This window comes from Nicotiana sylvestris, chromosome 6 (genome assembly GCF_000393655.2).
Source record: "Nicotiana sylvestris chromosome 6, ASM39365v2, whole genome shotgun sequence".
In the NCBI taxonomy this organism is placed as follows: domain Eukaryota; kingdom Viridiplantae; phylum Streptophyta; class Magnoliopsida; order Solanales; family Solanaceae; genus Nicotiana; species Nicotiana sylvestris.
The window spans coordinates 206,352,195-206,424,283 of NC_091062.1; the positions used below are offsets into that span (position 1 = coordinate 206,352,195).

Here is a 72,089-nt window from a genome sequence, read left to right on the forward strand (position 1 = left end):
GGATTTATTTATTAAAGATTCAGAGTCGCCACTTGGAATAATTTATGGCGTCCCAAGTCACCGGTTCAAATTCCGAATCAAGGAAAAAATTGATTCTGTATTACAGTCCGCGATCAAGAAATCCGGATAAGGAGTTCTGTTAACCCGGGAGAAGGTGTTAGGCATTCCTGAGTTTCGTGGTTCTAGCACGGTCGCTCAACTGTTATTATTGGCCTATTATCTGATTTTAATACATGTTTTAGCCTATGGTATATTTTAGCTTATTAACCGCTTTTAATTAATTTTAGGAAGATTCAACGTTAACTAAAACACGTCTTGAACCACGCCACATGAAATGCACCTGTGGTCTACGACACATTTTATTTAACGTTGTTGAGATTTGGATTTGGGTCACATGAAATGCACACCCGAGTTTAGGAAGGTAAATTATTAAAATAACACGCCTAAAGTAACTACGCGTTTGCAACTTTGCGAGGGCCACGGAAAATTCGCTAAATGGCCCACCTCAGTTTCTAGGGATAAGAGTATTAATTAAACGAGGGCCATACAATTAAAAAATTTATTTGGCATGGCACGCCTCGATTCTAATTAAAAGAGCGTGACTAGTTGATTAAAAGACGTGGAGGATTTCTACTTATGTTATGACAAACCTTAAGCTAAAATTTAATAATCAATGGGCTAGTATTTGACAACCCATGTTTGATTGTGGAAAAGCCCAGGCTGGTTATAAGCCAAAGGCTGACTATCCGTTACTGCAGGCCGGCATGAGAAACGACTAGGCTCAACATGAAGCCCAGCTTGGCAATCAGATCGCTGAAGGGAAAAACAACCGCAATTGGGCCAATGATGGCAGCCCAATACATGATTCAGCACTAACGTTTGAAGCAAATTATATCATTCAAGAAAATCTGGAGTTGAACAAATACTGGTAATCCTTGAATCAAGTACAAAGCACATTTTAATGCTACATAGGTTCTAAAGTGAAGATACAATCCCTAATTGTAGTAACAGACCTTTACACAAATTATTCACCAATTAACAACAAAACTCAAAGGCCCTCAACTCGTATTTAATTATGATTCAAATATAGCACATTTAAAACAGACCACATGACATCGAAATTTGCCCAAGAAAACTAAATATGAAGAGTTAATCCAAATCTGAAAATTTCAAGTCAAAAATCAGACTCAAATCCCATTCAAAAGTCTTTTTAAGATTCAAGGTTTACATGAGCAAAATGACAACTCTAAAACCCCTGTACTGTATTTCAAGCGATATATGAGCAAATCTAAAATAATCAGTGGGAAATAATCCTAAATCAAGCTTACTAGGCCAACAACATAAAGGGTCTGAACTTAGAATTTACCAAAGCTATGAAACATACATCCTAACCAGCCAGCCTTAACTAATTAAACTAGGAATCATAGTCCTTAATTAATACATATTCTACCAAGTCCAAAACACTCTTGAATCAGTTGTATTCACACAAGGTCCAAATCCACCACTCAAAACCAAATGTATATCAGGAAATGGAGTATTCACAATAAGCTAGACTAAAACATGAATAAGAATATGGCAAAATCAAGTAGTAACCAACAACAGGGACTAATGCTTTTCATTCAACTTCAGCTCGGTTTACAGATCTTTACACGAAACTCACTCAGGCTTCATTTCCAACCATAGTTTCAGAAGAGTACCTGGTGCAATTAGAGTAGAAGAAAGAATGAGAAGTTTAACAGTAGAAACGGATGCACTCCAGCAGAACGGCAACAACAACTTCGGCTTCTTTAATCCATTTCAAACCCAGAATGAATCCACGATTACTTCCAACTTTTAAAAACCCGAAGAAAAACACACAAAGCATTAACGTAACAGTGTTTTGTGGTCTTTTTTGTATTTTTCTCCTGATTTTTCAGACCTTTTCAGTGTTTAGTATTTTCTTTTAGCCGACTTTGATTTCTCCAGGTCTGATCCCTCAAAGTCTGCCTTCAATGCCAAGTAAAGGTGCCTTTAAAGGCAAGGCATTAGGGCAGCCTAAAAGTATTCAGTTTTTGCACTTTAAACCTTTTGATATTTTCATTTTTGCTATTCAATCCCTAGCTTAAAATCAGTATTTTCAGTAAAGTCACAAAGTCAGCTTCTAGGAAGCTTCCCTCAATCAGTTACAAGATATTCCCTCACATAAATTCCCTAGATTACCCTTAAAACCCCTATCAATTACCCTAGCTTACCTCATGGGTCAAGTCGACCCAGTAAATTAAACCCAACTGAACAGGCTTCTCTTGCAAATGGGTCAGAAATGACCCAAAGCCCAAACAACCATTGATCCAAACTAGCTTCTGTGATTTTACCAAGAGCAGGAGAAAACAAAAATTTATATGATTTGAAGACTAAAATTTTAACTACATGACTGATTAATAACACAAATAAGCATAGAACGAAACTAATTAAATTAAACTAATGAGACTAAAACCAAAAGGAAAGACCAGAGATTTAACTATGATATTAACAAAACTCAACAGGCCAAGAAAATCGGAGAACAAGTTTTTTTTTTACGATTTGGAAAAGAGATAGAGGGAACAATCGAACAAAAAACAATTCAAACTTGAAAAATTGGTCAAGTTTTCAACCAAAGAAATCGGAGAAGAAAAGAAGAAGGACAAAAGATGAAATAAAACCAAAAATGGACACAGAGAAAAATAAAAACTCACCGATTAAACTCGAAATTACACTTGATATCCTGATTCACACGAAACTGATGCTACTCACTTGTTCTCTGTCAAGAACAGATGAACAACATCAGTTTTGTAGTGCATCAGCCTCATAATCATGGAAAACAAAGGCTGGGGCCGATGCATGCCACTGTATTCAATTGGAAATTGATCTTTGAACTTTAGGGCTCGAGCTTAGATTCAAGATTTGAGGGGTTCTAGCGAGTTTCGAGGGAAACGAGTTGTGGACTGGGAAAAGGGATGAGGTAAGGGTTCTATGATATCAACTTGGGGCCGGTCGGAGGTGGCGCCGCCGGCTGAGGCGGTGGAAAATTAGGGAGGCCCTAGGGTTTCTGGGGTGATCTGAGAGGAAGGCAAAGAGTGAGATTGTAACGGGAAGGGGCGAGTGGTTTGGACAGATTTATATCGAACCCACCCCACTTCCCCACTGTTAGATCCAAGAAACCTCGGCGGTTGAGATTGATTTGAATGGAACGGGGTCCTTTGGTCTTAAAGGCAGACGGACCGGGTATTGGGGTGGGTCTGGGCTTTAGTTAGGGGGTATGGGTTGTTTGGTCGGGTACCAGGGGTTTTTAGATCTGGGATGGGATATCCTAATTACACTAGGCCTAAACTAACTCTCCTCTTCTTTTACCTCCTATTTTAAATAAATTTTCCAAAAATTCTTTTCCTCTTTTTTTTCCAAAATTAAATTAAAATCTAAATTAATTCCTAGAACCTAATTAACTAAAAAACACTAATTAAACCTAAATAATAATTATCACAATTAACAACAAAATCAAATTAAAAGAAAGCTACTCAAAAATCAAAATTAAGATTAAAAGTGCAAATTAAACTATTTTTTGTGATTTTCCATTTTATAAAACAACTAATCCCTAATTAATTATTAAAAATGCAAAGTTAAATCCTAAATGCAAATGCACCTATATTTTTTTATTTTTCATTGAATTAAATAAAAATAAACACGCACAAACAAATGCAAACGATTGACAGAAAAATCCCCAAAAATCCACGAATTCGTAAATAATGGAAAAATTATTTTTTTATGAATTTATGGGAGTAATTCATATAGGGAAAAAATTATGTGCTCACAATGATAAGATCCTTTTTATTTTTTTATTCCTCAAGGAACTCCATTATCTTGTTGCCGATGAATTGTTTTCCGTTGTCGCATATGATTTCAGCAGGTATCCCGAATCGACACACGATATGGTCCCAGATGAAGTTTATAACTTCTTTTTCTCTGACCTTCTCGAAGGCATGTGCTTCCACACATTTAGAAAAATAGTCAGTCATAAATAAAATAAATTTAGCTTTACCTGGGGCCGTTGGCAGAGGGACGACGATATCCATCACCCATTTTATGAATAGCCATGGGGATAGGACTGAATGAAGTTGTTCTCTGGACTGATGGGTCATCGTGCAAACCTTTGACATTTATCACATTTTCGAACAAACTCCTTAGTATCTTTCTCCATGCTATCCTAGTAGTATCATGTGTCATACCTCCTTTTTCTACCCTGACAAGGAGGTATAGGGGAGTCTTTCCAATTAAAGTGACAATAATCAAAACAGGATTATTTATTCAAATTCAGAGTCGCCACTTGGGATAATTTATGGTGTCCCAAGTCACCGATTTAAAATCCCGAATCGAGGAAGTTTGACTCTTATTTATGGTCTGCGAACACAAAAATTCGGGTAAAGAATTTTGTTAACCCGGGAGAAGGTGTTAGGCATTCCCGGGTTCCATGGTTTTAGCACGGTTGCTCAACTATTATTATTGGCCTAATTAACTAATTAATCACATTTTCAAAACCTATTATGCATTTTATTCCCTCTACCACTTTTAATTATTTATAAAATTATTTTCTGGAACAAGGCACGATTGTCATACACTTGTCGTTTTGGTATACATAAAAATCGCGTCACAAAAACCGTACCCACGATCTACAACATGTTTAATTTATTAACATTATTAGAAGTTGTGACCAGATCACATAAAATGTGCACCCGAATTTGAAAATTATGTATCACAGCTACGTCACGGGAATCGTACCCGTAGCTATGATGATTTATTATAGCGCACCTAAAGAAAACTACAAATGTTTATTTCAGAAACCGTAATCATGTAACGCTAATGTGTACATAATCACGATAATAAATTAAGTGATGCCTAAAACAGCCAATTAGACCAACCAGAAACAAGAATAATCAAACTACCATTGTCGAACAAACGAATTAAAAAGTCGTCAATTCTGATGAATTGCCTACTCGTAAGAATTCATGTAACTAGCAACTAATTCCGAAACAACAAAATTATAGGACAAATATAACAAAAATGTACTCCAGTAGTATATGTCAATCACATTTCGTGTTTCTACTTTTCCTGAAATCCTCCTCCTCCGCCTTTTCCATCAGAGAATATTTACACGAAACATTTAGGCATTTAGGCATGAAAGCAAAACAGAATACGAGTAAAGGAAATCTAACAAAATAAATAAGACGAGGAAAACAAATATGAACCTGAATAAGCACGAACTTTGATTAACTTTACATGAACACAAAATAAGAGTGAAGTTCAGCGACAAAATTCGAAATAGGCAGTAATCAGATTCAAATGGGACCACGACCGAAAAACTTCAGCGGCGCCAGAAACTTGAACAAGAACTGAAAGACGAAACCAACGGACTTTGTGAAGTGCTTTGAGGTTTGGAGCTGGCGTTGGCAACAGTGGGTATAGCAGCCGCCGTTTTTTCGTTCTCTTCTCTTTTTTTTAGCTCTTTAAGATGAGGGAAAGGGAGGAGATAATCGCTAGCCGCCGGTGATGAAGTCCAGCGGCAGCACTAAAAATGAATAGATGAGGACAGGCGGCTCTAAGGTCTGAAGAAGAAGAAGCAACCTAGGGTTCTCTAGGGTTCAACTGTGTAAGGATGGTGAGGATAAAGGAGCTCGGCGGTGGCAGTGATGGTCGTTTGGTGTGAGGTTTGGTCGGCGATTGTCCAGCTATTTTGAGAAAATGAAGAAGATGGGGTCGCTGGTTGGTGTATAACGGCTGATCTCTTAGTTTTTTTCTAGTGTTTTTTTCTTTGTTGTCTTCTTAATAAAATGAAGAAGAAAGGTTTTTTTTTTAGTTTTTTTTCATTAGAAAACCACTGATTCCTTTAGGGTCCTTAGCATTAGGTTATTTTATATAGGTTTAGGTTTTTCGGGTTATTTTTAGGTTAGGGAGTATGAGCTTAGGAATTATGGGCTAGATCCGAATTTGGCCAAATTTTGACCAAATTTACCTTTAAAAATAGCCATTTAACTCTACTAGACTAAAAATATTAACCCCTAAAATAACAACTTCAAAATTATGAAATCATTTCTAATTAATTAAAGTAAAATTAAAAATTAAAAGTGAAAGTATTTTATATCAATTACCTAAAAAGAAAAATATTTTTGCAAATTTTATTTTTGTGACAAAAATAAAGTAAAAGAGTCAAAACTAATTGAAATAGCGATATTAGGCCTAAACTAAATATTTATATGCTAAAATATGTAAAATCTTGGGGAGGGTCAAAAATCACATGTCTACAGCTGCCCCTCTTTGACTGAAAACGTGAAGAGTTTTCTGACAAAGAAAGACGAGACAAGTTTTTTGACCCGACCCTTATTTAGAAAGACCAAAAACTAAGAGAAAAAAGAATGTGACAGAGCCCTGGTATCTGAGTTTCCTACATATCCTCGGCTATAAAGGAATCAGGCCACATATAGATCAGAAGTAGGAACAATGATGGAGTATACCAAGGTGGAGAGCCGATTGAGGTGCCGTTCCATCGAGGTTCCGGTCCGCGGTCCTGTTATTATATCGAAAATAAAAAAGACCAACTAAGCTTGTCAGCTATGAGTTAAAAGATTCCTATCTATAAGTCTTCTGAAGCTTGATCTTGAGTCTCGAATGGTTCTTCATGCAGACTTTTGATTTGAACCTTGATGCTTGCTAGTTACAGGTGCTGGTTCATTCTTCCATGACTTCTTCGGATCAAAACCATACACGTAGTGCTCGTGACTTCAGCCATGTCTTGAACAACTCACATCTTTCATATACTTCTGCATTTGGATTCACTTCCCTCTTTTTTCCCTTTATTTCTTTTTTCTTGGATTGAGACTTCTTCTTTGGTCGTCTCAGACCCCCGTGCCTTGAGATAAAAACCTTATTCTTCAAGCAACTCGTGCTACCTCCGGTTTGAAACTTGAAATAAATTCTTAAATGACTTTCCCCATTCTCTAGGTGGGTGCCTGTTATTGACTGGAAACTTGAAATAAATTTCCTTGTTTTTTAGGTGGGCGCCTGATGCTTAAACTTTGAGACGAATTGCCTTGTTTTCCAGGTGGGCTCCTGCAACTTAAACTTGAAATGAATTCCTTTGTTTTCCAGGTAGGCGCTTGCAATCAAAACAATAAAACAAATAAAAAAATTTGCTCCAGTTTGCACTCGGAAGATTTGTGAGTTGTTAGCAAAATTGTAAACCACTTATGCTATTGATGCAATGATGAGAGTAAACTAAAGACTTGACTAGGATATGCGTCTCCTATGAGTAAACTAAGAAACTTTGACTAACAAATGTGTCTGCTAAAACTAAAACCTAAATGAACCAGATTAGAAAGTGTGTCTCATACGGGTGAAACTTGAATGAACCAAACTAGGAAGTGCGTCTCCTAGGGGTGAAATCTCAACTTAGGAAGTGTGTCTCCTAAAAGAATACCTTGAAAAGACCTAAACTAGGAAATGCGTCTCCTAGGGGTGAAACTCTGATGACTCAGGCTAGGAAGTGTGTCTTCTAGGGGTAAAATCTTAATTTAGGAAGTGTGTCTCCTAAGACAAAAATACAACCTGAAATACCCAGACTAGGAAGTGCGTCTCCTAGGGGTGAAACATGAATGAACCAAACTAGGAAGTGCGTCTCCTAGGGGTGAAATCTCAATTTAGGAAGTGCGTCTCCTAAAAGAATAACTTGAAAGACCTCGATTAGGAAGTGCGTCTCCGATGGGTGAAATTCGAATAAACCAAACTAAGAAGTGCGTCTCTTAGGGTTGAACTTAAATGACTCAAACTAGGAAGTGTGTCTCCTAAAAGTATATACTGAAAAACCCAGACTAGGAAGTGCATCCCCTAGAGGTGAACCTCAATGACTCAAACTAGGAAATGCGTCTCCTAGGAATGAACTTAAATGACCCAACTAGGAAGTGCGTCTCCTAGGGGTATAATCTCAATTTAGGAAATGCGTCTCCTAAAAGTATATCCTGAAGAACCCAGACTAGGAAGTGCGTCTCCTAGGGATGAAATCTTAATTTAGGAAGTGTGTCTCCTGAAAGACCCAAACTAGGAAGTGTGTCTCCTAGGGGTGAAACTCAATTTTGGAAGTGCGTCTCTTAAGGCTAAACTTAAATGACCAAAACTAGGAAGTGTGTCTCCTAGGGGTGAAATCTTAGTTTAGGAAGTGTGTCTCCTAAAACAAAATATAACATGAAAGACCCAGACTAGGAAGTGCATCTCCTAGGGGTGAAACTCAATTTAGGAAGTGCGTCTCCTAGAGCAAAATATAACTTGAAAGACTTAGACTAGGAAGTGCGTCTCCTAGGGGTAAAACCTCAGTGACTCAAACTCATATGATCCAAACTAGGAAGTGCGTGTCCTAGGGGTAAAATCTCAATTTACAAAGGGTGTCTCCTACAACAAAATATAACTTGAAAACCTAGACTAGGAAGTATTCTCCTAGAGGTGATGTGTGATCTTCTCAATAGCCTTTGCGTAAGCAGAATTGGGGCATTACACCTGAAAAATTCAAGCTTCCAGTCTTTGATATGAACATAGCTTTCGTCCCTGTTTCAGACAAAGAAACCATGTGAGTTTAAACATGGTGGTTGGTTTGTGGCCTTGGCTTTGAGGGCGATTTCTCTTTCACTTGCCATGATAACTTTGATTTCAACTTGAAAGACATTGCTTGTTTATTGACTAAACACTTTCTCTGTCACCCTTATCGCAGAAAATACCTCTGATTCATTCAAACTCAATACCCTCTATCCGTTGCATTTTGCTCATGAATTGACATTTACCGAACCTTTGCATTTCACATGAAACCCAAAGCACGTTGATTGTTACCAACTCAGTGTACATACGGTTCTTTCCTGATTTATGCCACTTTGATGTGCAAGCTAGGTTCCGTTTTATGCAATTGGAAAGCTGGTAGCAAATTTTGATGTTATTTCTCACTTGTTCTGGCCAAACAGACTCAAGAAGAGAAAGTAAACAAGACAAAAGGAACAGAGTAAGGGACAATGGAAAGAGATAATATCTAACAAGAAAATTACAAAGTAGAAACTTATCATATATGGATACCAACTCTAATGACCATGACATGCACCTTTAGATTAAGTGACCTAATATGTCAAGCAAGTCTAATATTCAAATCTTGTTGTACCTCTTCGCCGTAAAACTGCGTTTTAATGCTCCGATTAACCTATGTGATTCACGGTCCTTATTCGACTTGTAGTGCCGAAGGGTTTTCACCATTAAGCCTCTCTCATTTTTTCTTTCTCTCAACTTTCAGTCGCCTTATGGTGCCTGTGAAGGTTTTCACCGATAAAACTCTCTCATTTTGTTCTTTTTCTTTTTATTTACTCTGATTTTGAAGATGACAAGGTATTAACCATAGTAAAAACACCATATGCTCCTGGAATGTCTAGCTAGGTCTTTTTTGGACTGTAATGTGGCTTTTGGACAAGGTTAGAAAGAAAAGATATCATAAATGCTCAAAATAACTAAGACAATGGGGTTAATTTATTTATAACTTTTGGAATCTATTCTAAAAACTTTATCCCAATTTCTAAAACAAGAGAATTTGATTCTTTTTTTTTCTTTTTGAGATGGATTTTCTATGAAAGACTGTCTCACTCTCGACTTTATGGGATTACGAAACATATTATTTAGTGCGACCGAACCGTAAGGCTGTCTATGTATCTTGTGGTGACAAGAATCAGGTCGAACGTAGTTCACAAAGATACTTTTTGTTGCTATTTTCCTTTCTTTTTCTTTTTCTTTTTCTTTTTCCTTCTTTCTTTCTTTTTTTTTTTTTTCTTTTTCTCTTTTCTCTTTTGTTTTTTTTCTTTTTAACTTTTCTTTTAAAATAAACTTTCTAAAACAAACCTATGGGGACATGGACTTTTTTTTATGACTCAAACTTGATTCCAAAAGATGGCAAGTCAAGAAAATTAGCACAGGCTCAAGAGGGGTACCGAATGGTATAAAGTGTTTGGGTAGCTGAAAGAGGGCCTCCCAATCTCTGAAAATGCCAAGTACAATACCTGCAACTTGAGAATGAAAATTGAAGAACATGCACAATATTTTTTCTTTTTTTTTTTGCAGCTTCGGCACGATTATCACTTATATGCCTTCCACTTGTTTAATGCCTTGTTAAGTACAGAACCCTTATTGGGTGATCCCCTCTTCACAATGGATACCCTCCATTTATTTGGAGCAAAATCCCCTAGTTTTATCTTGTTACTTGAGATGCACTTGAACTCAAAGTTGCTCGCTTCAAATTGTTGGGACACACTCTCTTGTAACAAATTCATGTCGTTCCTCTTAACTTCCCAAACTATCTTCCCCAGTTTCACACAATTCGGGCTTTAGGTGATCTTAAAATGCCTTTACTTATTTCCCTCAAATGTCCTTATCATCTTTAAAATTGTTTCATTGTTTCATGATTAAACTAACTTTTAAGACTAGACCTAGAATTATACGTGCGTGTCATGTCACTAGAGCCAGCATGAAAAGAACTATAAAAGGAAAAGAGAACTAAACAAAAATGACAATAAATAACAGAAAACAGAAAATTGCATTAGACAGACGGTGAAAGGGTTTGAACAACAAAGCAAGCAAAATAAACCGGGGTTACAACCCTGGAACAAACTTAGATAACACTAAATGAGTTACTACGACTAAAGGGACTTGGCAATATAAAAGGATAGAAGGGTTTAAGGCACAAGACAATATTCGGATTACAACCCTGAAATAAACTGGACAACAAAAATGACAACAAAATAAACCACCAAGACTCCTCCCTGGCTAGCCAAGAAAGGAGCGTCTTTCCAATTACTAAGCTCGACATCTTAGCCACTGAGTTCCACATCAATATCACCAAGACCATTACCAATTTCAATATCATTAACTTCAGTCAACAAGTTCCTAAGAGGATTCTCATACTCCCTGTCACCACGCATCATCCCCACAAAGTGTACATCACCATGTGCAGGTAAAGGATTCTACGCGATATTTTGGGTGTCACTGTCCTAGATCACAATTATCCCTTCTTGAATCATTCTTTCTATTTCCCTTTTCAAAGCACGACAATCTTCAATGCTATGCCCTTGGACATTAGAGTGGTACATGCACCGTACAGTAGGATTAAAACCTTTTGTATATGGGTCTGGAGTATAGCCGAGGAGCGGCTCAATCAGGCCAGAATGCTTTAACTTTTCAAATAAGCTATGTAGGACTCCCTGATTGGCGTGAAACTATTTCTTTACCTTTGTTCCTCTCTTTGCTCCTGTTTTCTAGGGTTGTTGGGTGCTCGAAAATGTTGTGAAGTCAAGAATGCATTATGCAGTGCTGACGCTCGCCATAGGGAGTGACCCGGTAGCTGGAGAGATGATCGGACATTGTTCAGAGGATAATACTGAGGTGGATTATGCGGAGCTAGGGGATAGTTTTGGGGTTGGGGTTGAGGCTAAGTATATTGGTGATGTAGACCCGTTAGACCATGTCGTGATCTGAGACAACCATGGAAATATCATCATGTTCCTTCTGACCCAACAAGCTTCCTATGTCGTTCTGAATTGCTTGTGTTGTGGCTTTTAAAGTGGAATAGCTCATAATCTTGTTCGACTTCAGCCCATCTTCTACCATTTTTTCCATTTTTACCACATCATTAAAAGGCTTACCCACAGCCGAGATCAAATGCCCAAAGTAAGTTGGCTCTTGAGCTTGAAAAAAGTACTCGACCATCTCGTTTTCTTCCATCGAGGGATTGACTCGGGCAGTTTGCTCTCTCCTCTGAGCCCATATTCCCTAAAGCTTTCATTAGGATTCTTGTACATCTTGGTGAGGGACATGCGATCAGGGATGATTTCTATATTGTACTGGAAGTATTAGGCAAAGGCCTGAGCCATATCGTCCCATGTGTACCACCTGCTAGCGTCTTAGCGGGTATACCACTCCAAAGCTGCCCTACTCAGAATCTGACTGAAATACATCAATAATTTGTCCTTCCCACCGGGGCCTCTCATCTTACTGTAGTAGCCTCTGAAATGGGCCACGGGATCTCCATGTCCGTCATACAAGTCAAACTTTGGCATCTTAAAGGCTGTTGGATGTCAAGAACAAGCATAAGTCTTTGTAAGACACGATCATTTGGCTCCCTATCCCCTGCATGTTTCTTAAAGACTCCTCTAAGATTTTCACCTTCCTGGATATCTCATCTTGCTCCACTATCTTAGCAAGCTTTTCAGTTTCACCGGGAGGCTCAAAATGAGGAGTGTGGGAGTATGGATCCGAGACCTTGAAAGTTGGTTCTGGAGCATAGTGTTGGGCATCGGAGACTTTGAGCACTGTCTCATTAGAGGATCGAGGAAAAGTAGTTGGTGGAGAAACTACACAAGCATGAGTTGCCAAAGGAGCGGGATATGAGGTGGTTTTGGGGGGTGGAGTGTGATAACTAGGGATTCTAGTCTATTTTATACTCCTTTTTGCTTGAGTTTTGGACTAAAATTTTATACAAGTAATCCCGAAAGCTTACATATTGTGCTTGTTTGCAGGGTTTGGTAAAAAAGGTGACTAGTAGTCAAAACCAGCTCAAAAAGGAGTGAAACCTGCACAAGTACCAAGAACAAGTCAAGGCACTGCTGTAGCATAAAATCCACTACAGCTGCAATAGACCCACCGCGACCGTAGACCATTTAGTGCGGTCCGTGCTGTATAAGTTCAGAGAGGTGAACTTTTGGGCGTCAAGTAGTGCGGTCTGCAGAGGATTTCTCGCGGTCGTAGTAGCCTCTTCACGGCCGCAATCCATTTTATGCGGTCCGCGGAGAGGGGATTCAGAGACCTGGGAGTTTGGAAGATTGGAAGCCATTGTGGTCCGCTGAGCATTTTATGCAGTGAAGCCACCGCGGCTGCGGAGCATTTTATACGGTCCGCGGTGGCTAGATTCAGAGAATGAAAAGTCAAGCCAAAAAGCCTCATCGCGGCCGCGGTGCATTTTTCGTGGTCCGCGATACCTCTGTCAGGGGTATTTTTGTCCAGAAAATTCGGCCTTGTATAAATACTTTCTTTTCATATTTTTAAGGCATCTGTTAGAATCTAGTTCGTAGCTGAGCACGTAAAGGTCGTTTTGGACAATTTTGTGGCTAGTTCAATATTGAATCTTTAATTCTTAGCTTGTAAACATATTATATGGGTTATTCTTCATCTAATTATCTGTTTTCTTCCATTATTATGAGTAGCTACACCCGTTAGCTAGGGTTGTGGCTCAACCCTGGTATGGATATTTGATGGGTCTTTTGTTTTAAGGCTTAGATGTTTATATGTAGTTGATATTTGGACTGATTTGTGTTTTTCATGTTGAATTAGTGGTTGCAAACACTAATTTGTGTTTTTTTGGCTTGGGCTCTTCTTGAGAAAGAGAGCTTAAGTCGAGGAAAATTATTCCAACAAGGAATTGGGGTGTATTCAAGAGATTGATAGCCTAAATTAAAGGGTTAAAACCTAGAGATAGTAATACCCAACTTGAGCCTATATTTCTTGCACAATTTTGATACCCGATTGGTCTTGAGACAGTCAATTTCGGTAAAGTCACTCAAGCTACCAAGAGGTATAGAGTGAGTAGTTTCGTGCATTGGCTATATCGCAATCCCCAACATAACAACTTTGCCTTAGGCTTTAGATCCCATCAAGTATTTACCTAAGAGATAGTCACTTCCTTAGTGCCTCTTTAACCATTTAGAAAACCTTACAAGCAATCCATACTTAGTTTAATTTAACATCTTATTAGCATAAAATTAGAAGTAACAAATGAACAATTATGATTGGAAGTGTAATTAAGAGCACTACGCACTGCTAGTTTAGATAGGAATCCAAATCCCAAACAATCTAGCTCCCTATGGATTCGAACCCGACCATCTCGAGTAAAAGCTCATCGACCGCTCTTGCCACTTTGTAGTGGTGTAGGGTTGGACCCGATTAGAGTGTGAAAAGGTTGTGGGGAAATATCCTGGACTTGTGACCGTGGCGTAATAGTGACACGACTTTCAGTGTAGTTAGTGGGAACTGATGGTGTAGGACGCCCTCAAAGTCATTCTGATTCAACAATTCCCTTAGACGAATCAATAACCCATGTGTCCAAGTCTTTGCTAGCCATGACTACCTTACTCTTTGACCTTGTTGTGTGGAAGAATTACCAGTTTAAGAACCACAAACCAACCGCCCTTCTGCTATAATGAAGATAACAACAAGAAAATTAATGAAGTCATCATGTTAGAGTTAGGGCATTTAACAGCTAAAAATATCACATTGCGTGCAATACACCTAGCAAAAATTAACGGTTCTAGAATGACTTCGAGGGTCACAAGGTCACTCGGAATCATCCCAATTTGTTCATTTCAATCTTCTCTTTTATTTTATTTTCTAGTACTTCTTGGCTTACTCATTTTTCTTCCTTTTTTTTCTTTCTAATTATCACTCTTTTCTTTCCTCTCATTTCTCACATCCCATAATTTCATCCTTTTTTTTTTATTTTAAAAATAATTCGATCGAACCATATGTAGATTGCCTACGTATTATAATGCCGCATGAATCAGACCAAGCGTAGTTCTGGAAGATCGGGAATAAAGGAAACAAACTAACGTTCTCTTTTTTTCCCTTTTTTTACCTTAACGAATACTCTAATGAGAAAAAAGAAAGAAATCTCTATTTTATGTTTAGACTTAATGTTCCATAATCTATTCTAAACTCAATCTTAAACAAGCATATATTTTTCTTTCTTTTTTCTTAAAAATCCTAGAATAGAAAAATCTTTTTTGATTCTTTTTTTATTAGGAAGGAAATCTAAAGATAGAACCAAAGAAAAAATATTTTGAATTTTCACTTGATATCCTGAAGAAAGATTTCGAAACAAGAAATGAAAGAGATAAAAAATATTTTTGGATTTCGGTTTTCGATTACCTAAAGGAGAAACTCTAAATATAAATAAAAGATAAAGTATGTTTTTTTTTCTTCTATGTACAATGTCCTAAAGTTCTAGTGAAAATAAAAAGAATATTTTTTATATATATATTTCCTAATGAAGAACATCAAAAAAAAATCTTTTTGAATTTTTGGAATTAATATCTTAAAGAAAACTTCTAAAGAAGTATTAAAAGAAAACTCTCTTTTTTTTGAATTTTTAGTCTTAATTACTAAAGCAAATATAAAAGCAATTTTTATTTTGAGTTCTAGATATTAACTTTCTAAGGAAAACCACCTCAAAAGATTTTTTTTTAATTTCTAGAATTAGTATTCTAAAGAAAACTTCTAACGGAAATATAAAACGTAAAATCTCTTTTTTTTTTTGGATTTTTGAGTTATAACATACTTTTTCAAATACAAAATAAGAAGTACAATAACAAAAGACTTGACAGTACTGTACAAAATTAGAAGGTAAAAGATGACATAAAAAGAAAAACAGACTCAAAACATAAATAAAAAAATCTCCTTAAGCAAATTCTAGATGAGCGATCCTGACTGGATGGTCCCGGGGTGTTTGTCATGCTCAAACTCCGGTAAGTAGATCCACACATGTATGAGAAAACTCAAACCAACACTATGTGAGACAATAATACTCCCTACTGGACACATGCAAGACATGATTGAGGCTATTTTTGCAAAACGGCTTATGTGGCCAAAAGGTGGCTAGAAGTGCAAACTCGACAAAAGTGACCTCTAAGACATGGAAAAATTACTTTGCAAAAATGACCCATTTTATAGAAATGGTCTATGTGGACAAAAATAGCTAAGCATGCATATTCAACACAATGGACCTTAGATAGAGAAAACATCTTGTTGTGGACTTAGAACTCTAAAACATGGGTCACTGAACCACTTTTGCGAAAATGACCCCATTTTGCAAGAATGACCGATGTGGCAAAAAGCGACTAGACATGCAAATTCAACAAGGACAGACCTGTAAAGTAAAGAGACACCTAATTATGGATTGAAGGCTCTCCAAACACAATTAAACAAACTACTTTGTGAAAATATCCCTATTTTGCAAAATAACCGATGCGGCCAAAAGTTGCTAGACATGCAAGATTTGGCTACGACCATCGAAGTCAAGAATATAAGACTCACTAGGAAGACCGGAACCTATGTGAGTTGCCTACGTATCTCGCCTCGAGAGACGAGAATTAGGTTCGTGTAGTTCGGGAAGATTGAATACATGCGAGAATTACAAAAATAACTAATTTTGAGAAAATATATTTTTTGTCTTTTTGTTTTGTTTTGAAATATGTAAACTCTTTTTGAATTTTCTTTTTCCTTTTTTTATGATTTTTTTTGAAAAATGATGGGAAAGTGCAAAATCTTTTTGGATTTTTTATCTTTTTTTGGTCTTTCCTTAACAAAAATGTGAAAGAAAAACATAACTGGACCCTACTTGCTTTATTTTTTATACCTCACCCTCATTTTTTCTCATTTATCCTCAACCATCATCTGTCCGCCAAATGACCCATTTTACCCTTCAAGATTGCGACATGTAGCACATAGAATGCATCAAGATGATCTTTTATTTTTGGGCATACCTGTTCTAGACGGACCCAACCCGTGTGTTAAGTCCCCAAAGTCAGATGCACGTGATGCAAACAAGCGTTCCTACTGGGGATCCGACATGAGGCTGTGTTATTATAGGTTTAAAACCTGGGTGTATTGTTCTAGGCCTGGCTTACCCGAGCGGACAACTCGAGTGGGGGAGAGGGGGGCTATGTACCGGGAACCAAAAGGTCATCCGACTTTGTAACTTTTCCGAGCCTCGTTCTAAATTAAAGTATGACACTAACAGAAAAGAAGTCACGCCAGCACGCACTTCCTAGAATATTAGAAGAGAAGGGTTTCGCAACAGTTTATATACACTTCAAATAATATCAAAGCGGTAAAAAACGGCATTTAGCACATTAGGCCCAAACATGTAACAAAAATCAGATAATAAATAAAAGCCAAATATAACAATTATTCTAAGCTCGAATTCTTGAACCCTGAACCAGAGATTTTGGGTTCTTATCCCCAGTAGAGTCGCCAGAGCTGTCACACCTCCTTTTTCTACCCCGAAAAGGGGGTATATGGGAGTTTTTCCAATTAAAGTGATAATAATCGAAATAAGATTATTTATTCAAATTCAGAGTCGCCACTTGGGATAATTTATAGTGTCCCAATTCACCGATTTAAAATTCCGAATCAAGGAAGTTTGACTCTTATTTATGGTTTGCGAACACAGAAATCCGGCTAAAGAATTCTGTTAACCCGGGAGAAGGTGTTAGGCATTCCCAGGTTCCGTGGTTTTAGAACGGTCGCTCAACTATTATTATTGGCCTAATTATCTAATTAATCACATGTTCAAAACCTATTGTGCATTTTGTTCCTTTTACTGCTTTTAATTATTTATGAAATTATTTTTTGGAACAAGGCACGATTGTCGTACACTTGTCATTTTGGTACACATTGCGAATCGCGTCACGAGAACCGTACCCACGATCTACAACATGTTTAATTTATTAACATTATTAGAAGTTGTGACCGGATCACATAAAATATGCACCCGGATTTGAAAATTATGTATCACAGCTACGTCACGGGAACCGTACTCGTAGCTATGATGATTTATTATAGCACGCCTAAATCAAACTACGATTTTTTGTTTCAGAAACCGTAATCATGTCACGCGAACGTGTACATAATCACGATAATAAATTAAGTGATGCCTAAAACAGTCAATTTGACCAACCAGAAACGAGAATAGTCAAACTATCATTATCAAACAAAAGAATTAAAAAATCATCAATTTTGATGAATTGACTACTTGTAAGAATTCACGTAACTAGCAATTAATTCAGAAACAACAAAATTATAGGACAGATATAACAAAAATGTACTCCAGTAGTATATGTCAATCACATTTCGTGTTTCTACTTTTCCTGAAATTCTCCTCCTCCACCTTTTCCATCAGAGAATATTTACACGAAATATTTAGGCATTTAGGCATGAAAGCAAAACAGAAAACTAGTAACGGAAATCTAACAAAACTAAATAAGACGAGGAAAACTGATATGAACCTGAATAAATACGAACTTTGATTAACTTTACTTGAACACAAAATACGAGTGAAGTACAATGACAAAATTCGAAATAGGCAACAATCAGATTCAAACAGAACCACGACCGGAAAACTTTAGCGGGTGCCGGAAACTCGAACAAGAACTGAAAAACGTAACCAACGGACTCTGTGAAGTGCTTTATGGTTTGGAGCTACCGTTGGCAATAATGGGTATAGCAGCGGCCGTTTTTTCGTTCTCTTCTCTTTTTTTTAGCTCTTCAAGATGAGGGAAAGATAGAAGATAATTGTTGGCCACCGGTGATGAAGTCCAGCGGCGGCATGGGGGGCCGAAAATGGCCTAAAGATGAAGAAATGAGGACAGGCGGCTCTAAGGTCTGAAGAAGAAGAAGCAACCTAGGGTTCAGCTATGTAAGGATGGTGAGGATGGAGGAGCTCGGCGGCGGCAGTGATGGTCATTTGGTGTGAGGTTTGGTCAGCGATTGTCTAACAATTTTGAGAAAATGAAGAAGATGGGATCGCTGGTTGGTGTGTAACGGCTGATCTCTTAGTTTTTTTCTAGGTTTTTTTTCTTGTTGTCTTCCTTACAAAATGAAGAAGAAAGGTTTTTTTTTTCATCAGAAAACCGCTGATCCCTTCAAGGTCCTTAGCGTTAGTTTTTTTTTATATAGGTTTAGGGTTTTAGGGTTATTTTTAGGTTAGGGGAGTATGGGCTTAGGAATTATGGGTTTGGGAATTATGGGCTAGATCCGAATTGGTCTAAATTTTGGCCAAATTTACCTTTAAAAATAACTCTTTAACTCTACTAGACTAAAAATATTAACTCCTAAAATAACAACTACAAAATTATGAAATTATTTCTAATTAATTAAAGTAAAATTAAAAATGAAAAGTGAAACTATTTTATATCAATTAGCTAAAAAGAAAAATATTATTGTAATTTATATTTTTGTGACAAAATAAAATAAAAGAGTCAAAACTAATTGAAATAGCGATATTAGGCCTAAACTAAATATTTATATGCTAAAATATATAAAATCTTGGGAAGGGTCAAACATCACATGTCTGCACCCTGCTCTAATGATTTTGTGAATAAAAGATTCGGCGCCGGAGTGGTTCCCACAAGTGCCTTCATGGATCTCTCGTAAAACATAATCGGTGTCCCCTGGCCCTAAACTTACCGCCAATAGTCCATCGAACGTCCTTCTGTATAATGTTCCATCTTCATCCAATGTGAATCGGGCAGCTTTGGTTCGTAGGGCCCTCGACTCTTTAGGATCCGATGGGAGCTTTTCGTTCTTTAGATATTCAATATATTTATTCCTCTAATCCCAGGTCAAGCTTGTAGAGTTTATCTCGGCATGACCCTCCTCAACTGATGATCCCAAATTTGTGAGTGCATCGGCCTCACTATTTTGTTCTCGAGGTATGTGATCTAAAGTCCACTCCTTGAAGCGGTGCAAAGTTACCTGTAACTTGTCCAAATACCTTTGCATTCTATCCTCTCGAACTTCGAAGCTTTTGTTTACTTGGTTCACCACCAGTAAAGAGTCGCACTTGGCTTCAATAACTTCTGCCCCAAGATTTTAACTAGCTCGAGACCTGTAATCATGGCCTCGTACTCTACCTTATTATTAGTTAACCTAGAAGTTTTGATATATTGCCTAATAGTGCTACCTATGGGTGGCTTCAAAACGATGCTTAGCCCGGACCTCTTCACATTAGAAGCGCTGTCTGTGAAAAGGGTCCATACCCTTGATGATGTGCCCGACTTTAACAAGAGTTCCTTTTCAACTTCGGGTACGTGGGTTGGCGTGAAATCATCCATGAAGTCCGCTAAAATTTGAGACTTGATAGTCGTTCGGGGTTGATACTCGATATCATACCCATTGAGTTCGACGGCCCATTTGGCCAATCGACTCGAAAGTTCGGGTTTGTGCAAAATATTACGAAGTGTGTAAGTGGTTAACACACATATGAGGTAACATTGAAAGTATGATTTCAACTTTCTAGGAGCGCTTATTAGCGCAAGTGCTAATTTCTCTAAGTGTAGATATCTAGTTTCTGTTTCTCCTAAGGTTCGACATACATAGTAAACGGGAAATTGTGTACCTTGGTCTTATTGAAATAGGACACCACTTACCGCGATTTCCGACTCCGCCAAGTATAAGTAGAGTTTCTCATATGCCTTCAGGGTGTGAAGCAATGGTAGGCTCGATAGGTATCATTTTAATTCCTCTAACACTTGTCGGCACTCCGGGGTCCAAATGAAATTATTCTTCTTCTTGAGTAAAGAGAAAATCTGTGGCTTCGATCCGATGACCTCGAGATAAATCAGCCTAAAGCAACTATCCGCCCAGTTAACCTCTGCACAGCTTTTACGTTATCCACGACGGTGATGTCTTCGATGGCCTTGATTTTATCGGGGTTGATCTCGATTCCCCGATTTGACACCATGGAGCCTAGGAACTTGCCCGAGCCGACCCTGAAAGCACATTTCTCGGGGTTGAGTTTCATGCTATATTTCCTCAAAATCTCGAATGTTTCCTGCAAATGAGCCAAATGATCCTCTGCGCGTAGGGACTTAACTAGTATGTCATCAATATAAACTTCCATGACTTACCCATTTATTCTTTGTACATCCTATTTACTAGGCATTGGTAAGTAGCTCCTACATTTTTAGCTCGAAGGGCATTACATTGTACAATATGTTCCATATTTGGTGATAAACGAGGTCTTTTCCAGGACTTCTGGGTTCATCTGAATTTGATTGTACCCGGAATAGGCGTCGAGAAATGTAAGGATCTTGTGGCCAGCCGTGGCATTGATCATGCGATCGATGTTAGGCAGTGGAAAATAATCTTTAGGGCATGCCTTGTTCAAATCCTTATAATCTACTTTGTTCCCTTTTTAGGGACTACGACTACATTAGCTAACCATTCGGAGTATTTTACCTCCCGAATGGACCTTATTTTGAGGAGTTTAGTTACCTCGTCCTTTATAATGCATGCTTTACCTCAGACTGGGGCCTCTTTTTATGTTTCACCGGTTTGAACCTGGGGTCAAGGCTTAACCGATGCGTTGTTATCTCCGGTGAGATCCCTATCATGTCTAAATGGGATCAAGCAAAATAATCCATGTTATTGATAAGAAATTGAATAAGCTTTTTCCTGAGTTCGGGGTTTAACCCCGTTACCAGGTATACCTTTCGCTCAGGCAGGTACTCGATCAATATAACCTTTCTAGCTCCTCGACAGTTGATTTGGTAGCGTCGGAGTCTTCGGGGGAAGGTTCGAGGGGTCAGAAAATCTTCCTCATCTTCTTCTATCTCTTGCTTTCCCGATTCGGTCGAGGCTGGTGGCTGTGATTGCTATTTGGTTTCCTATTTACCTTTGACGCCCGACCTTTCCGTCGACACTGGTACTACTTCGTCAACTACACACATTTTCTTTGCAGCATGATGATCCTCGTACACTGTTTTTACACCGTCCGACGTTGGGAATTTCATTATTTGGTGGAGAGTCGAGGGGAATGCTCTCATATTGTGAATCCAGGGCCTTCCGAGTAAGACGTTATATCTCATGTCACCCTCGATCATGTGGAACTTGGTATCTTGAATGGTTCCAGCCACGTTCACCGGTAGAGTGATCTCCCTTTTAGTTGTTTCACTGGCCATGTTGAAGCCGTTCAAGACTCGAGCCACGTGCACAATTTGATCTTGTAGGCTGAGTTGCTCCACGACCCTCGATTGGATGATATTCGCCAAACTACCTGGATCCACTAAAACACGCTTAACTTAAACTTTATTCAATAAGATAGAAATTACCACAACATCATTGTGTGGTTGAGAAATGCCTTCTGTTTCTTCATCATCGAATGATAAGAAGCTCTCGGGCACGTAATCCCGGGTTCGCTTCTCCTTTGTAATTGACACCTTAGTGCGCTTGAATACGGGCCCTTGTGGAATATCGACCCCGCCGACGATCATATGAATGACATGTTGTGGTTTTTCCTATTCATTTTTCCTATTGGTGTCTCGGTCTCTAAAATGATTCTTGGCTCGATCGCTAAGGAACTCTTGAAGGTGGCCCTCGTTGAATAGATGTGCTACCTCCTCCCTCAATTACCTGCAATCCTCGGTGTTGTGACCATGCATGCCATGATACTTGCACATCAAATTTGGGTTTCTTTGGGAAGGATCGGTTTGTATGGGTCTGGGCCACCGAGTATCTTTGATCCTTCCGATTGCCGAGACAATGCTTGCTGCATCGACGCTAAAGTTATATTCCGATAACCGAGGTGCCTCTACTGGATCGACATGCTTATCAAAACCACCTTTGCTCATAAGTCCCTGAGAATTTTGTCCTCAATCGCTTCTTCGATCATTCCGAGAAGGATTGCGCCCCGAGCCACTATTTCTTCGATCTGTGGTATATGGTTGATATCGTTCTCTGTTCGACCTTGTCTCCTTGTAGATGTCCCTTGGGGTCTGCCAACCTGTTTGGAAGTACTGAACTGGAAGGGGCTCCTAATTGATCGTCCTCGACCCTGATCTTTGATTGATATCGATTGTGCACATCTGCCCAAGTTACAGCTGGATACTTGACAAAATTTTGCTTCAACTGTCATGATGCTATCGAACTCCGCTCGTTCAACCTCTGGGTGAAAGCTTGAATGACCCAATCGTCTGTGACCGGTGGTAACTCCATGCATTCCATCTGAAATCGGGATATGAACTCCCTCAATATTTTATTATCCCTTTGTCTTATCTTGAAAACATCTATTTTTCTTGTTGCGACCTTTATGGCCCCAGCGTGTGCCTTCACAAAAGAATATGCTAACATGGAAAACGAGTCAATGGAATTCGGTGGCAAGTTATGATACCAAATCATCGCTCCCTTTGATAGAGTTTCCCCAAAAATTTTCAACAAAATGGACTCGATCTCATCGTCTTCTAAGTCATTTCCCTTTATCCCGCATGTATACGAAGTGATATGTTCATTAGGATCGGTGGTCCCGTTGTATTTAGGTATATCTGGCATACGGAACTTCTTAGGAATGGGCTTCGGAGTCGAACTCTGAGGAAAAGGCTTCTATACAAACTTTTTTGAGTCCAAATCCTTTAAGATCGGGGGTGCCCCCGGTATCTGATCAACTCAGGAGTTGTATGTCTCCATTTTTTTGTCATTATCTTCAATTTTTTTCTCTTGACTCAATTCTTTTGGAGACTTCCTCGAGCATTTTCATAATTTTAGGATCAGTCCCTGACCCGTTGCCATTCGACCTTTCCGGCACTAGCTCGGTACGACGAGTGATTTCGGGCTCGACCACACTCAGAGTTCTATGTTGACTCTGAAGCTGAGCTATAACGGAATGTTGAGCCTGTAACATCTCGAATATTACCTGGAGACTAACTCCCCTGTCTCATACCGCCTTGTGTTCCTTGGCCACCAGATCGGCCTTCCTGCGTACACTCCCTTTGGGGTCCGCACTTAAATCTGCATTTAAAGCAATGTGTGGACTAATATCGACTGGATTGATGATCAGTACTCCCCCGAGATTAGCCTGTGGCACCCCGGATCCTGGAGCGATTACCTTATCGTTTTCCCCATGAAATCCAAGACCGTCATTGCCATGTACGGGTGCGTTTTGTGAGTTTGACATGTTTTAACGTGAGAACAAAAATTCTTTACAAGAACAAGTGTGAAAATAACGTGTGTTATGAGAATCAACACTGAAACAACCACTATTATCCTTAGCCCCACGACGGGCATCAAACTGTTTACCCTAAAATCCGAGTAACAAATAAACTTATATTGTGGTTTTAAGGATATGTGATTTAATCCAATACCAATTGATAAACAAGGAATTAAATATATAAATTGAAGAATAAAATAAGTCAAACCAGCACGCAAGCCAAATCTCGACCTCGAGTTATGACAACCTCGAGGTGGAATAGTGGGAATTACAAAGCAACTCTGATAAACAATGAATAAAATAGTTAGAGAATAAAGTATATATATATTATCTTATCAGTCAAAACGTATCTCTTACAAATAAATGAGTTCCCCTTTATATAATAGGGGAATCCTAAATAAGGTACACTTCTAACTACAGTAAGAAATCATATTTGACAACTGTCTAACCGTCAAGGGTCAATCCATTCCGCAATTTACGCCGGGATCTTCGGGCCGTTGCGGGTATCTAGCTCTTTCTGTTACTGAACCAGAACGGTATTATCTCGAGGTATGCCCTCTTCCGACCTCGACCCAGACTCCGAGCTCGGCGTTCTGGCTTCTCGACGTGGAATCACTTTTTTCCTACCGTATACATAATTAATTAGCCAAACACAAACCGTTTGTCACAAAAAAGTACTTTTGAGAAAAACGCTTTATAAAACGAGTTGTTTTTAAAAGCTTGGCCAAACGTGCTATAAAAATAATAAGAGAAGGCTCCAAAACTTACATATTGCGTTTAGCATTGTTTTTTTGGTTTGGTTAGTGTATGCTAGTGTCATGATCAATGCGAGATCTAAAAGTCTTTAGTTTTAGAAAACTTTGTACGAACGAAACAGGCCAAATACAACTGATTAAGACATAATTTATAAAATCATTATAAAAGAAATTAAAAAGAATTTGTACGAATACAAACATTTCAAAAATAATTAATGTCAAGATATCATATACTCCAGTAAGCCTATTCGAGTGACAAAAATAAAAATAAAAATACTGAGATTTCCAGTTTGTACGCCGTTAACGTTTAAAATTAGAAAACAAAAAAAAGAAAAAAAGGGTGACGGTCGACGCTGAAGTTCACCGTTCCCAGATCGATTTCTTTTACGCCCCTGCCCAAATCTTTATTCAATCTCCACTTCCCAAAGGAGATTTCTTCAAATCCAGCTTCTTCAATCAATTCATTTTCACAAGGTCCAATTTTTTTTAAAAAAATTCTCAATATTTTTTTTCCACGTTACTTCCCTTGATTTCGTTGCAACTATCCGAATCGGCAATTATTGAATGATGGGATCTGAATCGGTAGTTTTGTTTATAGACGTTCTATTTGATTCCTAGAATTTTGACAATGTGTGATTTAATTTGATAGGATGAAGGAGGTTGCCATATGATTTGAGCTTTGGATCGAGTGTGAAAAGGAAATGGCGTGGTTTAGTGGGAAACTTGATTTGGGGAACTTGGATCTTGCCGGTGCCGTCAATAAGCTCAGTGAGAGTGTCAAAAACATTGAAAAGAATTTCGACACGGCTCTTGGTCTCGAGGAGAAATCTGATGAATCAACTAGCACTGAAGGTATCTCTTTTCGATCGTTATATGATTATTATACTTTTCATCGTTTTATTAAATACGCTTTTGTTGGTCTAAACTTCCCAAATACATCATTCCTATCAATTAGCTATGCCTAATCCTAGACATAGTTGGGTTCAGCTATATAGATAATAGATGTATGTTTATTCCGCTATATTCAGGAAAATTAGGATTCTTTAGAACTAGAATTTCTTTAAATCTCACACTTATCACTATACTAATTTGAAGTCCTGAACCGGACAAACACTTGGTTCTAGTGTTACTGTAATCCCGAACAAATCATAGATTCTACAAAGAATTGCATAGTACTGATAGCCTCTATAGCATATTCCATGCCTTCAGTTAAGCCTACTTAAGTATATTATATTGCTGCATTTCTTAGGAATAGTCAAATTTCGGGGCTGACAGATTTATTTCAATGTTTCCTTTTTTTTTTCTTGTGATTGCATGCAGCTTCAGGATTATGGCCTTCCAGTACGGATAGGAAGGCCTTGTTTGATCCTGTCAGGGCTTTTATGGGACAAAAAGGTGGGGAGACTGCTGTAGAATCTATAGAGAAAGCTGAGTCATCAAAGCCCACCTTGCCCACAGAGGAGGTAGTTGAAGATTCAGCTGAATCTACAGTTCAACATGATGTAGTTCCTAAAGAACCAAAAAAAGAAACAAGGGATGTAATTGAGCAAACTAAATCTGCTGAAGAAGCGAATGAAGAAGCACAAAATGTTGATGAGAAACCAAACCAAAAGATATCTGCTGAAGAAGAAAATGAGGAAGCAAGAGCTGCTGATGTCAAACTAGAAAATGAGGAAGCAAGAGCTGCTGATGTCAAACTAGACTCTGCTATGGAAACAAAGGTTGAGAGGGAAGAGCAAAGAAATGCTATTAGACCAGATGAAATAAAAGCTGAAATTGATTCAGTGGCTGAAGCGTCGGAAGTCAATTTAGATCATGCTCAGGAAAAATCTCCAGAAATCCCCCAAAAGAATATTCCAGAGGAAAAATCATCTGAAAATCTGGAGTTGGTTGCCTCCCAAACATCAAATGCTTTATCTCAAACTGAAGTTGGTATCCCGTTGCTTGTTGATTCACAGGAAAATACCGACGATGGCAGGGAACAGAAGAAAGAAGTCACTGATGAATCTCCTCTAGTTCAATCACAGGATGCATCAAGTGACCGAGCAGACAGGGAAGAGAAGAAAGAAGTCACTGAGGAGTCTCCTCCAGTTCAATCACAGGATGCGTCAAGTGAACGAGCAGAAAGTGGAAGACCTTCTATTTCCGATTCTGTAACTGCCAGTGAAGATGGCAGTGTTGAAGAGCATTCTAACAGGAGCTTTCTTGGTGACCAGCACACAGATGAAAGTCGGAAGAGGGTATCTGAATCAGTTATGCATGAAAATGAGTCAGTTAGTAGACCTGTTGGGGCTACCCAGCGAGGAAATGATCATGAGACTGACGTGAAAGAACAACGGTTGAGCTCAGGAAGCAACTCTTCTGATGTTACAGACACATTGGTTGAACTGGAGAAGCTGAAGAAGGAAATGAAAATGATGGAAACTGCATTACAAGGAGCTGCTAGACAAGCACAGGTATGTGCTTATGATCCTTTAACAGAAGTTTATGCACCTGGTGATCCTCAGCATCAGCAATAACGCAGGATAACATGCTGAATAAAACAGGGAAATGTCAAGGTTCTGAATCTATCGATATTACTTGAGAATATGAACGTTTTTGGTGTCTGCACCTGAAGTAGGAGTGTCCAATAATTCCCATTTTGTTATCTAAAGATTAGCTCAATCCCATTCGTTTTCAATCATCCTCCCAACTTGTGAGGTCATCGATAAAAGTTGCTTCAGTGAGTTGAAGTTTAACTAAAGCCAGCTTCAGTTACAAAAAGTCTTGATTTGAATCTTCTGTGTGCGTCATAGACTCATCCCATTTGACATTTTCTTGCACTTGTCTTATATAACATAGTTTCCCATCTTGAGTTCCCAAATGTCTGAAAAAATGGATATTTCCAGTTGTTTGAGTCTGTGGATCTTTTGAAAAGTTGCAACATCCACTGGCACGGGATGTTGGTACACGCTGAAAGACAAGACTTAGAGGGAAGCTAAAAATATGTTGCATTTAGCCCTTTCTTATTATGCAGCAAGATTATTCCAAAGCCAATGAATAAATATTAGGTTTTGGGAGATTGGGACTAATTTTTCCCTTTCTGTGCTTAACTTCTCATTATCCAAACTTACTGTTATGCAGCATACTTGAAAAAAGAATTCACTTGGTGTGCTAGACCTGAATTTCAGTTCTTGTTTATAAATATGAACATTCAATGAGATGACATATTACTGTTTTTCCTTAGGCGAAAGCTGATGAAATTGCGAAGTTGATGAATGAGAACGAGCAACTGAAGTCTGCTATTGAGGATCTGAGAGTAAGTTCCCATCGTTTTAAACCTTTCGAGGCTATAACTCATTTTGTTGCTGTCCACTATTTTTTCAAATGGCACGAGTCAAAGACATATTATAGTTTCAGGATGGATCATCCTTTTCATTTTTTTATATTTTTATTCTATGATTTTTCTAGTTTTATTTTTCTGCTTGTTATTTAATGATATTTCTTTCACTTTGGCCCCTTGCTTGCATTTTTTCTTCTGGATCGGTAAATCTCACACGTGGGCCAGTATTGTGTAAGCTCTCTGCTTAACTGGTCAAGTCATCTTAATTACCAGCTAACTTGTTAAGCACTTTTTATAAATATCGTCAATCTGATCGGACTTCTCTGGACTAGATGTGTGGAGGGCTGGAAGAATTATAGCTGTGGCATAGTGTTACATCCTTGGTGACTTTGACATCAATACACGTTGCATATTATCTTAGACAAATCGTATCTTCTCTTCTGTTTGTCAGATGACTTGTACTTAATATGTTCTTTCTTTCTCTCACTGCCTGTTTCATATATCAATTTAGGTGCAGAATAATTTGGGCTACAATCATCCTTGCAAGCAATTCTTCTATCGTTCATTTTATCTTAACTTTTGTATTAATATTATTTGTGCAACTGGGTCTGTAATTGCTGCTGGGAATTAGCATACAGCGCACCAATATCCATGTGTTTTGTAATGAATAAATGGGTATAATTGATCCAAACTTTAGTTAGTATCTTTTTTTATTTTTTTTTGATAACCGTGGTGTCTGGGCTAGCTTGCACTCACCTCAACTAATTCCATGGGGTACCTGCTACCTTCCACTTCATTGACCACTAGGGTACACCCTTGGGTGCTTGTTTAAACTGATGAGTTCCAATGCAGTTTTAAAAACTTTCTAGTTCCCCATTCTGCAGCTTTCACCTTATGTTGACTTTAGGTTCATCTTTCAGCCCTCAAAACTCCCTTCTACTTTTATCTTTCTCTGCTTACTCACACTAATTTTATACAGAGGAAGTCCAATGATGCAGAAGTTGAATCTCTGCGAGAAGAGTACCATCAAAAAGTGTCTGCTCTTGAGAGAAAGGTATGTATGTGTTAAAAGGATGTTTCAGCTTGAAATTCCACTTCTGTAGTATGTACTTGCATTATGACTTAATCATCAGCTGTTTCTCATTGCAACAGTAATATGAATTTCTTGAAAGACAGTTTGATTGAGCTTACACGTTGTTGCTTAGTTTTGCTGCTTCATTTAGGCATCACTGAATTGCTCTGCTTCATCTTTTATGCCTTTAACTTCTTCATATTTTATGCTCGGAGATTCTGTATAATGTTTGTATGGTCCTTAGTTTTTTAGTTTTTAAATGGTTCTAGTAGACTCTAACAATGCAGGAATGTCTTGCTGATGGGTGAATAAGTGAAGAAAGTTGTGCCTCTAATGGGTCGAACCCCTTTCCTGCTAATTAGTAAGACTATATTTACTAAATATATGAGTTGCTTGTTATTATAAAAATGAAAGAAATTAAAAATAGAAGTAGCTTCTTTTATGCTGCACAGACATGATATTTGGAGAATGAAGAGAAAGATTTTGTTGGCTGGCAAATTTCCAAGCTTTCTAAGTTAACTGATAATTTTGAAGAAATTTTACCATCCTTTCCTTATATATATATATATATATATATATATATATATATATATACTGCTGAAACCTCATATGTATTTTCTAGAATTACAGTTCCCCGGTTAATTTTTCTAAAGCAAATCCTCTTACCTTTAATTTTAATCTTTGTCTGTGTCATGTTTGAGGGCATCATTGTTATTTGTTTCTTTAATACGAAAGTGTGAATAGGCATATCACAATGTTTTATTACTGATCAAAATATTACTTCAAAGGCCCTAGGGCTTTGTTCTAGTGGTAAGAGTGCAATATGTGATGTGCGGGTTAGACACACTTCATAAGTTGTACCCTGCCGCAGACAAAAGTCTAGTACTTGAGTGGAGAAGGTGGGGGGAGGGGGATAATCCGCCTAAGTTCAAATTGCGTGCTAGCTGGCTTTTGGGGATTTCTCGGCGATCAAAAAACAATTATATTAGAAAGTTCTGAAATAATGGGAAGCCAAAGAAACTGAAAAAAATGAAGAAAATAAGATAATTTATGGGTGGAGTAGCACGAAACCTTTATAAACCCTTTAGATGCCTTATTTACCCGATGTGAGACTTCAACGCACACTTCCACATGTGTAACCTGATTTTTGGGCTCACACATGGACTTGAATGTGGACTAACGAGTGCGAGCACATGCATGCTAAGGTTTTGATTTTTGATACCATGTGATAGAATCCGAACATTTAATTCAAACCCTTAAGACAATAGGTGGAGTAGTGCAAGATCGTAATAAACTCCTCCGGATGTCCTTATAAACTCGATGTAGGATGTAATGTCACTCGAGGACAAATTTGCTTCTTTGTAGATTTTTCTTCTTTTCCTTCATTTAGAAGATAGCGGAGGGTCTATCGGAAACAACCTCTCTATCTTTATAAGGTAGAGGTAAGGTCTGCGTACACACTATCCTCCCCAGACCCTACTATAGGATTACACTGGGTTTATTGTTGTTGTCCTTCATTTAGAAGATATTTTCTTTTATGTATTTTTTAAAATCCATGCCGAGCCTGAAATATTTCTCGGCCTTTTCCCTCTTTGGTCAGAGAAATCTTTTATAATTTTACTGTATAAAGCTTACAAAACTCCGTATATTTCAGAAGGAAATGTTATGAATGCTTCACATGTGGCAATACATTTATATTATAGCCAGGTGATCAAATAATCAGAGACATTAGAGGCGCTGGTGGGAACTTCTAAATGAAGGAAAGAAGAAAAATTTTGAGCTGTCAAGTTTGCAAGGAGGCAACCGTCTACTTCTCCTTTACTTAAGATCATATTTCCTGTGGAATGTGTCTTACCATTACTGTTTGCTATGAAAAGGCAAACATGCAATGTGTAGTTATGTTGTTGTTAAATGTGCTACTACTCTCCATTTAAAAAAAAGTGTTACTAATGAAAATTTTGACATTCATTTATTTCAGGTTTATGCTCTAACCCGGGAGAGGGATACACTTCGCAGGGAACAGAATAAGAAAAGTGACGCTGCAGCTCTTCTCAAAGAGAAGGATGAGATAATTACTCAAGTAATGGCTGAAGGTATGATAAACTCAAACTGTCTCTAACAAGTGGTTTTAATGCATTATACCATCATTTGGCCTTTGTTTCGCATGAAGCTTTCCTACTATATGTGGCATGTAGGACAATTGTACAGTTAAGAACAAGGTAAACTTACATTAATTTTAGGTGGTGTCTTAGATTTTATATAGACTATGAATCTTAGATACCATACTTATGCTAGAGCGTGTCATATATACTAGAGGCGGATGTAGTGAAGAACTAACGGGTTCAACTGAACCCATAACTTTCGACACAGTGTAAAAATTTATATGTAAAAATTCATTAAAATTACAAAAATAGTAGATATGAACCCATAACTTTAAAAATATAATGGATTCAATGCTAAAAACCTTAAAAGTTGAACCCATAGAATTTAAATCCTGGATCCGCCTATGATATATACTGTAAATCTTATGTGGAGAACCATATTTTGGTGTAGGATCTCTACTTTTTTGGTATACGGCTTGTCTACGGGATTTTCCCATCATTTATGTAATCATTTACCTTATCAAAAAATATATGTGTGGATCATGCTTGTTGCTAATATGTAGGCAGTGTCAAAAGAAAAATTTAAAACAGAAAGAAGGCTCGATGGTGATGCTGTAAGAAGTTGATGCAGTGTGTTAGGAATTAGGATTGAGAAATTTTCATTTCACATAATCTTGATCTCAATTTGCACATTTACATTTTGTAATTGGCTTGATAGTTTTGTTGGTATTTGAATGGTTTGAATTATATTATGATGTCTGATGATGAAGTTTAACAGTTCCCGAGTTGAATCCATGACAGTTCATTATGTGTTTTTACGTTTCTTTCTGAAAGTTATGATCTATAGATGCTTCTTGCTTTTCTGTTTTGTTTATTTAGGCTTGTAGGTGGCATCTTTAAAGAACAGAGGACAACGAGCCACCTTAGGCACTCTAGTGAACTAAATTACGGTTACTTGGAGAGGATAGGACACTAGGTCAAGATTAGACCTTCAGATACACCGGTCTAAGGTGTGTAACCATGACAACTGAAGGTGTTAAAAAAGAGATGTGTTAGACGTAAATTACATGGAAATAAATTATTTCAAAAGACGTACAATATCTTGGAACTTATGCAGACTTGCCGAAAAATAAAACCTAAGAAAAAGATCCATATAGGTGATACCAACTAGCTGGGATTAAGGGTTAGTCATGTTGGTAATATTATGTTAGGTTCTGTGTTCAATAACCTTTTTAGAAGTTTGTATGTTTTAGTAGAGGGGCTTTTAGTGCTCGAGAACCTAAATTATTGAATATTTGAAAGAAACGGGCTCAAATGGATAGCAAGAATTCATATAGCCAACTGCATCTACCTTGGGATTGAGGAGTAGTTATAACAGCGTAATAATTGTTCCACTTACAGGTTTTATGAAAGATACAAATATATATATTTTAAAGATAAATTCCATGTCTTCATGTCATACTTGTATCTTACATGATACTGGTATCTGTATCAATGCTACTTAGATGGTAGCTATGGTATCTGTATCAATGCTACTTAGATGGTAGCTATGGTACATTGATTAGATATCTGGAAGTAACTTGATAGCTAGATGTTTGTGGGGGTTGGAAATGAGTAAGTAGTCAACTGTGCTACATTAGCAAATTGGGTTTAGGCATATATTATGAGTCCAGAATCTGATCAGCATTGGGCAGTGATCAGTTTAGGACACGGACATAAATGGGTCTCAAAATTTACACCTACAACTGCACCAAGCATTATAAAGCTTTTCAAATTACAGGGCGTGTTTAGGCTCACTAGGATTCTATCTCTTCTCTAATTTTAATTTCATTAGAGAAAATTGAAATTCAAGATTGGTCGAATAGGCTGTTTGGGTGTAATTGGAGAATCTGATAGGTACTCATGTCTTAAAACATGGGTTCCTTGGAAGAAGTCTGAAGTTTGTGCATGCTGTAAGTTACATCATATCCAGCCTTTTGTGAGGAACTTTATCTGTTGCTGAACCTTTGGCTAGAGTCTCCTTTTTTTTTGATTGGTATGTTTGTCTAGAGTCTCCTGCTGACACAGTTTAATCTTTTACCTGGTTGACACGTATATAAGATTATTTGGAGAAATATCTTCATTCCTTTGAAGTTTATAAGCCCTATAATATTGTGGACTCTTGTTATGCCATTTCAAGTTTTCAAATGTCTAAAACTTATTGTTTCTTCCAGGTGAGCAGCTTTCTAAAAAGCAAGCTGCCCAAGAAGCTCAGATGAGAAAATTAAGGGCACAGGTGTGGAATCAGGCATACTCATTATTCCATCTCAGAAAGCTTATTTATAAGTTTTAACAAATCTTCCATTTGTTTTGAAAGTTAGATCAGAGAGCTTGAAGAAGAGAAGAAAGGATTACTTACCAAGCTTGAGGTCAGTCATTTTTATTTGATGTAGCGACCTCATTATAGATGTTGTGAAGAGTGTCTGAATTTTTCATTGTTAAATAACAAAAGGTGCCTGGATTACTTTCAGCTCTCTCCTATTGTGGTGGTTATGTGTTCTTTTTTATGTTCAAATGTTGAATTCCTTGTTTTCATTTTCACAAAATGTTTTCTCTGAGTTTTCAGCTAAATAGAGTTTTTTGTTTTAACATGCCTATTATAATTATTGGAGGGTAGAAAATTTTCTAAAACTAATACTAGCTGCAGCGGAACTTCATCTAAAAAAGTGGGAAGTGTTCAAGATATGTTTGGTATGAAGGAAAATATTTTTTGAAGAATGTTTTCCGCAAAATAGGTCACCTTTTAGATAAAATATTTTCCACTAGAAGGTGGAAGAGAAAATGTCTTGCCTTACATATGGGTGGAAGTCGTTTTCCTTCACAATTATCCCAACTTATTACTTCATATCACTGCTTGACTAACACGTTGGACATTATTATAAATCTTTATACTTAAAAGTTTCATCAACACTCTATCCGATTTGCTAACATTATTATTACTATTTGATAAAAAAATCAGAAAATATTTTCTACTCACCAACCAAACACCCGGAAACATTTTTCCGGAAGATATTTTTCAGAAAATGACTTAGTTTCTGGAACACATGACTTAGAAGTTGCCTTTTGCTAACCCCTTGATTAGAATCTTGCAAGTGTGCATTGAGCATTTTAAAGAGTATTTGAGGACGTTTCTTGGTACCTCGCAATTCAAAAGTCTCTCCACGGCTGAAGAATGAAACACCCGTAGTGAAATTTGATTTTTTTTTTGTACGTTTACTTCAATGTTCCCTCATTGGGTTCTTGAGTTAACTGAACTTTAGAGCTGTTCCGAGACAGTTTTTAAAATCGTCCACCCAACAAGTGTTAGTTGTGGGTTGATTGCTTTACATTTATTATTTTACTTTGCGTGGGATTATGGTGGAAGTTGTGATTTCAAGTTACATGCTTATGCCTTTCCTAGGTTGAAGAGAATAAAGTAGAGAGTATAAAGAGAGATAAGGCAGCAACGGAAAAGTTGCTTCATGAAACAGTAGAAAAACATCAAGCAGAACTTGCAACACAAAAAGATTACTATACTAATGCGCTAAATGCCGCAAGAGAAGCTGAAGCTTTAGCTGAGGCACGGGCTAACAATGAAGCCAGAACTCAACTAGAGGGTCGCCTAAGAGAGGCTGAAGACCGTGAAGCCATGCTTGTTCAGGCACTTGAAGAATTAAGGCAAACACTAAGCAGAACAGAGCAGCAGGTTTATATTCTTGAATAGTGTCCTATTGGGGTTTGTTCATCTAATTCCCAGTGCCTAATATTTTCTTCACCTGCAGGCAGTTTTTAGGGAAGATATGTTGCGCAGAGACATTGAGGATCTCCAGAAAAGATACCAAGTATAACTGCATTGTACTTTTTTGTTTTGCAATTTTTTCTGCTTTACTGCTTAATTATGTTTGCTTTACATATATTTGTTCTTCTATGTTTAGGCCAGTGAGCGTAGATGTGAGGAGTTGATAACACAAGTTCCTGAATCTACCAGACCTCTTCTCAGGCAGATAGAAGCCATGCAGGTTGCTGCTGAGATGTTATTTTTCATATCGTATAAATGGTCATACACCTCTTTTTTTTTTTTTTTTTTTTTTTTTTTTGTCTTTCTGAGCCAAGGGTCTATTGGAAACAGCCTCTCTGCCCTATCGGGGTAGGGGTAATGTCTGCGTACACATTACCCTCCCCAGACCCCACTTTGTGGAATTTTACTGGGTAGTTGTTGTTGTTGTTGGTCATGGACCTCATGGTTTATGGAACCGCTTTTCTAATGTCTATGTTTCTATGCATCTTCTTTGATTACAGGAAACAAACGCCAGAAAGACTGAAGCTTGGGCTGCTGTCGAGAGAACCTTGAATTCACGTCTTCAGGTTTTAAGAGAAACATGTACAACCGTTATTTATAGTTGAAACTCGAAGGGATTCTTAATTTTATTCTGCAGGAAGCTGAGGCAAAAGCTGCAACTGCAGAGGAGAAGGAGCGATCTATTAGTGAACGCCTTTCTCAAACCCTGTCTCGAATCAATGTGCTTGAGGCTCAGGTTCTTTTACCTATTGCTATGATGCTGCTTCCATAGAGCTTCTTCCCAGGAATTTGCTTACAAATTTAGTATTGCAGATATCTTGTCTAAGAGCTGAACAGACACAGCTAACAAAGTCCCTTGACAAAGAGAGACAGAGGGCCGGGGAGAATAGGCAAGAATATCTTGCTCTAAAGGAGGAAGCTGAGACTAACGAAGGTCGTGTGAATCAGCTTGAAGAAGAAATTAAAGAAGTCAGAAGGAAGCACAAGCAGGAACTACAAGAAGCATTAACTCACCAGGAACTCCTGCGGCAGGTAACCACATTATTTTTCACTTTCCAATTAATTAGCTGTGTCAATGCCTTTTTGCACCGATGATGCTTGTGGTTTTACATGCTGCATAATATAAATATGATCAAGATGCTTCAACCGAAGAATATGTTTACTTGTTCTTTTTTGTACCATCTATGGGTTGACCTGCTAGACATTTGATAAGTTTATTCTCTTTTAAGTTCTGAGACCTACTTAAATGGTTGATGGCATTTAGCATTTATCTAATCTGTGGCTGTAAATTCTCTATCACCTGAGCTTTGCCACTTGCGTAATGACAATTGTTCGCCGTTCTATTGTCTTCAAAAGCATCAAAATAACGAGAGAACAAAGATTCTTAATATATAAGCACAGGACGCAAGTTTTGTAATGGTATCACTTAGAGTAATCTACACTGGAAGCTACAGGTGAAGCAATTCACGTTGTGATAACTTTTTATATGATTTAACACTATGCATCTCCTATTCTGAAATCTGTGATCGCTAAACCGTTATCACATATTTATTGGTGGAATTTATTTAGACTGGATTAATACCTGGAAACAACCTGGTATTTCATGCTAGTTATTCTTGTTGTTTATTTTATTAATGAGAAATATGTTTGAGTCAATTGTCCCCAAATGTTTTACAGGAGCTAGAGCGGGAGAAAGCTGCTCGTTTGGATCAAGAAAGGGCAGCTCGTACTCCATCTAGTTTTGTACCTGATCAAAGCCCAATAATGAAGCAGAAATCTGGGATTGAAAATGGTATTGATACCAAGTTTACTTTTCAATATGGAGCTTTACAGGTTTGTGTTTTCCGATGTCTAACAATCACCTAGCTGCAGGAAGTCTGACGCGGAGACTTTCAAGTGCTAGCAGCTTGAGTAGCATGGAGGAAAGCTATTTTCTACAAGCATCTTTGGACTCGTCTGACAATTTATCTGAGCGTAGAAATGCATTGGAGGGTAATGTGAGTCCATACTTTATGAAGAGCATGACATCAAGTGCTTTCGAAGCTGCACTTCGTCAGAAGGAAGGGGAACTTGCATCGTATATGTCTCGACTTGTATGAGCTTTGGACTCTCTTACTGATCCTTTTAATTGCATATCATGTGCACATATATTATTATTTTGATGTTTTTGTTGGCCTTTTTGCACTGTGTTATTAAGCTTATTTAGTGGTAGCGTTTATTTAAAACAACAAACCATAGGAGCTGAAACTATCTTGGTTTACTTTCATGCAAGGTTATTTTTCCTTGCAACCAGTTTGTTTTCATTTGACCTCCTTCTGGTACTAACTGATTGATTCTTCCAGGCATCTATGGAGTCCATCCGCGACTCCCTGGCTGAGGAGTTGGTTAAAATGACTGCAGAGGTCAACTCTTTTCTCCGGACATATAACTTCTCTTTTCTTCTAAGAGATTTCCCTTTGTGATGTTCTTTGTTTGAAATTTGTTGTATTTGTTTAGTGTGAAAAGCTTCGTTCAGAAGCTTCCGTGCTGCCTGGCATTCGGGCAGAGCTAGATGCACTTAGAAGGAGACACTCGGCAGCTCTTGAATTGATGGGTGAACGTGATGAGGAGGTAAACTAGTTTCTTCTCTGCGGTTCATGATTTTTTTTCTTGCCGCAAGCATATTTCTTGCTGATCCCAAATTAGGCTTTATAAAGGGAACATTCTTTTTTCTATTCAACATCTCTATTTGGGAAATCATTCTATCTGGAACTGGAAACTCTAAAACAGATATTTGTTGAAATCCTGCAAAGTGTAATGTGATGCACACTTGTACAAACTGTATGAATCACCTCAACATAGTGATACATTTTGGATGAGAAATTTGTACACATTCACCTCTCAACATTTTTGAAAGAATCATTTCCCTTTTTCTCTTTTTGAAAGTTCTGGGTCAAATTTTAGTTACTTTTCCTTTTATTTTTGGAGCGTCTGTGCAAATGCCACCTAAAAATGTGACTTCTGGTCAAAGAAACAAAATTATAATTCCCCTACTGTTGCCTTTAAAACTGTACTACTAGAGGTTCCATTCTGGGTCTCATTCGAGGCTTATTGAGTAGATTCGGACCTAGTGGATGTAGGATTTTTCCTCTTTTTCTGTATCTTTGCTCTGTTCTATTCTCTGCATGCATGAGTATTCTCCTTTGTAAGACATCTTTTGGATTTATATTGAAAAAAATATCACTTTGTACAAGTCGTTCATGTTTGTTCAAGCATATTAGTGTGCAAGCACTCAGGTGTCATCGTATATGGTCCGGCTTTGGATCCCTATTCAAGCATTACCTGATTTCCTTTATTTGGCATTGTAAGCATGAGTTTATTTACTTGTTGTTAGGGGAAGTTTCGCCACGTTGGGATTACTTCTTTCCTTTAGAGTATCTTCATTCTAGTTGATGTCAACCTACCTACCCAAAAAAAGGTCTAGTTAGATGTCAGCCTCCCTTTTCAGTTTCATCAATCTTTGTGAAAATTTTGTATCTGTTAAACCACATTACTTAGAATACATTTTTATTTTCGTCTCTGTTGCCATATATTACATTTTTACTCTATTATCCTGGAAAATATACAGCATACGCTCTCCAGGTGCTAGATACTCTCTGATTTCCTTTTCTCTGCTCACCTAAGTAGATACATTTGCATCTATGCTTTTTCTCTCGTTCTCCAATCGTTGATGCATTGTCATCCTCCTTTGACTCACTTGAGCCCCTCCATGTACAAACCAACATTTCATTATCTTTTCATTGACACTAGATGAAAATTCTTTAAACAATGGAAGTATGATAAAGATTATGGGCTTGACTTCAGTTAGGTTTATCGGATCCTATTTTCTTGCTGTTATATGTTATTCCTTAGTACTTGAATTTGACAAGACTATGCAATAGTGTTTAGCTTTACTGACACGTGCAGTTGTCCAAGGTAGATTGGTTGCGCGTGGATGCAACTTGTCAAGTACCCTTGTTTTGTTATTCATAGACCAATTGTCCATTTGAAATCCGTATGTGCTTGACGGCCCCCCATAAGATGCTCACGGAGAATAAATAGCTTATTCATAATCTTTTAGGCCCCGCACCGCTTCATTCTATAATCTATGTCCACAGTGAAGTATTGATCTTTTTTCATAGTGCTCTTTGGATTTCTATTCACGGGACGTGTACTTGTTTGTGATAGTTGGAAGAACTCCGTGCTGATATTATTGACATGAAGGAGATGTACAGAGAGCAAGTAAATATGCTTGTGAATAAGGTATAGCGCTGCACAATTATTTAGTTCAATCCTTTCCTTCGCTGGTACTTTAAATCCACGTTTTCATTGATATATTCTTGCAGATTCAGGTGCTTAGCTCATCACTGGGTGCTGCCTGAGAAAACTGATCTTTTGATGTGTGGCTTGTTCTCGTCTGTTGCATCCTGGAGGGTGCTGCAGTATATGTGGTATAGCACATTGATTTTGGACACGATAATTGTTGTCGCCGGTTTATTATAAATCTATAGAGAAACTACCTTATACAGGTTTGCTATTGTAACTTTAGTGAATTGTTGTATAGCATAATTTTGTAAAAGTGGCGTATTGGCTTAAGCTTTACAAACTGTTCTCAATTAATGCCCAAGTTCAATTAATTGTTAATAGAACTGAATATAGTTGTTTAATTCTGCCACAAGTTCTCTTTGTTCACGCTGTCCCCGACTATTCACTCCTGCATAATCAGACTGCAGCAGATGTTTCTGGCATTGATGGTTCTGTCATAGGTGAAAGTGGCTTAGTAATGTGAGTCTAGTAAGGTACTAAGACCGGATCATGAGATCTCGGGTTCTAATTCCATTGAACTTCGGGTCAAAATCCAATCTGCCCATGTCCAGAAAGTTACAGTCCGAAGCCTGTGAATGCTTCTTTAAGCGTTTAGGGTCACGAATACGTGGCAAGAACTTTGGTTGGATCCTCAACTTCCATCTTACTAGAATTTATTGCACGAGGTTATGATTTTGTGTAATCTCGGTTACTTAAGATTTGAGTCCTAAAAAAAGGATAAATTTCGTTCAAGTTTCAGGCTAAGCTTTTGATATCGGCGTCACAGTAAGAATTCAAGAGATTATAAAAAGAAAAATAAACAAGTACCCCCACTATCTGGGAAGTAAAATTTTCTAACTTTTTAGTTAGAACGGTTTGGTCATATCTCCTATATCAATAATTTAACATGACTGATTCTGTTTTAGGGTCAAAATCATTATGTATGTGATCGGTATTATTAAAAAAAAAAAAATAGACATGACAAATTTCTCAAACCGAACTTGAAATGGTATCCAAGAGTACCATATTAAAGTTGGTAGCGCGAGAGGTAAGAAAGATAAACCAAAACAATAAAAAGGAAACCAACATAAAAAAATAATATATAGAAATCACTTTTAATTGTGTAATTTCTTTTTTATCAGAAAAGAAATGCATTTAACCTTCCCTCTCCTATTAAAAATATAGAGAGACTATTTTCGGGAGACCCTCGGCTCGGCGCATATTTAAAAGTATTTGTAATTTATTTTCTAAGTTAACTCACTTATAATAATATAGGTTTTTTTTTTCCATTTCATCTTAAACAAAACAATACTCCATCAATTATAATTTATCTTTGAAGCAATCACTATACTGTCCCTGAAACATAGTACATGCAAAAACGATGACGTGTCATAATATGATAGGCGAGACATAAGAAAAAATAAAATCAAGAGCAACTAATATTGGACCAAAAAAATAATAAAAAAAGAAACATTGGACCACGTGTTGGTCTGAGAGCTCTCGTAGAGTTCTAGATCCTCCTCCGTGTCGTCATCTCTGTTTGCTGCCTTCCTTCCATGGTCTCCGCCGCAATTGCATATGCATATGACAGACACACTTCCCTTTTTCCCACCACAACTGTTAACTCCATTTCTAAGGTTCCTCCTTTACCTTTTTTGCATTCCTACGTTTTCCTTTTACTTTTCCTTAATTATTTCCTTCTTTCAATGCCAATGCCGATTCCATTTTAGCTACATTTTCTGTTCCTTTTCATCTGACTGTACCTTTCTGCTGTCGCAAATTTTCTTCCTTTTTCCAGTCTTCCATAACATTTCACGAGGTAACGAACGAATACTCACACACACACACACACACACACACTCACTCACTCACTCCTATCTATAGGTGTGCGTATATGATAATGGTAGATAATTAGGCAACCAATGCCAACTTTAGTTATAGCTGAAAACGTAGAAGATTGTACTTTTTTTTATCCTCCCTATTTCTGATTTAAAGGATAAGAATTTTCTCGATTGATAATAAGAGTATTGAATTGTCGGTTTCAAATATGGAACTTTCCAGTCACATTAGATCTGAGATTTTTGCTGCGTTTAGATTAGGCATTGTCGGTTATGAAGTGATGTTGTACAAAGGTTGGCTGGCCAGCTGATAACTAATGATTTTTGTACGCGAATGGATCTGAGCAGGTTGGCGTGCATATGATTGGGAATCTTCATACAGTATTGGCACCATAGATCACAATCACAGAGTATGAGAGGGGTTCGTCTTGCAGATGCTTATTCGATCTACAAGCGTGCTTCTTCTAATGACCATTTCACTGATGATTATGATGACCGTGAACAAAATTTAGGTACGTATCCCTTACATTCTTTTTTTTTTTTTTTAAAAAAAATTTCTGTGTGCAAGCGTATCTACAGGACGGATCTTAGATTTTAGAATCAGTACGTTGTGAATTCAGCTTATTATAGTATTTGGGGATTAAAGGGGTGAGCACGAGATGGGTGTTTTTTTAAGTTTGGGTCATACCAAGATCTAATTCTCTCTCATGTTCCTTTTGATGAAGTCATACAAGTTGTATTTTTATGAGCTTTCTTATGCATTAAAGCGATTTGAGAATTAGTTGAAAAAGTGCTGACTGAGTACTGAAAACGCTACTGGTAGGTTCTGATTTTTTTGAGCTTAAATAGAGAAATAAAATTTTGCCAACTTGGTTGAATTAAATAGGGAGTATTTTACAAGTTGTATTTTAATGAGCTTTTTTATGTGATTTGAGAAGCAGTTGAAAAAGTGCTGCGTAAGTACTGAAAACGCTATTGGAAGCTTCTGGATTTGTTTGAGCTCAAATAGAGAAATAAATTTTTGCCAACTTGGTTGAATAAAATAGTGTGATAGTCCTTTAGTGTACCATCAGCTTAGAGACAATCATAGGACTTAACATTATACTAGAATATATTTTCGTATGATATTACTTCACATTGTACCATGTTAAAGTGTGAGCTTATATGGCTGATTTTAGGTCGCCTGCAAAATGGTGTCTGGAAAGAAATTGGAAACCCCTCGTGGAAACGCCCGTTACCGCATATATTGGTCGCAATTATTTCATCTCTCTTGTTTGGCTACCATCTCGGGTATGACTAAATTCGAAAATTTAGTTTCTTTCGTAAATCCTACCAATGTAGTTTGTCAAATGAAGCTTTTTCCCCCTTTGCATTTGCTCTTGATTTGGTTTATTCAGGGTGGTTAATGACACGCTAGAAAGCATGTCTTTGGACCTTGACTTCAGTGGCAGCACCTTGGCAGAAGGTACTCTATGCCATTTACCTTAAAGATCCCCCCCCCCCCCCCTAAAAAAAAGCACGGCTCGACCCACGTGAACCTCTGTTTCTTCCCTTCTCTAGGGGGCTCTCCTGAATTTTGTGTCAGTGGAGGTTGATCATCACTGCATGCACTACTCATTTGTGGCAGTGGGTGCTACATTTGTATAAATACAGATGTTAAATTTTTTGTTATATATGCAGAGGTGGAGTCCAAGGCGGTGAGTTCAGTCGAACCTGCTGTCTAACACATGCATCTGCCCTTGCTTTTCTTAAGACAATTCTCTTCATCTAGTTGTTTAGTTATTTTCTACAGGGTCCATCTGATATGATAATCTTATTTTCAACTGAAGGTCTGGTTGTGAGTACATGTTTGGGAGGTGCTTTTCTGGGCTCTATATTCAGTGGTTGGATAGCAGATGGGGTTGGTCGTCGCAGAGGCTTTCAATTGTGTGCTCTACCAATGATAATAGGTGCTTCTATGAGGTAAACCTGTAGACTAAACATGCTTAGTATCTACACTAAGCCTTTTCAACTTGAAAAGCACTGGTGAATATTTACTCTGTAATACCTTCCAAATGTTGTTAAGTCTTGAGTCCTCTTCTATTCATTGTATACTGGGATGAACGGGTATTATTAATAAAAGTGTCCAATTCCTTGGGGGATATTTTTAGTCTTGCTATCTTTTGCATTGCCAAAATCTACTGCAGACTTACTCTTTCCTGCAGACTATTCTTAAGAATCCTGTAAAGGTTGCTTTATATGGCATGTGGGTGTTTAGGTTTCTTTTCCCGTTTAAGTTATTGAATTATATCAGCTCGAGGGAATACGAGAGGGTGAAATCAGAAAGTCTTGATTCAATTTTATTACAATACAAGTTTCTGCAACCTAACTGAAGGTTATTCAACTGCATAAATGTAGTGCTGCAACAAGTACTCTTGGAGTTATGCTTCTTGGAAGGTTATTTGTTGGAATAGGAATGGGCCTTGGCCCTGCTGTTGCTGCTCTCTATGTTGCAGAGGTACATGATATTATCCTTTGCTCCTAATCCTATCTTTTTAGTTACATTTAATTTGTTTGACCAGGTTTCACCAGCTTTTGTTAGAGGCACCTACGGGAGTTTCACTCAGATTGCCACATGCCTTGGGCTCCTAGGAGCTCTTCTCCTTGGAATTCCTGCCAAGGATACTGTTGGTTGGTAAGGATTCTTTGACCTTTATCTTCTTTTCCTTTATTTAGATCGAGTGATAGCACTGGCGGAGATTAAGGAAAAAAATGTTCTACTCCGTTTTATTCCATTTCACTGTTTGGTCAAACTATCTTTCTTGAATTTGAAACTGCTAAACTGCTTTTGTTGGTTCATATTAAGAAGTAATCGATTAGCATACATGCTTAAAGCATCCCATTATTTAATTGAATGATGTGTAACTACTTCTACAATGATGTCTCAGGTGGCGGGTTTGCTTTTGGATATCCACTATTCCTGCTGCCTTACTTGCTGTTTTGATGGAATTCTGCGCTGAGAGTCCTCACTGGCTTTTTAAGGTTGGGCACCATGCTCTTATTTCAATAAGTGTCTTGCATTGGATAGGAAAGTGGCATTAGGAAGTTCAGTTTCTTGTGAATATTGCAAATAGTAAAATCTGCTTACAATTCAAACTCACTAGGTCACTCAATGGAAGACGCTCTTTATTTCAAACTCACTAGGTCGGTCAGTGAATACTTGAAATGCATACGTGGGTGATCCATCTTTATAAACTACTGCTTGGTTTCCTGTCTTCAATATATATTCATATCTTTTAAGTCATACTCTGAATTGTAATACAATCCATCCAATGTTGGGTAAAATGAACATATCGATTATTTTAAACGTCTTTCCATGATAATTCATCCAATTTTCTCGGACCCTGGCTGTTTTAGGTGAATCGGCGGATACTTGAATTTCCTTCTAATTATATATCTATGTTAAGCATGTTTTCTTATGAAGCAACAGAATGAAATAACTGAAGGAGATATAATCTTGACAGATTCCAACAACATTATCCTGATTGCTTTCTCTATTCATTGATGGGGCTTGTGTTCTTCCTCTGTACAATAACTTAGCAGGTTTTAATACAACTACTAAACATTATTGGTTCATTCCTGCCACATTTTGTCTTGGGGTCCTGATACTACAGCCAAGACTACACCGTATTTATACCATAGAATAGTTGGCATGTTATTATACTTGTCCAAATAAAAGTTGGTATATTATCATCGCTCTCCAATGCATGACCTTATTGATTTACTGTCAATACTGTGTTCTATCATTTACAAGCACTCGGCATCTTATGGCTCTCTTACTTCCCTTTTCACCTTTTGTTTCTGGACTATACTCAGAGAGGAAGAGCTGATTTGGCTGAAGAAGAGCTTGAAAAGCTAATGGGAGCATCACATGTTAAATATGCCATTGCAGAAATGTCAAAGACAGACAAAGGAGATGAGGTGGACAATGTTAGGTTTGGGGAGCTACTGTATGGACGTCATTTTAAAGGTATAATTATTGTGATGTGTTTTCATTCTGTCAATGTTTTCTTGTCTGAAAAAGTTAATGATTTTATAACTTTTGCCTATTGGACAGTGGTTTTCATGGGATCTGCCTTATTTGCTTTGCAACAACTATCTGGTATAAATGCTGTATTTTATTTCTCTTCAACTGTTTTTAAAAAGGCTGGAGTACCTTCAGACATTGCAAACACATGCGTTGGGATTGTAAACTTAACAGGTAACAGTCATCTCTCCATATCAAACATGTATAACACTCCTGGAGACTTGGATGTGTTGGTGATTTCTCGTTTCACTGTTGTCTATAACATCCACAGGGTCTATTATTGCAATGATTTTGATGGATAGGCTTGGGAGGAAGGTGCTTCTAATTGGGAGTTTCTTGGGCATGGTAACCTAATCTTGTTTGCTCAATCCCATATCAATCAATACTCAATAGGAGCATGTAATTCCAAAACATGTGTCTGTGCTTAGTTGCTTACCATGGTTTGTCCTAGACGTGTCACTATATTTTGCTTTCTGATGCTTAAACTTCTGAGATGTTTTTGGTCCAGGCAATTGCAACGGCCCTTCAAGTAACAGCCGCGAGTTCATTTGTACCAAGCTCTGCAGTATTATTCCTATCAGTTGGTGGGACCCTACTGTGAGTAATACACTTCAAGATTGTCGTTGTTGTAGTGGTTGATTTTGTAGTGGTTGATTATTGATAGATAGGACTAGATATGCTCTTTATACTGTAGTAAAGCACGTAAGAGATGAAGATAAATAGTTTCAGTACTGCTTCTGTGGATAACAGTTTCAACTGATTTCTAGATAAAAGTGTCATGTACTTAGTAACTGTTAAATCAATGAAAGATGAGACAATTTCATGCTATAGGTAGCTTTACTGACTGTTAAGAAGATAACTAGAAATGCACAAAAGCAAAGGCTGGTTGTTTTCTTTCAATAATGGAAGTTATTTATGTTAGGTATGTCTTGGCATTTTCTTTGGGCGCTGGGCCAGTCCCTAGCCTCCTTCTGTCAGAGATATTCCCTGGCCGGATTAGGGCAAAGGCAATGGCTTTCTGCATGGCTGCACATTGGGTATGTTCTTCCTGCTCTTGATTCTTTTGTTTCATGCTAATTATTCTCATTACTTTCTCCTTGGATGAAGAATACATGACACAATGTATTGTTCATGGGAAAACCTTCAAGTCTGAGTAACGTTTTATATCAGCTTGAGCGTATTGAGTATTGGGACGAGTAGGGTCCAAACAGAGTGAAAATGGATGTTGAGGGTTTTTACGGCCAACTTTAACTAGTTTGGGGTTGATGCAAAATACTAGTTGTTGTCTTGTTGAGGGAGGGGGTGATTGTAAGAAGGAGGATTATTCACTGGTATTAGCTTGGAATTACACATTTAATAGAAACACATATCTATCTAGCTGTTGAGTCATTTGACAAAATGAGATGCTGCTGAGAGCATCAGCCTAAATGTCACACATATCCACATTCTGCTATTGGGGGTGAGTCAAACAAGCTGTGCAGGTAAGTTCATCCATCACGAGTCACGGTTTCGATCGCTGCTGCAGACAAAATCCGGGTATTTAAGTGGAGAAGGGTAGAGGGGCGGGCCCATTATCCACCGAGTTTCGCATTGAGTGCCAATAGCCTTTGGAGAAGTCCCGGTTATCAGTAAACGAATCATCCATCTTAAGTCAGAGAACTGTTCTGTCTGCATAATCTACCTAAGTGGTAACCAAACCAATAGCGTTACCTTGCTCATTGCATGACAAAATGGATCTGCTTGTTCTAAGCCCCTTAAACTGCCAAGAAGCAGAAAAAATTGAACCATTTAAAGTGATGCGGGACACTAGGGGTATCCTAATTCACCCTGAAACTTGTTCTACAGTATTTATTTTGTTATCTTTGCTTCAACTAAGAATCAAATCTTTGCACATGATCAACTCCTTGATTCTCTGATGAGGTGTTGGATGGTCAAAGTATTTTGTGCCTAAAAAAAAAAGCCTGCCCCTAAAGACTTTTGACATCATTCTAAGGGAGATCTAAAATAAGCTGGTAAATATAAATACTGCTCTGAGCATAAAATGGTATGAGATCATTTTTTATATATAGAAAATGGAAAAAGAAATGAGATCAGTGCCTACTTATGTCCCCATTTACGTTCTAGTTCATGCTTGGTTCAGCTACATCACTGATTTATATTATGAAGTGTTCTTGGCACTTGCCATTTATTATAGTTTTATATTCTTGTTGTTGCTGTTGTTGAAAATCTCATAGCTCTTGTTTTATCTGAAATCTCGTACCTTTTTGTTGAGACTGATGCTTGAATTTTTCATCTTTTCTTTCCTAAGGTTTTCTGATTGCATATTTTGCTCTTTAACAGGTCATCAATTTTCTAGTCGGTCTTCTGTTTCTGCCGATGCTTGAGCATCTTGGACCAAAAATTGTGTATGCAATCTTTGCCGGTTTTTGCTTGTTGGCAGTGGCCTTTGTGAAAAAGAATGTGGTGGAAACAAAAGGAAAAACATTACAAGAGATTGAGTTTGCTCTTCTTCCGGCTCATTAGTGGTAACTGGATCACATACAATATTATTCAGACTGGGTAATGTTCAGACTTAGTGGTTGAACATCCAAATTCTAGCCTGCAGCTATTTCTTGATTTGTTCAATTTTGGAGTGTGTTCATAGGCGGGAAGGCAGTGACGACGAACAATCAGAGATAAAGATTGTCGCAATGCGAGTTTTTGCAGGACTTGTCACTGCTTATTGTTGCTGCTATTCTGCTCACTCCACTGGTCAGTGACTATTGCCTTTGGGAGCATGAAACTACATCTGCCTCAGCCAGTAGTAGATCACATATATACAGAGTACCTATTATTGCTATTTGTATAGCCTTTCTTTTAATTTTTGCCTTGATCTGATTTGTGTAATTAGCATGGCACAGAAAGGCTGCTCTGGACATTCCTTACAGAAATAATGTTATAGAAATTTAATTAGCAAGATATGTGGTAGGCTGGTAGCTGCATGCTGTAACAGAAATATTGGTAGTACTGTAATACGTAATCGATCAATGTAGTTGAAATTTTTCTCAATTTGGCTTCAGCAATGATTCTGTTATGTTGCTATAATATCTCAAATTGCCAGCTAGTTAGGAAGCCAAACCGTCAAGTATATTGGCCATATCTACTATTATCTAAAAATAATAAAGTTATTAATGACTGGACGAAACCAAGAAATAACCCCTCACGTGCGAAATTATAGAAGATCCCCTTTAAGATCAAACAATTCCATCGAATTGAGTATGATTGTATGTGTGATAGCATCTACTATACCAGGAATATCAATGAACCCAATTATTGCAATTGCTCAGGATAGCCTTTTTTAGCTTCTAGGGTCTATTTCTTAGTTCAAGATCCCTCTTACTAACTGGAATCAAAGAATTAGTAGATCTGTTCCGCCCAAAATGGGAATGGGCTAGGGTTATGAACTTATAATCTGATGATCGAGTCGATTCCATGATTATAAGTTCATTCCATACCGGACCAGGCCGGAATAGGGTTATATACATTCTCATTATGAGAAGGGGTCAAGTAGTATATGAAAATACTTCTGAGCATGAATTCGTGTTTGATCAAGCTTTTAACAAGTGCTTCTAAATGTATTTTTTTCAAAAGTGCTTTTTAAAAAAGGTATTTTTGGGGAAAATTTACTTTTTTCTACTTTTGCAAAATTTCTTCTACTTTACTCAAAAACACTTTTTTTTCTTTGAAAAGCTTGGCGAAACACTTTAACTTTGAAAAAGATACTTTTAAAAAAAAGTGTTTTTGGCCTTGGTAAAGGCTACTAGTCGAGCCGAAAGGCCGTCAGGAGTTTCTGCTATATTCTTTTTTTTGAAAAAAAGTGATCGTCTTGGTTGTATTTAAGGTACAGTTTGGTAATCACGCCATAATGCTAAACATGTACTGCATATTATTGAGTTTAGTCATGCATTAGCTGTTATAATGATGCTAAGCATGTTTTGTTATCTGATATAGTGGCTTAATGTGAACTTCATTACTCTCTCAATTAACTGTTTTAATGCATCACACGTCTTTCCTATCTCAAGTTGACTTTGAATAACTTTTCTTTTTTGGACTTTGAATAATTAGCTTCCAGAATGTCGTATCTTTTTTCTTTTCTTTCTAAATAACAGCAAGTCCTATCTGAAAATTGAAGAGAGTTCAGAAACGAGGATAGTCTAATATCTACAACGAAAATGAAACTACTAGAATGCAAATTAAAACAATGAAAAGGGACGTTATACTAATCATCTTTCCAATTTGCAACTAGTCACCAAACTCGGCTGGTGGCATATGAATACATAGCCAACTTGGAATAAAATGGTATTGGAAGCTTCTTGTAACTTGAGTTATAATTAGAAAAATTTCTACTGGACTCAAACCTCCCTATAACAACATCCCTATATAACAATCATTCACTATAAAAGCTAAGCTTTTTCGGAATTGATTTTAACATTACATTATAATATATGGTCTTCATGACAACACTTCACTATAACAGCTAAAAAATATCGGAACAAACGAGGCTGGTATAGAGAGTTTGTATTTGACCTCCTTAATTTTGTCCATTTCTGCGATATTAGTGAAATTTTAAAAGATTGTATAACGTGAAAAGGACATGCAGCTAATCTGAATAATCTCATTGATTATTTGTTCCAAGTCAAAGATGCCGTCTACTCTGGGCATGTCTGTTTTCTCGTCAACATATCACACACAACCATTTCCCCTACATTATATGATAGAAAGAGCTCATTTGATATTTGAACAGAAAATTTTCTTCATCCAACTTGAGGTGTATACGTAGGTGTAAAATTTTTGGATACAATGGGAAGAGTTGAAGAAAATAATGAAATAGAAACTCCTAAACCAGGTGAGAGTGGTGAACCAGTTGCCTCACAGCCTCCTCCACAGTACCAAGGAGTAAAGGATGTACAGCCGCCATCGCCATCACAACCAATTGGAGCTCCCTGGAGCACTGGCTTATTTGATTGTCATTTGAACCAGATTAATGGTAATTACAATATTTCTTCTTTTTCCTTGCTAATGATTTATTTTGGTATCAACTACCTATGTGTTATTATGCTGTGGTTCTGCTTTTGCCATTAATATTTCCTCTATTAATAAGAAATATTTTTAAAGAAAATAATTTTTTGGTGTTTAGATGCTGGAAAATATTTTCTTTCATACCAAACATGCTCTTCAGGGAGAAACTGTTAGGACAGAAAAAATGAGGTGTCATGCGTAAGCTACTTGAATGTTGTTAAATCATACAACAAAGAGAAATATACCAAAAGAGACACAAGCATATAACGTGGTTCGGTCAATTGACCTATGTCCACGGTGGAGATGAGTAATCCACTATATAAAAAGAGAGTACAAAATATTGAGAGAACAACCTCGCGAAGAGGGCAAATACAAGTGACACACTAATACTTGTCCCGTAAAATTCTCTCCCTAAATATGGCTACATCGTGGATTCTACTGAATGAGAAGGAAGGATCCTCAATTTATAGAAGTCCAAACCTTTTCCTACAAGAAAAAAGACTAGCCAAATGGGGTAAACATGTTGCCCTTTTCTTCAACAAATAAGAAAATCAAATATAGTAAGAAAATTATGGCAAACACCTAATAGAAACTAGGAACATCAAGGAACAGATCAATTTGTTGGCAGAGGGTGCAACGCATCTACTCCTTTTGACTCGGAATACTATATATGTAGTTGAAATCTATATCTATATATTAGAAAATTCGTAGGCGTTATCACAAAAAGGTGATAGTATAATCATACTTTGCATTCACTAATTTAAAATCCTTGATCCGCCTTTAATTTAAGAACATTCTAGTTTGTGCAATTGTTATGACCAGTATTTTACTGACTTAAAATTCTTGATCCGCCTCTAAAGAATATCCTCATTTGTGGAGCTATTATGACAAATGTTTACTGACTTAAAATCCTGGATCCGCTTCTAAAGAACATACTTGTTTGTGCAGCTGTTATGACATCATTCTTACCTTGTGTAACATTCGGACAGATAGCAGAAGTTCTCGATGCAGGAGAAATGAGTAAGTCCCAAATGTGCCAGCAATTATTTTTACATCGTCAGTGCACAGAAGTTAAACTCTTTCCCTCTTAATAATACTAATTAAGGATTGATTTTTTTATGGTGATTGCAGCATGTCCTTTGGGGACTTTCATATACTTGCTGATGATGCCTGCTGTTTGCTCTCAATGGATAATGGGCTCTAAGTATAGAACTAAGCTGAGACAGAAATATAATCTTGTTGAAGCTCCTTATTCAGACATAGTTTCCCACATATTCTGTCCATGTTGCTCTCTTTGTCAAGAGTTCAGAGAACTTCAACACAGGGGACTTGATCCTGCTCTAGGTATGCATGTCACACTTGGTACAATAATCTTTTCACCATATTGTAGGCAGGAGAAGGGGTGCGTTGGCGTACTGATAAAGTTATTGCCATGTGACCAGGAGGTCACGGGTTCGAGTCGTGGAAATAGCCTCTTGTAGAAATGCAAGGTAAGGCTGCGTACGATAGACCCTTGTAGTCCGATCCTTCCCCGGACTCCGCACATAGCGGGAACTTAGTTCACCGGGCTGCCTTTCATACTGTAGGCAAGGCGGATTTAGGCAGGGCAGATTTAGGGGGGCGGAAGGAGGTTAAGGTGAACCCCTTCGCGGGAAAATTACATACGTTGTACATATAAGGCAAAATCTGTTTTGTACCTCTATATATTATATTTTGAATCCCCTGGACACAGCCCAAAAGCATAGCTCAGTGGTCAAGGAGGGTGAAAAACTTTGTAAGGTTATTGGTTCAATTACCACCGACTACTGTCTCTTTTAATTTTTTTAACTTCTTTTTTTGAACCCCCTTAGTGAAAATCTTGTCTCCGCAACTATTCTTGAATTGAATACGTGAAAATATTTTTGTTGATTAGTGGTGATGGAAATTCTAATCCAAAGTTTTAACCTTGTTCTAATACCATTGAACTGAATGTACAAGAAAGAAATAATTTTCTAACAGGAGAGTGAAAAATGTGATGCAGGATGGAATGGTATAGTTGCTCAGCAGCATTATGGGAACCAACAAGTGAATCAAGCTCCCCAAGTACAATCCATGTCTAAGTAAAATTCAAGATTCTGATTCTTTATTTGTTTGAGTTAAGGTTGTAATATGTTACATGTGTTTTGACACAACCAGATTCTGTTCATGTTGTAGCCTTATTATTTATTCAACCATCTTGTTGGCAGTGTTGATTGTTGTACTATGTTTCTAGAACTCTATTTTTGGGAGTTACATACTTCCGCGTATATGAAAATTGAGTTTGCAATGATCTAATGAAGTCTTGGCATCAATTATTAATTGGGCAGTTCGATTTATTGCTAAATATTTGCGTGGAAATGACACTAGATAGCTACTTTTAAGCATATTGTTTAAAATATTGACAGAATTGAAGAAGAATTTAGGAGAATTTTATGTATATTTTCTGATGATTCAAACGTCTGTACAGCCTATTGTATAAATACACTGAAAAGGAATCTATTCTCTAACTACCTAGCCAGCTGTACAATTTCTATTAGCTGTCTTGTAACAAACTAAATGATAAAATCAAAGAATAAACTAATTTGTATGTATAGAAATTGATAAATGATTTTCTGTTTGCTGCTTCTTTTTAATAGGCCCAAAGAGAGTTGTTTTGATTTTGGGCCCAAGCTGTTAAGAAAACCCAACCGAGTGAAAGTTGTTCAGGCCCAAATCTGATGATCCATTAAGTCCAAAACATTGTGCCAACTGATTGATTTAATCTCATCCGTCCATTGGCATTAAACCTAATATTCTCTTTCAGACATAAACATATGAAGTAACGAGAATCTCTGTCAAAACTCCATCGGTAAACCTTCTCTGTTAAACTCTATTGATAAACCTTCTTCTTTGCTAAATTTTGTATCATCACCAACACCCCCCTCAAGCTGGAGGGGGAAGAAAGAACCCCCAACTTGCCTAACAAATTGTGATGATTAGGCCTTGTGAGAGATTTAGTAAAGAGATCGGCGATTTGGGAGGAGGAGTGGAGCTAAGAAAGGGAGATCAGACCGACAAGAAACTGTTGCCTCACGAAATGACAATCGAGTTCGACATGTTTCGTTCGTTCATGGAATACTGGATTTTTGGCGATGTGTATCGCGACCTGGCTATCGGAGTGAAGCGGTACTCGAAGAGAGATAGGGATAGAAAGATCTTCGAAAACATGAACTAACCAGGTTAGTTCAGTCACAACTTGCCTCATGGATCGATATTTCGCTTCAGCGGAGCTAAGAGAAATGGAGGTTTGTTTCTTCGACTTCTAAGAAATTGGAGAAGAGCCAAGTGAAATGTAGAAGCTGCTGACAGATCTTCGTGAATCTGGGCAAGTCCCCCAGTCAAAATCACAAAAGGTCATTAATTTGAAGGAAGAAGAGGATGACATAAAAAGGCCGAGACCTGGATCTTTCAACAAATAACGAAATACACAAAGGGCAGATTGAAGATGTGGTTGGCGAGGATCTTGCATGTACTGGCTTAGGTGTTGAACGGTGAAGGAGAGGTCGGGTCAAGTATGTGTAAGATAATTGAGTTTGCCCAGGAGACGGCGATACAGAGTTGGATCAGCAAGGGGAACTCCTATTTTAGCAAGGAGCTTGACAGTGGGATCTAAGGGACAGGAAACAGGAGACATGTGGGAGGAGTCAAATTCCTGCAAAAGGTTCAAGGTGAATTTTCTTTGACAAAGGATCAGTCCCTGAGCTTCTCTGATGACCTCCATACCAAGAAAGAAATGTAAGGTACTTAAATATTTAATTCTGAACTCTTGATGAAGAAACTCTTTTAACGTAGTTAATTCAGCATCATCATTTCCTGTTAGCAAAATGTCATCTACATAGACTGCAACTATAGAAATAGAAGAGTCTGTCTTCTTGAAAACAGGGAATAATCGTTTAGAAAGTGAGTGAAGCCTTTGAAATTGAGGGCAACCATGAGCTTGGCATACCATTGCCTTGATGCCTGGCGAAGTCCATAAAGTGACTTCTTTAGTTTGCAAACATGATTAGGAGTAGGAGGACTAACCCCAGCATGAAACTTCATATAAACCTCCTCATTCAATTCTCCATGTAAAAAGTCGTTGTCAACATCTAATTGGTAAAGTCCCCAACCTCGCTTCACTGTTGTAGCAAAAATACACCTGATGGTAGTTATTTTAACCACCGGGAAAAATGTATCAGTGAAATCGATCCCTTCTCGCTGTATGTCACCCCTAATGACCAATCTAGTTTTTAGCCTTTCTATGCTTCCATCTGAATGTTGCTTCACCTTATATACCCATTTACATGGCAATTCCTTACAACCTTGGGGTAATTCTACCATATCCCAGGTTTTGTTGAACTCAAGAGCTTCAATTTCTTTGGCTATTGCTTCCTGCCATCCAGGGTGATGAGCAGTCTGTGCATAACTGATAGGTTCTTGGATATTAGACAAAGAGTTAAGCATATGTTGGTTAGAAGAGGTTAAGCCAGCAAAAGAGACACAAGTAGGAGTGACAGGAACTAGGAAACATGAATCAGACACATCTGTGAGATGAATAGCATTGCAAACATAGTCCTTTAGATAAGCAGGTGCGACATGAGGTTTAGTGGATTTTCTGATGAGGTCTTCCACAATAGGTACTGAAACAGGAGTGGGAGAAGAGAGTGAAGAAAAAGTGGACTGTGGGTGGGGAATGGGGACTAGGGAAGAATTGGTAGACAAAGGAGTGTGTGGAGGAGAGGTATGAATAGGAAACTTAGTAGAGGAAGGGGCAGTAGAAAGTGCAGAGGGAACTACAGGAATGAAGGGAGTGTTGGGTGAAAAATCAGAAAAAGGAGTAGAATTGTTAATTTTAGGAAGAGGTAGAGAAGGATTAAGGGAAGAACCAGTGTTGATAGAGGCAAAAGGAAACAACTCTTCATGAAAAATGATATCCCTAGATACTAAAGTCTGAAGAGTTTGTAGATTAAGCACCTTATATCCCTTCTTCCCATGTGGATATCCTAGGAAAACACAAGGTAAAGCCCTTGGCTCAAACTTTGGTCTGTTGTGTGATATAGTAGAGACAAAACATAAGCAACCAAAGCATTTAAGGTTTGTATAATTGGGCTTGGTTTTGAACATAACTTCATAAGGGGTTTTGAAATGCAATATCTTAGAAGGGAACCTGTTAATTAAGTAAGTGACTGTTAAAAAACAGTCTCCCCAATATGTGATAGGCAAATGTGATTGGTATAGTAAAGCTCTGGATATTTCTAGTAAATGTCTATGCTTCCTTTCTACAACTCCATTTTGTTGTGGTGTATAAACACATGAAGTTTGATGTATAATCCCCTGTGAATGGAAGTACTCTAATTGAAGGTGCCCACTACCCAATTCAAAAGCATTGTCCAACCTTATAATTTTGACTTTGGTTTGAAACTGTCTCTCTACCATGTTTAAGAAGGATTTCAAAACTGTGAATGCATTAGATTTGGTGCTCAATAAATAAGTCCAGATGCCTCTGCTGAAATCATCAAAAATAGTGAGGAAGTACTTATAACCATCATATGTGGGGGGTATTATAGGGACCCCAGGTATCTACATGAATCAACTCAAATACTAATTTTGTTGAAATAGAACTTGAAGGGAAATGGAGTTTAGATTGCCTTGCCATAGGACAAATAATACATGGAGTAGAAAATTTGGAACAAGAAGACTTTGAAACTGAATCAACATTTCTCATATTGCTTAAAGGCATATGGCCTAACCTATAATGCCATATCTTTTCCTTTACATTGGAATCAGAAAGACTAAAACAAGAATTTAAAAAAGGAACAAAACTAGATTTCTGTCTAGATACAAAAGTATTTCTAGACTTAGGTAAACTCCTAGAGACATCAGCTGAAACTCTTGACTTGAGGATGTAGAGACCTCCCTTTTCTTTACCAATCTCCAGAGGGCTCTTCAGTGAAGGGTCATGCAGCAGAAAATAAGAAAAAGGGGTAAAGAGAATAAACTTATGAAGTTGTCTACGCAATTTGTGTATAGATAACAGATTGAACCTGAAAGAGGGCACATACAAGATATTATGTAGTACCACATTAGGTAAAATTAACACTGAACCTGCATGTGTAACTCTAACTCTATACGAATTAGGGAGTTTAACCATGAAGGGTTTAGGTAAAGCTTTGAATTCTGTGAAAAAATATTTGTTGAAAGTCATATGCCCAGTTGCTCCACTATCTAATATCCAAGACTCATTATCAATTTGAATGAAACAGGCATGTGAATTAAAAAAATTGGCTATACCAGCACAACTAAGGTTAGCCGGAACATCAGAAGTGGAGGCTGCTTGTTGTCCCATATTGGCCTGATGGAGAAGTTGCAGAAGCTGTGTTACATTCTCCTGTGTAAGTGTCTGAATCCCTGTATTTTGTGTTCCCTGATCTGCTTCTCCTCCTGGATTGAATGCAATATTTGCCTGTACATTTCCTTTGTTTTGTAAACTTAAAATCAGCTGGAAAACCATGAATCCTATAACATTTTTCAATGTTGTGTCCTGGTTTCTTATAATAAGCACATATCACTGAGTTTCTCTTTCCATCAAAAACTCCTTTGTTGCCTCTCTGCTCATTATACTTCTTACCCCCCGCTTGATTGAAAGCAATGAAGGAGGCAAAATCTCCTGGGTAAGCTAGACTAGCTTGAATTTCCCTTTGTTTCTCATCTTGCATCACCAATGCATATGCCTGTCCAATAGAAGGGAGTGGAGAGGACAACAATATGTTGCTCCTAACTCTTATGAAGGTCTCATTTAATCCCATGAGAAATTACAATAATCTTTCATCTTGATGAGCGTTTTGGTACTTTGCTTTTGCTCCACAATCACATTCACACACACAGGCAGAGAATGTGTTGAGAGCATCTAACTCATCCCATAAGCTCTTCATTTTAGTGAAATAAGTAGACATACTTGAACTCCCCTGCACCACAGCACTTAGTTCTTTCTGTAGTTGAAAAAGCTTAGCTCCATTTGTTTGACCAAACCTGTCTTCCAGGTCACTCCAAAGATCTTTGGCACTCTAGGAATATAGCACACTCTCTGCTATTTCCTTTGAAAGAGAGTTAAGGAGCCATGAAAGCACCATGTCATTTGATCTTGCCCAGGCCTGTTGAAGACCTGAGTCTGCGGCTGGTACAACTAGGGATCCATCAATGAATCCTAGCTTGTTCTTTGCTGATAAAGCTATGACTGTAGCTCTTCTCCAGCCACTATAGCTCCTGCCATCAAATGCTGAAGAAACCAGGTTCATCCCTGGGTAATCTGAAGGGTGAAGATAATAAGGGTGTGTTGAATCAACAACACCACTAGCCATGGAGCCTACTGGAAGTGATCCATCTCCAACAGGAGTGGAAGAGACAATTGAAGGGCTGCTTTGGGATTCAATAGCCATTTCTCAGAAAGAAGGAGAAAAGAGATCTGAAAGAAAAGATTGGATTGCAAGGACTTCAAGCCCGCTCTGATACCATGACAGAATTGAAGAAGAATTTAGGAGAATTTTCTGTATATTTTCTGATGATTCAAACGTCTGTACAACCTATTGTATAAATACACTGAAAAGGAATCTATTCTCTAACTACCTAGCCAGCTGTACAATTTCTATTAGCTGTTTTGTAACAAACTAAAGGATAAAATCAAAGAATAAACTAATTTGTATGTACAGAAATTGATAAATAATTTTCTGTTTGCTGCTTCCTTTTAATAGGCCCAAAGAGAGTTGTTTTGATTTTGGGCCCAAGCTGTTAAGAAAACCCAAACTAGTGAAAGTTGTTCAGGCCCAAATCTGATGATCTATTAAGTCCAAAACACTGTGCCAACTGATTGATTTAATCTCATCCGTCCATTGGCATTAAACCTAATATTCTCTTTTAGACATAAACATAGGAAGTATCGAGAATCTCTGTCAAAACTCCATCGGTAAACCTTCTCTATTAAACTCCATTGATAAACCTTCTTTTTCGCTAAATTTTGTATCATCACCAACAAATATATCCGCACTTTATAATGTATTTAAAGATTGGCCACTTCGCTTAAACTTCAAGATACGACGTATCGTGTCCTAAAGTTCGAAAATTGTGTCCAAAGATTCGAATCTTATGTCCTGAATTTTAAATTAGCAGTTTAGAAATTCAGGATACTTCGTCTTGAATTTCAAATTAATAGCTCAAAAGTTTAGGACACTAAGTCATGAATTCCAAATTAACAACTCAAAATTTCAGGATACTTAGTCTTGAAATTTGAGTGAATTGACTAATCTTTAAAGACATTATAAATTTATGAATATATTTAAACAACAGGTTTAAAAGTTGCTATTGGGTTAAGAACCGCAGTAACTTATGAAACTAGTTGGGCCTCTAATTAACTCCATCATATTTTTCTTGTCGGGCCTTCATTTTACTTGATTTTTTTTGCCAGTATATCTGTATTTTCCAGAAGTTGGTTTGTTTAGAATGGAAGGAAAGGAGACACTTATTATATAGAATTTAGACGACGTAGTAAATTTATATAGTTGTTATATTTAAACTTGTTATGTGCACATATGGATAAAGTTCCTATAGTTTATGCCAAATCCACAAACCCATGGTTGAATCAGCTGCTAATGATAGATTGGTAGTATAGTACGTAAAATACAGAATTAGTCGGATAATTTCTCCTCTACTTTTCTCTTATGATCACAGTTAATTTGACTTATAATTATCATTAATGTTTTCATAAGTTTTATTGATTTTACATTTTACTTCATAAACCTATCTTAGTCAAATTAACCTCGAAATCTGGAGCATTTGCTAGTTGAAACCAGGAAGTGATACATTCTTTGCAACCTTAGAATGCAAGGACAAGTCGTTTGTTGGACATTACATTGCTGTTTTTTTGGATATTCTAAATCATCTCCTCCTGCTTAGAAATGTTTTTTCTTTGAGTCGAGGGTCTATCGGAAACAGTCTTTCTATCTCTACAAGATAAGATAAGGTATGCGTATATATTACCCTCCTAATACCCTACACTGTGGGAATACACGGAGTATATTGTTGTTGTCGTCGTTTTGATCTTTTATGATTAGTTCTATAATTGGGTTTCCAGCTACCGACTGACAATAGACAGGATTAAAATACTCCAGGTCCATTATCATCGTTATTGTTGCTCCCAAACGCACACGCAAGTATACGTGGTCGACAAGTAATATAATGATAAGTTGAGTGTCGAACTCATAGAGACTTGTGTAAACTACTCACTAAATCGCTAAAATTGTTATTCAATCCAGCTAAAATCAAAGTTCAATAATATGATTATATTATACTACGATTCTAAATAATAACTAAATTATCAAGTGACGAATTGATTGTTGTGTATTCAGTAGAGACAAATATTCCAGGGTTGTGATCGATTCACCATTTGTATTGTGTTCTAATTAACTCTCCCTTTCATATAATTCACTCATGGTTGCTAATTAATCGATAAATGCTCTCATAGCCTTCTCCAAGTACTACTCACCTATTCTCAATAGACTAACGCCTATATTCCTATGAAATCAATCTATTAAGAACGCATTAAGATCTGGATATTTAATTAAGCACGGTGACTAGGTATATTCCTATCGTAACCACAAATCCGCCCCCCTTAAGGGTTAAGATCGTGCTCTCTTCAATCCTTCTCTAATCTAAACACGGCTTTCCCAAGCATAACATAGATAGTAAATAGAACTTACCTGCTGGCCAGACAATTAAGCAATTAAACACATAATTGAAGAAACAACCATATATTGGTGAATTATAATCAAGGTCAAGTTTATGTCAAACAACAATATTCATGGCTAAATCACAACCCCAGAACAATAGGTGTTTAGCCACTCATGATGTAATCAAATAATTGCATAAGTTTTGATTAATTGAAAATACTGGAAAAGATGAAGAATTCTGAGATGTTCTTGCTCCTCAATGTTTCTTGTGTGTATTTTTGCTCCAAAGTGCGTCTCCCCCCTCCAAAATTAGGCTTAGTCTTCCTTTTATACGTGTTGGATAGGCCTAGGGTCGAATAAACCGTGTCCCAGGCAAAATAGGACACAATCCGCATCATCGGCGCCCAGCCTGGCGCCAGGCGCCCACCAGGGCGTTGCCCAATCTGTGCATACTGTTTTCAGCGCCACAGGTGGCGCCCAAATTGGCCTCTTTTTCCGATTTTGTTTGTTTTAGATCAAATCTTGCACGTTTCGCCCCTACTTGCTCCCGAATCATTCCTACAAGTAAAAACACTTCAAATTAATATAAATCATAGCAATCAACATCCCAAATTCACGAAACAAGAGTAAAATATGAGACGATATACATGAAAATATATATACTTTAAACTAAACATCAATTATACTCAAAAATCACAAACAACTGCATAAGAAATAAAGTTAGAATGAATATATTTGCTTGATACGGTACCATAAAAAGGCAGAAAGAAGTAGTAGTACCCGTTTCAATTCAAAACTTATTGGGATCGATCAAATACTATATGCATGGTTAAGGGAATACATTATTTTTTTTCCGTAGCTATATTTTACAAGACACTAAGTACAAAATCTAAATACTTCTAGGTAAGTTGAATTAACCAGCTAGTCATTTGATCTGAGATTAAGAGAATTCAACAACTTAACTTATTGGATGTTTGTGGAGATTTTGCGTAGCTTAGATGATGGTCATAACATGTGTGATTTTGTAGGCTAGCTAGTAACCAAATTAAATCTATGGATCGACAAACATGCTCAGCACTATTATATTATCTCATCGAGTAGGAAGTTAGGTTATTATCTCATCGGAAATAAATGTTTTTATTTATTTATTATTTTATGTTTTTAAAATTAAAATTATTACATATTTATAATTTCGACCGAAGTCGGTCGATATTTTGAAAAATAAATAAATAAAAATTTAAATAATTCCGACCGATTTCGGTCGGTATAATTATTTTGTCATGGTCAAAGCGGTTAACCGACCGAAATCGGTTGGAAAATTTCGACCTCCTTTGATCGCAATGTCCTAGCGATTAGGGATGTACATAGGTCGGGTTGGTTCGGATTTTCTAATTACTAAACTAAACTAATTGTATCGGGTTATTAAATCTAAAGACCAAACCAAACCAATAAAAGTCGGGTTTTTCAATCTCGATTTTTCTCGGATTTTTCGGGTTTGTTCGGTTTTTTTTTTCATAAAGTCTTCATAGCACAAAATATAGAATTTGTGCTCCAAATATTTCTTTAATCCTAGTAAGATAGAATTATACAAGGTGTTTTTAATAAAATAACATAAATATGAGATGAGTCATGGCATTGTACTAAAATATTCAACAATAAAGATAATAAAATCGCATAAAATAAGTATTATTAATAAGTCAGAATGAAAACAAATATAATTTAAAATTACTAATAAGTTGCTAAAATAAGTACGACTAATAAGTACTAATATTTACATGACTAAATACTAAAAGAAAAATAAGTTATGCACTTTATCTAAACCACAGAAAAACTAAAAAAATAGATATCCAACACTATTTTCATTCATAATACAATTGAATTGAATGTCTTTTATTAACACTAGTATTTATTTGAGTTACTAATATTTATGAACTTAAAACTTATTGGAGCATCCAAAAATTATAAGTCCAAGCTTGAAATAATACGTGAAAAGATAGAACTATGAAAAAGCTTAAGAAATATTTATAAACTACACTACAATAAATATTTTTATATATTAAATATATTTAAAAATTCTATATATATAATGCCGGTTGGTTTGGTTTCGGTTTGACTTTTTTTAGTTAAAACCAAATCAAACCAAATATGGTCGGGTTTTTTCCCCAACAACAAACCAAATCAAATCAAATCATAGTCGAATTTTTTTTCTCGGTTTGACTCGGATTATCGGGTTGGTGCGATTTGTCGGTTTCATTTGTACACCTCTATTAGCGACCATGATTCTTCCGACGAATTAAAAGTGATAGAAAATCGGTCGCTTTTCCTTTAATTCCGACCGATATCGGTCGGTAATGGTGATCGAAATTTGACAGTTTTCTAGTAATGGAAGCAGCAGATGGACTTAGGGACCGATTTACTCTGCATAAATTGACTGAATACAGAAAGTCTTCAACTAGCAGGCAATCGTATTTCTCACAGAATGTACATACAGAAATGTACGGCCGCCCAGCCACTTACAAAGAAAAGGTTGTGGAATTGAGAGGGACAAGTTATAGGCAGCAAAATGTAATATGCTGAGGGAAATTTAAATTGGCCATTACAACATCAGATAGCTACTGGCCATTCCAAACTGTCACTATCTGGCTTTGCTAAATAATTCAAATATATTGTTACCTTTGAATAAAGCATAAGTAGACAACATAATGCTACTATATACTAACTTTTTAATATTTTAGCATGATCATGAATTGATGATTGTATTGACCCATTTACTGATTTTGTTTCTTCTTTTCACTGTTTAAGTATCTTAAATATATAATATTCTCAAAGTCTCACATTTTTACGCACATTAATTCACTTTATGGATGTCCCAAGACATTATTGCCATTAAATAATGAATGCATAATTGCTTCTTGACTTTCTAACATTGCCACTATTAATACACAAGTACAAATATCCCAGCTCGAATCTTATTTTATTGTCAACTTTTATAAAAGGATAAAATTAAGAATTAAATAGTCTCTTCACTTTTCTCATTCGTCTTCATTTTAAAATATTTACCTTTTGTTAGTGGACAAGGAAAGTGGAATGACCTAGGCAATTAGAAAGTCCATAGTCGAGGATAGATCCTTAATTCGCCGCCCCCACACCCCCATATAAATTACTAAAATTAAACTGTTAATTTCGTGGAAATAATTAGTGTGTGATTTGATGTGCATATATATCACCCACGGAGAAAATTCAACCCCTCTGTAAAAAGTAACTGGTTATAACCAATGCAAATGCAATTCCTATATTGAGCACGATTAAGTTGGTATATTTCTGTTTTGTTGATAGTTTTTCGTCGTTCAAGTGTTGCTTTACTGGCTTTTGCATGACACCTGATTATTTCGATCGTAACACATATCACATAAGCTAATAGTAGCTAGTTGAAAGACAGAAATTGGGAAGATCTCTTTCGCCTATAAGCATTTGTATAAAAAAATTAAACTCTCGTAGACAAGGGCAAAAGAAAAGCAACAAATGAAAACTTGAACTTAAAGAAGCGAGCCTCTACCAAAGAAAAAAACATTCGGAGCTAGCGCTAATAGACTCCACTTTTTGCTCCGTTTGCATGACATATAAATTTTTGGAATGTAAATAGACCAGAAGAGAGAATAAAGTGACAGAAATAAAAATTATAGTCCGTTCCATTAAAAAAAAGGAGCACATATGAGAACATCTCTACTGACCAACCATTTCAATAGTATGGGTACTGACATGCCACGAAGCACGACCATGGAAGTAATGAAAAGAAAAGCAATGTAGTTGGACCATCTGTTCTATCACTTCGAATTTTGTTTTTCTCTAGAGAAGATTTGGGGGGGGGGTAAAAGTGTTCACAACACAGGTATTAATTAAGTAGATTGTTAATGACTAGTTAAAACATCTGGATTGGTCTGATCTCTCTATTTAATCAGACCGTTCTGAAAAAGATAAACAACAAACTCGCATAATTCAGAGCATGAACTCTAGTCCAACAACTTCTTTGTAAGTGAGACGAGGTACTTCTTTTAGTTTGAATAAGAGGTTGCCTTTTTGTTTGGCTAAAGCAGCCACGACTTTTATAAGATGGCTAAGTTTAGTGATGACTAGTCCACTTGCAATTATGTTGATTAAAATGGCTAAGTTTAATGAGCTAGTCACTAATCCTTGTATTACAAGATTTTGCCACCCTGTTGTTGTTATTTCATTCCCCTTAGTCGTAGATGCTCGTCTATTTTGATTTTCAATGGGTGGGGGATCCCGAGGTACGTAATGCCCTTATATACGTGTATGTTACCCTACGGTTTAAATCCGAGATTCACCTCCCATAAACTAGCTCTCACTTGAAAAGAGAAGAATATATCAAGGTAGGGTTTGTGCACAACATCTACATAAACCATGGGACTAGCATTTGTTGAGTCAGCAAAAATTGCGAATTGCCTGGGGAGAAGCAAGATCGAATTGTCATTAGTTATGTAGATTTCACTCATCCACTGTTACCAAGATCAAATCAGATATGAAATACAAAACTACCATATATACAACGTAACAATAATTAAAGTTGACTTTGTGAGAACAACATAGACCTTTATTGGCTTCACTTCGTCATCTCATCATTTTCATCAAACCATTGACGGTCGTGCTTGTCTTGGACTTGGCCGTGCCCTTTGAGTCGGTCATGCTCATGCGACGCCGATATCAATGAGTTGCATATATAGTGAAATTTTGAAACTGGTTAATTAGCCTTAACTAATGAGATAAAACTAATTAAAAGTCAAGCTTCAACTTTAGTCACACACTACTAGAAATCCGGAAAAAAGCGACCAAAGTTGGTCGCTTATGGCCCAAAAAGCGACCAAAAAGTGACCAAAAAGCGACCAAACACGCCTGGTAGCTATATTGATGGTCCCTTTTATTTAGCGACCAACTTTGGTCTCTAAGCTAAAAGGGCCAAATATTCTGATTTTGACTTTAGTGACCAACTTTGGTCGCTATATTAATTTAATAATATAAATTTGGCGACCAAAGTTGGTCTCTACATATGAAATACGTTGTTTTTAATTTATCATTAATCATTAGAAAGCGACCAACTTTGGTCTCTAATCCAAATATTATATTTTAAAATCTGGACAATAGAGACCAAAGTTGGTCGCTAAATTCAAGAATTTAATTTTTTTTAAAGATAAGCGACCAACATTGGTCGCTATATTTCCAGAAATTATATTTTTTTTAATAGAAATCTGGGCAGGTAGCGACCAAGGTCTATATTTTTTTAATAGAAATTATAGTGAAAAACGACCAAATAGAGACCAAAGTTGCTCGCTTTTCTTGGTATATTTTTGGCAGAAACTGCCTGTTTTGGCAGTTACACCACCTGTCAGCTTACCAAACATCCTAAACAGGCATTTTATGCCAGCAACAACAACAACAACAACAATTAAAAGCAACAATCAATAGAACTAACACATTAAGCTAACAAAACTAAGTTAACGCTTATTACAAGCCCATTCGACCTAAAAAGAACTAACACAATAGAACTACGTTTTTTTGTCTAGTTCAAAGTATATAAAGTACTCAAGGAGTGTTCTTTCAGCATCCTCGTCCGAAAGTTGGATTGCCTCACCCGATTCATTAGGTGGTTGACTGCGTATGAATTCCCCCACGTCAGCTGCATGTGAAGCGAACCTATATGAAAAATTATATATATTGAATTAGTATTTCAAAATTTATATAAAAGTAAATCAAAATACTTAATGAAAAGTAAAAAACTTACATGTATATAGTCGAGGCTCGACCCTCCTTTCTGAATCAGTCTCTTTCTTCTTCTTTACAATACGAGTTTCATTGAATAGCTCATCTTGCTTCATTGGCATCATAAAGCTGTCTGGTGGCTTTGGTGATTATCCTCGTGGTACTATTACTCGGGATGAACTTGGATACAGAGAATAACTTGGATACAGTACCTGACAGGGTGTGTCTTTGATCAATTGTTGATCTCTATAGCTACAATGATAATGAGAAGGCAACGACATGTGTTTCAAAATAGTGATGGTGTAGGTAGGATTTTAACATTTCCTAAGTAGATAAAAGAGGTTATAGAGGAATTCTCTACTTCACTTTCCAAGAGGAAAAGAAGTTTGATTGATAGTGACAACGTTGATGAAGACAGAATGTTTTCCGTTGGTCGTGGCAGTTCCCATAAAGCGGGGATCATAAAACTCTATGATGACAAAGATTATAGGAAGTTTTGTTCTAAACTTTCTTCCAAGTCTGATCCGTACAAGCTTAATGTGATATTGGTGATATTTCTTCGGATTCAGACAATGATTTGACCGATAAAACTATGGAAATGCTCTTAAAAAGAATTAAAAGTAAAACATTTTTCTTGGTAGAGAAGGATGCTGAAAAGATTTTACCTTTAATTCTTTTTAAGAGCATTTCCATACTTTTGTCGGTCAAATCATTGTCTGAATCCGAAGAAATATCACCAATATCACATTAAGCTTGTACGGATCAGACTTGAAAGAAAATTTAGAACAAAACTTCCTATAATCTCTGTCATCATAGAGTCTTATGATCCCCATTCTATGGGAACTGCCATGACCAACGGAACACATTCCGTCTTCATCAACCTTGTCACTCTCAATTAAACTTCTTTTCCTCATGGAAAATGAAGTACAAAATTACTCTATAAGCTCTTCTTTTATCTACTTAGGAAATACTAAATTCCTACCTACACCATCACTATTTGAAACACATGCCATTGCCTTCTCATCATCATTGTCGCTAATGAGAAGAACAATTAAAGGCACACTTTGCCAGGTACTGTGTCTTAGTTATTCTTGGTGGAAGTTCTATTGCATGTCTAATAACGTCATCAACCTCTTCTAATAATCCTCCGGCAACTAAAATTCCAAAACATAAACTAAAAGTTCAATTCATATTCTAAACCTTCAATTCATATCTACAAAAGTTCAAGTCAAATCCTAAAGGTTCAACTCATATCCTAAAAAGTTCAAGTCATATCGTACAAGTTCAATTCACAAGAACAAAACCTAAAAACTAAAAGTTCATCAATTCTTATCCTACGAGTTTAAACATAAACTAAAAGTTTAATTTATATCCTAAAGGTTCAATTCATATCCACAAAAGTTCAAGTCATATCCTAAAATTTCTATTTATATCCTAAAAATTCAACTCATATCCTAAAAGTTTCAATTTATATCCTACAAGTTCAATTCACAAGAACAAAACCTAAAAACTAAAAGTTATATTCATATCCTACGAGTTTAAACATAAACTAAAAGTTCAAGTCATATCCTAAAGGTTCAATACATATGCTAAAGGTTCAATTTATTTCCTAAAAGTTCAACTCATATCCTAAAAGTTTCAATTCATATCCTAAAAATTCAACTCATATCCTAAAATTTCAATTTATATCCTACAAGTTCAATTCACAAGAACAAAACCTAAAACTAAAAGTTATATTCATATCCTACTAGTTTTAACATAAACTAAAAGTTCAAGTCATATCCTAAAGGTTCAATACATATGCTAAAGGTTCAATTTATTTCCTAAAAGATCAACTCATATCCTAAAAGTTTCAATTCATATCTTAAAAATTCAACTCATATCCTAAAATTTCAATTTATATCCTACAAGTTCAATTCACAAGAACAAAACCTAAAAACTAAAAGTTATATTCATATCCTACGAGTTTAAACATAAACTAAAAGTTCAAGTCATATCCTAAAGGTTCAATACATATGCTAAAGGTTCAATTTATTTCCTAAAAGTTCAACTCATATCCTAAAAGTTTCAATTCATATCCTAAAAATTCAACTCATATCCTAAAATTTCAATTTATATCCTACAAGTTCAATTCACAAGAACAAAACCTAAAAACTAAAAGTTATATTCATATCCTACGAGTTTAAACATAAACTAAAAGTTCAAGTCATATCCTAAAGGTTCAATACATATGCTAAAGGTTCAATTTATTTCCTAAAAGTTCAACTCATATCCTAAAAGTTTCAATTCATATCCTAAAAATTCAACTCATATCCTAAAATTTCAATTTATATCCTACAAGTTCAATTCACAAGAACAAAACCTAAAAACTAAAAGTTATATTCATATCCTACGAGTTTAAACATAAACTAAAAGTTCAAGTCATATCCTAAAGGTTCAATACATATGCTAAAGGTTCAATTTATTTCCTAAAAGTTCAACTCATATCCTAAAAGTTTCAATTCATATCCTAAAAATTCAACTCATATCCTAAAATTTCAATTTATATCCTACAAGTTCAATTCACAAGAACAAAACCTAAAAACTAAAAGTTATATTCATATCCTACGAGTTTAAACATAAACTAAAAGTTCAAGTCATATCCTAAAGGTTCAATACATATGCTAAAGGTTCAATTTATTTCCTAAAAGTTCAACTCATATCCTAAAAGTTTCAATTCATATCCTAAAAATTCAACTCATATCCTAAAATTTCAATTTATATCCTACAAGTTCAATTCACAAGAACAAAACCTAAAAACTAAAAGTTATATTCATATCCTACGAGTTTAAACATAAACTAAAAGTTCAAGTCATATCCTAAAGGTTCAATACATATGCTAAAGGTTCAATTTATTTCCTAAAAGTTCAACTCATATCCTAAAAGTTTCAATTCATATCCTAAAAATTCAACTCATATCCTAAAATTTCAATTTATATCCTACAAGTTCAATTCACAAGAACAACACCTAAAAACTAAAAATTATATTCATATCCTACGAGTTTAAACATAAACTAAAAGTTATGATTATATCCTAAAAATTCAACCCATACCCTAAACCCTAGATTTCTATAAATCCTAGATTTCTATAAAATGTTAAATAAAGTTAAATACAATGTTAAATAAAATGTTAACATTTCTATAAACCCTAGATTTTTATAAAATGTTAAATAATGATAAATACAACCTAAACCCTAGGTTTCTATAAAATACAATGTTAAATAATCAATTGAAACACTAGTCATTTGAAACTAATTCATAGCTAATAAACAAAACATTATAAGCTTACACAAAAGATATAAATTGTAATTCTAACCTAGAATTTTTAGGAGGTGGAGAAGGAGAGAGACGCAGCAGCGGCAGAGGCGACGACGACGGGCGGCGGCAGCTGGGCGGTGGTCGTTGGTGGCATGGGTGGGGCCTCTGGTGCTGGGAGTTAGATGGAAGGGGGGAGGGTTTGAGTGTGAGAGAGAAAAGAGAGATTTTGGGAAATTTTTAGAAATAATGGGAGGGGATCCCGGTTTTGACAATCTGGAATTAAAAATAGCGACCACAGTTGGTCGCAATTTTGGTAGGTAAATCAGTTTTGAATTTTTAGAAATAGCGACTAAAGTTGGTCGCTATTTCTAAAAAAATTATATTACTCTTAATTCAATTTAAAATTATATATATATATGTAGTATAAATTTAGGATTTTAATTCAATATATATATATATATATATATATATATATATAATACAATTTAAAATTATGTACATATGTAGTATAAATTTAGGATTTTAATTCTATTTAAGCTATATATATATATATATATAATACTACTACCTAATACACTTATACTTAGTGCATAGTATAACGTAAGTATATATATATATATTATATATTATATATAAAAGCTATATTCGATATAATACTACCTAATACACTTATACTTAGTGCATAGTATAACGTAAGTATATATATATATATACTTAGTGCATAGTATTACCTAATACTAATACACTTATACTTAGTGCATAGTATAGCGTAAGTATATATATATATATATATAAGCTATATTCGATACAGTATGACCTAATACACTTATACTCAATGCATAGTATAGCGTAAGTATATATATAAGCTATATTCGATATAATACTACCTAATACACTTATACTTAGTGCATAGTATAGCGTAAGTATATATATATTATCTATATATATATATAAGCTATATTCGATACAGTATTACCTAATACACTTATACTTAGTGCATAGTATAGCGTAAGTATATATATATATATATATATATATATATATATATATATATATATATATATATATATATATATATTATATAAGCTATATTCGATATAGTATTACCTAATAAACTTATACTCAGTGCATAGTATAGCGTAAGTATATATATAAGCTATATTCGATATAATACTACCTAATACACTTATACTTAGTGCATAATATAGCGTAAGTATATATATTATATATATACATATAAGCTATATTCGATACAGTATTACCTAATACACTTATACTTAGTGCATAATATAGCGTAAGTATATAATATATATATATATATATATAAGCTATATTCGATACAGTATGACCTAATACACTTATACTCAGTGCATAGTATAGCGTAAGTATATATATATATATATATATATATATATATATATATATATATATATATATATATATATATTATACATAAGCTATATTCGATATAATACTACCTAATACACTTATACTTAGTGCATAGTGTAAGCACGTGATTTTTGCCCTATGAAAGAATTACTCCCAAAAAATTCAAAATAAAATAATTTTTCTTGGTGTGCAATCTTGAGAATTTTTGTGATATTTTGGATAATTATTTGTATTTATCTGTGCATGTTTATTTGTTAAATTAATAAAAAATACAAAAATATGTCGCATTTTGCATGTAGGATTTAATTCTACAATTATGAATAATTAAGCTTGTTTTACAAGAATGAAAACTACAAAAATAGGCATCTTTTGCATTTTTAGCATTTAATGTCCAAATATACAATTTTATGCTTAATTATTACTTAATTGTACGTTAATTGTTATTGGGAGTTAATTTGCGCTTTTATAACTTAATAATAATTTAAGGATTTTTAGAATTTAGTTTTAGAAAAATAAAAGAAGAAAAGAGAGCAAAAATATAAAGAAAATCGGAATTGGGCTCTTCTTCAAATTCAAGCCACAAGCCCAAAAAATACCCAATCTTCCCCATGACCCGGTCCATTTTGAACCGGGTCAACCCGGTCCATAACCCAAATACCCAACACCCCATATCTTACATTTGACAAAAACAAACAAAACAAAAATAAAAAAAAAACCCTAAAACCTAAGAAAACCCATCCGCCCCCCATCTCTTTCTCTCTTTCCCTCTTCTTCTCCATCTCCTCCAAACAACCTTCATCCATGGCTGCCACTTTCACACACACGCACTGCTACCCCTCACACCTCCAACACCTTCGACACAACCACCACCACCCCAGTCCAAACGACCACACACACACACAGTCGTCGTCGAACCTCCATAGCCACACCAAACGACCCCGCTGCCACTGCTTCGTCTGCTTCGTCTTCTTCATCGCCTCGTACATGGCAGCAGCACCAACAACCCTCCACCACCTTCTCCTTCACGCCCAAACGACCCCCTACTGCTTCGTACAGCTTCCCCCCGTCGTCGAACCTCCAATGGTTGCCTCCTCCATCTCTCGCTCCTGCTTCTATTACGTCCAAACAGACCCCGTCACTCCAAAACCAAGCTGCTTTTGCTGCTACCTCCAACTTCCTCGTCGAGACCCTCTCTGTCATCGTCTTCTACAACCAAAAAGAACCAACAAAAAAGGGCTCCTCCCATGAACGACGTGAGTTCCAAGCTCGCTCCAAGCTCGACTGTGTGTCGCACGCACACACACAGTCGTTGGCCAGCCTTCACCGGCTGTTTCGTCAACGTCAAGCCTCGTCCAGCATCGCTTCTCCTGCGTTGCTGCTGCTTCACCCTTTTCCAGCGCCTCCAGTCCAAAAAAAACGAGACTCACCATCTCGCTTATTCAAGCTTTGGTCGAGGTTTGTCGAAACAGTCCATACATAGTTCGAGTTCGTCGTTGTTCAGTCGTTGTTCGTCGTTTCGATCCGGTTAGTGGGTTTTGAGTTTCACTTTTGTCTGTATTTTGTTTTTGATATTCTCAAATCTAAAATCGGTAAATGTTTGTTTTGTTCGTGTTCATTGTTTTGTTAATTTTTCAGTTTGTTCATGTGAAATTGTTAGTTTAATGTTTGTTAGATTCAAATTGAAGTTTAATTAATT

The 72,089-nt window shown here is 36.7% G+C and overlaps 3 protein-coding genes and 1 long non-coding RNA gene across 8 annotated transcripts; all 4 read left to right on the forward strand.

The window, feature by feature from the left end:
- Positions 1-24,836: 24,836 nt before the first annotated feature.
- LOC104227359 (golgin candidate 5) lies at positions 24,837-39,588 on the forward strand. 2 transcript variants are annotated; one of them, XM_009779589.2, is made up of 20 exons: positions 24,837-25,053; positions 25,229-25,431; positions 25,900-27,035; positions 27,806-27,877; positions 28,881-28,955; positions 30,952-31,066; positions 33,289-33,350; positions 33,436-33,483; positions 34,515-34,799; positions 34,876-34,935; positions 35,029-35,112; positions 35,393-35,458; positions 35,530-35,628; positions 35,706-35,924; positions 36,570-36,684; positions 36,759-36,985; positions 37,235-37,294; positions 37,389-37,502; positions 39,099-39,173; positions 39,257-39,588. In XM_009779589.2, exons 2-20 carry the CDS (start codon positions 25,281-25,283, stop codon positions 39,290-39,292), a joined length of 3,099 nt encoding a protein of 1,032 aa, XP_009777891.1. In that variant the 5' UTR covers positions 24,837-25,053; positions 25,229-25,280; the 3' UTR covers positions 39,293-39,588. The 2 variants fall into 2 exon arrangements, with proteins under 2 accessions (XP_009777891.1, XP_009777892.1); XM_009779590.2 differs by having other exon boundaries at positions 36,765-36,985.
- Positions 39,589-40,766: 1,178 nt separating this feature from the next.
- Positions 40,767-48,167, forward strand: LOC104227358 (probable plastidic glucose transporter 3). Of its 4 annotated transcripts, none has more exons than XM_009779586.2 (15): positions 40,808-40,852; positions 41,014-41,034; positions 41,402-41,565; positions 42,232-42,343; positions 42,451-42,518; positions 42,883-43,015; positions 43,451-43,550; positions 43,615-43,727; positions 43,981-44,074; positions 44,909-45,062; positions 45,150-45,293; positions 45,391-45,464; positions 45,628-45,716; positions 46,042-46,156; positions 47,460-48,167. In XM_009779586.2, the coding sequence occupies exons 3-15, from the start codon at positions 41,466-41,468 to the stop codon at positions 47,640-47,642; spliced, it is 1,479 nt and encodes a 492-aa protein (XP_009777888.1). In that variant the 5' UTR covers positions 40,808-40,852; positions 41,014-41,034; positions 41,402-41,465; the 3' UTR covers positions 47,643-48,167. The 4 variants fall into 4 exon arrangements, with proteins under 4 accessions (XP_009777887.1, XP_009777888.1, XP_009777890.1 ...); XM_009779588.2 differs by lacking the exon at positions 40,808-40,852 and having other exon boundaries at positions 40,908-41,034; positions 47,460-47,678; positions 47,764-48,051; XM_009779585.2 differs by lacking the exon at positions 41,014-41,034 and having other exon boundaries at positions 40,767-40,852.
- Positions 48,168-49,838: 1,671 nt separating this feature from the next.
- Positions 49,839-52,485, forward strand: LOC104227357 (protein PLANT CADMIUM RESISTANCE 8). Its single transcript, XM_009779583.2, has 4 exons — positions 49,839-50,145; positions 51,126-51,197; positions 51,309-51,521; positions 52,198-52,485. Exons 1-4 carry the CDS (start codon positions 49,959-49,961, stop codon positions 52,278-52,280), a joined length of 555 nt encoding a protein of 184 aa, XP_009777885.1. The 5' UTR covers positions 49,839-49,958; the 3' UTR covers positions 52,281-52,485.
- A 1,261-nt stretch (positions 52,486-53,746) lies between these two features.
- Positions 53,747-57,783, forward strand: LOC138872198 (uncharacterized). Its single transcript, XR_011400656.1, has 3 exons — positions 53,747-53,974; positions 56,477-56,605; positions 57,254-57,783. It is a non-coding gene; the product is annotated as an uncharacterized lncRNA (long non-coding RNA).
- The last annotated feature ends 14,306 nt before the right edge of the window (positions 57,784-72,089 follow it).

What these genes read in the sequence shown, in the direction of transcription:
- LOC104227359 (XM_009779589.2), top strand. Translation starts at nt 25,281, where the DNA reads ATGGCGTGGTTTAGTGGGAAACTTGATTTGGGGAACTTGGATCTTGCC. An exon ending in TGAGAAAATTAAGGGCACAG is followed by an intron (nt 33,351 to 33,435) that starts GTGTGGAATCAG and finishes TTTGAAAGTTAG; the next exon opens with ATCAGAGAGCTTGAAGAAGA. An exon ending in TAAATATGCTTGTGAATAAG is followed by an intron (nt 39,174 to 39,256) that starts GTATAGCGCTGC and finishes ATATTCTTGCAG; the next exon opens with ATTCAGGTGCTTAGCTCATC.
- LOC104227358 (XM_009779585.2), top strand. Translation starts at nt 41,466, where the DNA reads ATGAGAGGGGTTCGTCTTGCAGATGCTTATTCGATCTACAAGCGTGCT. An exon ending in TGGCAGCACCTTGGCAGAAG is followed by an intron (nt 42,519 to 42,882) that starts GTACTCTATGCC and finishes TTTCAACTGAAG; the next exon opens with GTCTGGTTGTGAGTACATGT. An exon ending in GTATGGACGTCATTTTAAAG is followed by an intron (nt 45,063 to 45,149) that starts GTATAATTATTG and finishes CCTATTGGACAG; the next exon opens with TGGTTTTCATGGGATCTGCC.
- LOC104227357 (XM_009779583.2), top strand. Translation starts at nt 49,959, where the DNA reads ATGGGAAGAGTTGAAGAAAATAATGAAATAGAAACTCCTAAACCAGGT. An exon ending in TCATTTGAACCAGATTAATG is followed by an intron (nt 50,146 to 51,125) that starts GTAATTACAATA and finishes TTGTTTGTGCAG; the next exon opens with CTGTTATGACATCATTCTTA. An exon ending in TCTCGATGCAGGAGAAATGA is followed by an intron (nt 51,198 to 51,308) that starts GTAAGTCCCAAA and finishes TGGTGATTGCAG; the next exon opens with CATGTCCTTTGGGGACTTTC.